We start from the raw sequence: 72,089 nt of genomic DNA on the forward strand, positions 1-72,089 counted from the left end.
CAGTTGAACTGAAGAATGCTTTAATATCTGAAAGAAATGTTTATTCAAGATCCAGGAAATGAATCACTAAGAAAATTTGTTTCATAATTTTGAATTTCTTAAGTATATAATTTCAAATATGAAGCTTATGCACTGAATACAATAAGTACATTCTCTGAATATACAACGAAATATTTTACACTTATATTTGGAATCTAATATACATATGTGGACATTTATCTATGTTATATTGCTAGGCACTTTTTGTACTTTTGTATGGCAAAAATAAGAATAACATTTATATTTAAAACTAAGAATAATATTTAGGATAGTTCTTGAAAAAGAAATAGTAAATTTTAGAATGAAAAATTCTTAATTGTCTTAACAAAATCTCCCTTCAAAAGACCCTTTCCCAAAGAAAATTGTGCCAGCTATGTAACTGTGATTGTTTGCATATGCTTGGCCCATGGAGTGGCCCTATTAAGAGGTGTGGCCTTGTTGGAGTAGGTGTGTCACTGTGGGTGAGGGCTTAAGAACCTCACCCTAGCTGCCTTGAAGTCATTCTTCCACTAGCAACCTTCAGATGAAGATGTAGTACTCTCAGCTCCTCCTCCTGTGCCAGGTCTGCCCGGATGATGCCATGTCTCTGCCTTGATAATACTGGACTGAACCTCTGACCCTGTAAACCTGTCCCAATTAAATGTTGTATAAGACTTGCATTGGTCATGGTGTGTGTTCAAAGAAGTAAAACCTAAGACAGTTATATTTTCCTAATTAGAAGTTAAATTATAGTAATTTTTATATATACATAAGAAGAAAGTAACAAGCAAAATATAATGGTTAAATGTCTTTGAATATTTACATATTAAAATATATTGCAGATTAATTCTCATACTACAAAGTATGAGAATACATACTACTAATGTACGTAATATATACATACATTCCAAAGATTTGATTTTGCATCATCTAAATTATTCTGGTTATATATGTATGTACATCCATCCCTAGGAGAGGCTAATTACCTTTCTCCCTGTAGACATTTTGCTAGACCAACATAATTCTAAATCTGACACTTCAGTACAGTACTTACAGTACATTCTAAATCTTACACTTATTCTTACAGACAAGTACAGCTGCTACCCTTTATCCAACAAGCCAAGCAAAAGGATACCATTATAGAAAACCACAACTGGACACTGAATCAATGCAGAAATTTCAGTAAGCTCATCAAAATTAGATATATCTGCATCACAGCTTCTGTATTTATGGATAGGCAAACATCACACAAGGATAAAAAAATTGTAAGTGTTAGAATACCAAGAAGTATACTTTAAAATAACATCTCCTAGATATTGCTACATAAACTAGAATGGAACAGTAGCCACATAGATAGGTATGCTAATGTGGAAATATGTTTTTTTCTAAGATCTGTGACTTTATTTGCCCCAAAAAGCTAGATAGGCTTTCAACACCAATCATGATTTCCCTTTTGTTAAGTGGTATTAAGTCCAATCAAACAGTTGTTAGCTACCTCCAAATGTGTGTGACAGTTAGTGCAGCTTTGTACATATTTTGCCATGCTGGTAATGGTGGTTGATAAGTGTGTGGAGTAACCAGAAAACTCAAAAAGGATCCATAGGCTGTTGGCTTAGAATTTTTAAAATGTACTTTTATTAAGGATTTTCAAATGCTTCAACATTCCTTGTATGCCACACCCCAAAAGTAAGGGAGAAAAGATGGTAAATAGGACAAGTAGAAGTGTTTAGAAGTAGTGCTTTGGGACAATTTCAATTTCCATTTGTCAGGATACCAGCAATCTAGTTTAGTAGTTTCAAGGTACCAAATAGGAATCAGCATCAGTATACAATCCAGCAAAAACATCAAGGCCTCTGCTGAATCACCATGAATCACTGAAAGAGACCAAAACCTTTCTGGTTACCAGGAGAATTCTGTCATGCTTCTCTTAAGGAAGTGAAGATCAGCAAAGACCTAAGACCAAGAAAATGTTGCAAGATTAGTTTTGCAATCACCCCATCATTGTACACTGAGTCCTATTTATACTCTCTCCAAACATCATAGGCCTTGACTCAGCAAAACACAAGAGACTACATCACATGACACAACCAAAACTTCCACTTCAATAGGTGATATTGTGGTTACTAGGGAATGAAATGATTTGGATGTTATGCAGGGAGAAACAGAATAACTGGGAGGGTCTTCAAACATGGCATAAATGGGGCAATATCAAAAAAGATGGAGACAAGGGACAAATAATATCAAAGCTATGTGACAAACTTCAAGGAATCTTAAGGAATCTTGTTTTTGTTTACCAAAAATTATACAGAATATCTCTCTTTCACATACACACACACACACACACACACACACACACACACAGAATTCAAGATGACAATGCTCCTGCAAGAACCACAGACTAATAAAAACCTCAGTACCAGGCTTGGAAAACCTTTGAAAGATCAGGGTAGTTCAAGTGACTCCCCAAACAATACAGATCTTCTATATAACACTCAGTTGCTTTTGAGAGACTCTTAAACTCTTAAAAAGAAAACCACTATAGCCTTCTAATATTCTCACCCTTAAGATGACCTCTCTTCCGATGCTCCAAATTCTGTTACTACAACAGGGCCTTCTGTTCAGTGTAAATAATACCAACATCACAGTGACCTATCATTTTATTCTGCCTAACATTATAAGTTTTTACCTACACTCTTTGTCCTAGAAAGACAAAACTTCATTGTCATAAAAGAACATGCAATTTACATTTTAAACTCAGTTTAGAACTTTATGAAGGTATAATTAGTTTAAAATTTTAAAATAATTTTAGGTAATATCTTCTACATGGGAATGTGATGATCAAGAGCATTTAAAAAAAGCTCTTCCCTATTTCCAATTCCTTCTTTCCATTATCATTAAAAACACTCAGTGTGGTTGGGTGGGTTCAGTTATATGTGTACATATGCAGAAAATGATAGGGTACATATGAAGCAGGGTCACTCACTGTTTTCTGATTCTTCAAGTGGGCCATTTAAATTGGACATTGAGTTCCAGGAACTTGCCTATGTCTGCTTCTTCCTCTCCTCAATAGTGATATCACAAATTTGAGCCTCTATGTTTAACCTTGTAAAGTAGGCTCTGTTCTCCGAATGCTTGCTTTGAGAAATTTTACAAAATGAAATACTTTTTTGACCTTCATTGAAAAATGTTCATCAGGAAAGAGCACAGGCTGCACTTCCAGAGGATCTGAGGTCAATTCCCAGCAACCAAATGATGGTTCACAATCATCTATAAATTGTGATCTGATAACCTTGTTCTGCTATGCAATTGTATATGGAGACAGAGCACTCATATACATAAAATAAATAAATCTTCAAAAAATGTTTCCTTCATTGTATGGAATAAAAATTTCATTCCTGAAATACCAATTTATTAACTAGTCACTCAAAAAGTAACAGATCTTAAAACTTATGTTAAAACATAAAAAGATGATATAGTTAGATTTCTTAATCATTAGGTTACTATGAAAAAGGTGTTGTCAATAAGCTTGTCCATACTTAACAGAATGGTTGTTATTCTGACCCATGGTACAGTTACTTTGTTGGATATGCATGGCAGCCCTTTAACTTTTAGAACCGGAAGTAATAAAATAGAGTACTCTGGAAGTCTCATGTCCAGTTTTCTGAGGAACATCCAGACTGATTTCCACAGTGGTTGAAAACTGGACATGAGACTTTCAGAGGACCCTGCTATACCTCTCCAGGGCATATAACCAAAGGATTCCCCGGCATGCAATAAAGACACATGCTCCATTATGTTCATAGCAGCCTTATTTATAATAGCCAGAAAGAACCCAGATGCCCCTCAAAGGAGGAATGGATTCAGAAAATGTGGTATATTTATACAATGGAATACTACTCAACAATTAGAAACAATGAATTCATAAAATTTTTAGGCAAATGGTTTGATCTGGAAAATATCATCCTAAGTGAGGTAACCCAATCACAAAAGAATACACATGGAATGCAATCTCTGATAAGTGAATATTAATTAGCCCAGAGGCCCTGAATACCCAAGGCACAAATTGCATAACAAATGACTCCCATGAAGAAGTATGGAGAGGGTCCTGATCCTGGAAAGGATCGATCCAGCATTGGAAGGGAATATAAGGACAGAGAAAAAGGAGGGAGGTGATTGGAGAAAAGATGGAGAGAAGAAGGTTTATGGGACATATGGGGAGGGGGGATCTGGGAAAGGGGAAATCATTTGGAATGTAAACAAAGAATATAGAAAATAAAAATATTAAAATAAATAGAGTACTTTCAATGTCTCCAAGTATCAATGTATACTATCCTACCATCAAGAAGTTCTCCTGAGTAGGGGATATACTTTAGTGGTAGCATGTTTTCCTACTATGTACGTGATGTAGTGTTGATTTTTTTCCTTACCTCAAAACCCTCCAAATTCAACCAAAACAGATTCTGTTATCATTTCAAAAATGATAGATTGACTTATAATTACACCATAATTAATTATTTCTCAGTTAAAGTATAAATAGAAACAGCTTTGAAACATGTCCAGTTTTTTCTTTATTCCTGTGACTAATCAATCAAATTAATATGACAAGAGGTGTTACTCAGTGTACCTGCCTGACATATGAAGAATGAGAACAAAAATTAATTAGAAATAATTAAAATCTCATTTTTATGATTTAATATGTATAATAAAATTGAATTAACTTAAAAAGGCTCTAAATTACTCAAAATAAATCTATGATGGCAGCAATTATTGCCTATTAAGCAATTATATAGTTTTAACTTTATTGAACTATGGAGAATATCAAATAAAGCTACTTCACATAGTAAATTTTTATTAACTTCTTTAAAAAAGAACTGTAACAATTTTTGATGTATTTTATATTTAACATTTATTGTGTCATGCCTAGATTTTGAAGACATTTTTGTGTTCATTAATAACAGTAGTTCATATATTAAATTTCTGTAATCATCAAGTATAGAATTAGGATCAAGATTTCAACAACATATGGTTCTGATAATAACTTCTCTTACCTGGGATATGTTTAAATGCTGGTAGCATCATGATAGAGTGTTTTCTATATTATCTCTTTTATAAATACACTAGTTCCATTCACAAAGGCTTTTATAAGCATACTAGGTCCCTTTTATTCCCTTCTTGAATCAAGTACTTTTTTATGTAATTTTAGTATGAGATGTGCCCGAGGCACATCTGGTATTCAGATTTGCAGTTTGGGAAGACTGTGGAATATTTAAGACATAAAGCCATATTAGAGGAAGTCAGCTACTATGGAAGTGGGGCTTGAGAAGGTGAAAAGAGTAATCACAGGACCTATGTGAGTACTAGAGTTAAATTGCAAGTTTTATCCACCTGATTGATAATAATGTTTAAACGAATTTAGTTACATTTTCTGATGTACCTTTCTTTTTTCTCTTTCTTCTTTCTTTCTTTCTTTCTTTCTTTCTTTCTTTCTTTCTTTCTTTCTTTCTTTCTTTCTTCCTTCTTTCTCCTTCCTTCTCCTTCCTTCCTTTCCTTCTTTCTTTCTTTTACTTTCTTGGTTTTAATCAAAACTTTCATTTACATCTCAAATATTATCTCACTTCCTGGTTACCCCTCCTCAAACCCCCCATCTCATTTCCCCTCTTCTGCCTCCCCTCTACCTCTATGAGGGTGTTCCTCCACCCATTCACCTACACTTAGTTCACTGCTCTAGCATCTCCCTACACTGGGGCATCAAGCCTCCACAGGAACAAGAGCATCTCTTTCCCATTGATGTCAGATAAGGTCATCCTCTGCTACATATGTGCCTGGAGCCATGGATCCCTCCCTTGGTTGAAAGTCTAGTCCCCAGGAGCACTGAATGGTCTGGCCGGCCTACATTGCTCTTCCTATGAGGTTGCAATCTCCCTTTGCTTCTCCAGTTCTTCTTCCAGCTTTCCCATCTGGGTCCTGAGTTCAGTCTAATGGTTGGCTCCAAGTATCACAATCTGCATTGGTCAGTTGCTGGCATAATCTCCCAAGCATACCTTAACAACAGTGTCAGGTTGCAGACAGGATCGATCAAAGGCTGGGGAATTCTTGAATGGCCCTTCCTTCATTCTCTGCTATATTTTTGTCTATGTCATTCCTTTGGACAGGAAAATTTCTGGGTTAAAAGCTTTGGATGGCTGGATGGCCCCATCCACTAACTGGGGGTCAGGCCTATATACTGGAGGTGGTCTCTACAGGTTGTATCTCCCCTTCACTGCACATTTTGGCTGAAGTCATCCCAGTTTGGTCCTGGGAGCCTCTTGCTTCCCTGGCATCTGGAAGTGGCTATCCCCAGTTCCTCATCTCCCACTGCTACTTATTTTTATTTAATTTCCTGATCCATTGTTTCTCTCTCCAGTAGTTGATACTACCCATTTATCTCTTCCCTCTCTTCTCTCCCTCCCAGGTCCCCCTTCCCTCCACTTCCCAAGATCATCCAGTTCCCCGCTCAGTGCAGGACTGAAGCATCCACACTTACGTTTTGTTGTTCTAGTTTTTCAAATGCAGCAAACAAACATTGTTACAAACAAACATTCTTTTTATGGAAAGGGAGATCACATGTGTTTTAATTTAGTTTTAGTAATCTTGGTTGGTTCATTTCACTAAAGCACTCGTGTCTTTGTGTGTGTGTGTATGTGTGTGTGTGTGTGTGTCTGTGTGTGTACTAAATGACATTAAAACATTTCCAAGTTTTTTGTTGTTTTCATTAATCAAATTCTATAAATTAATATATCATAAGTTGTTACTCTGTATACTTGTCTGACACATAAAATATGAGAACAAGAATTAATTACAAACACTACATTTCTTGTTCTTTTTTTTTTTAATGCTTGGACCTTTTTATTCCTTTAAATGAAAAATGTTCAAAATTCAAAACTTCTTGAGTGCTAACACAACAACACAAATAGAATACTTCACACCATGAAACTGTTCTATGGGCAAATTTTTAAAAATTGTGGATAAAATTACCTTCAAGATATATGTATAAGATCTGTATGAGGCATAAATGAATATTGTATTCACAATGTGTTTCCTCCAAAGACATGCAAATATTCTGAACTCATATATATTTCCATGTCTGAAACGCAAGCAATTTGAATGAGGACTTTTCAAACTATACAAGCAAGGACACCAGGAGTGTGGTTGAGCTTCTAGGACCACCTGACTAGCTCAGGACTGAAGTAGGACTAAAGCATGGGACTTTTAACAACTACTGGCTCTAGCTCTCCCAAAACTGCAAGAGATAGTGCACAAAGCTAACTGGGTTTATGGTATTGCCGGGAGATGGAGAGGAAGTCACCATTCTGAAGATTGGGCCTTGAAGGATAAATAACAATTTGCACATGGATTGAGAAGGTTGTCTAGGTTTGTGGAGAGAAGGAACAGGGAACAGTGGAAGCAAAAGCCTGAGGATTGAAAGGCAGGTAATTTGGGGGACCAGGAAAGAGATGTGTGGAGAAGAGCTCATGCAGAGAGAGCTAGAAGGTAAATTTCACAAGAGATGATGGCAAGACAAATGGAGAACTCAGACTCCGGGTGCTGAGAAATGGGAGTAAATTTAACCAGATCCTCAGTTAGTGGATTGCTCTAGCGGCCAGTGAGGAACAACAGTAACCATAAGGCCAGAGGCAGAAAAGAAAGGACAAAGGCCCTGGCCAGTGTCCGTGAATGCAGGGACAGGCCTCTCAGGTGGAATCTCAGCAGAGAGAATGTCTTCTGCTGAGCCCGGTGCAACCCATGCCTTCTTTATCACCAACCCCTCTTTGGTGGCAGATCCACAAAGCCCACCAGCTCAGACTCCTGATCACTTCTTTTATGGTTGAATACAAATGACATTTTAACTTGTTAAAGCTAATTTACACACACACACACACACACACACACACATATATATATATATATGTATGTATAAGTATATAAATATACATATGTGTGGTTGGTAATTTGATGAACATAGGATACAGTCTTTATGTTTTTTCTTAATATGTTTCAATAGTAAGTATTTAGCTAAAGAAATATTCAGACCTTACCCTCAAAACTACAATTTTAAAGTCCATCAGTCCATTTCCAGTTTTGAATCCAACTTTGGTTTTGGGCTATGCTAAATGGCTACATACTGTTTTGTAGTATAAAATAGTATGTCTTTATATTCTAAAATTAATTGGGTCCTGAAAAAGTACACACACACACACACACACACATACACATGCACACACACACGTATATAATATATGAATGTGAGTGTATGGATATATAGAATGATGTATACATAATATGTATATGAGTGAATGTATACAATATATCAGCTTATATTACATAGAAGATGTACAAATATTATACAGTGAAAATATAGGCTACATTTTATTTCTTTTATACTACAGCACTCCTTTTTATAGATATTATGATATATTATAAAATTAAAGGCCACCATTTTTTCTTTTGTCTTTATGGGAATAAACCCAATTATTAACATTTTTCTCTTTTTAGAATTCTTCTAATTTAACCTTTTTATACTTTTCTGCAAAATAAATACACTAGCTAATATTAATAACATTTTAAATATTTATTTTATTTTGATGTAGTGTGTGTGTCTGTCTGTCTCTCTCTCTCTCTCTCTCTCTCTCTGTGTGTGTGTGTGTTTGTGTGTGTGTGTGTGTGTGTGTGAGAGAGAGAGAGAGAGAGAGAGAGAGAGAGAGAGAGAGAGAGAATCTATGTGTATGTTATGGAAGATGCTTCTAAAGACCAGATACATCAACCTCCTGGAGCTGTTGTTACTAGAAGTTTTAAGCTGCCCAACCTATGTGATAGGAACTTAAGGCTCATTTCCTTTCTGACCAGTGCACTCTCTCAACCATTGAACTGTTTCTCCTGCCCTTAATGTTGAAATCTTTTGCATGAGGGAAAAGCAGAGATAGTTACTTCCTATTTCCTTTCTTTAAAATCTATAACTGTGCAGTCGCATGTTGTCAATAGGGAAAACACTCTCTTTTCCTGATTGCCAAGGATTTTCTAGAGCCTCCCCTCATTGCAACTGTTAAAAGGCATGTCTCTTGTGATTGTCCAAGGATCAAGAATGGGAAAATCTTGCTAAACAACTTTTCAATTTCACTTAATCCCACACTCTCAGGCTTTTTTTGACATAATTTTGTTTTTTACTCCTATTTCTTTCAAATATAACTTTTCTTAACTGCTCAAGCATATATTTCTACAGCAGGGAGGAAATTGGTATCAAAACAAATGAGCAAGCAAACAAACAGATAAGGATATTTAAACTTCTATAATTTTAAAGTTTAATGTCATTTTTAAATTTTCAAGGCTTTTAATGCATTTATCTGAGTGTATGAGATGAAGCAGAATACACTTTCAGCTCTTTCATGCAGAGCCTCTAAATGTCATAGTGAGAAGCGTTCCAAACCTTTGAAGTCTTTATTAGGCTCTTTGGCTCCTGTTCTTTGAAATTTGCTGAAATAGATGTGGAGAAATCTATCGTTTTTGCTCTTTCTATTTTGTGTTTTAAAATATACATTATACTTTTTATTAGATATTTATAATTTGGATTGTTTTATTATTCATAAACTGACACTTTAGTAAGACTAAAGCTCCCCCTCTTTGTTTCCTAGACTCTTACATAATTTGAATTCTATTTTGTAAAATTTTAACAGATAATTTTTATTTCCATATTATGAATGTATTAAAACTTTCTTTTGTGTTTAACCTTTGATGAGTTATTTTATTTCCAGTTATACAGTTGTTTAAGTTTATCTTTTCTATTTACTTATTTAATGTTTTATTATTCTGGGGATTGACACAGGGACTTAGGCATGCTGAGTAAACACGCTTTTACAGTAAGGCATTCCCCACTCGAGACTTACTATTTATTTATTTAATAAATAAATACCTTATTTATTTATTTATTTATTTATTTATTTATTTATTTATTTATTTTGTAAAAAGTCAGTTTTACCCATCTGAAACTTTGGTTCATTTTTACTTTTATACCACTGAAACAATTTCCACTTGCCATTTGAAGTTACTTTTCTGTTTCTACTTTGTCTGTTTCTTGGAGAATGCCACTCTCCTTTGTGAGGAGATATTTTTTGGTGATTCTTTTTAGTTTTTGTAGACTCCTACTCATATTTTTATTTCCATGGTGTTCCTTGAAATAATATTTTATCATTTCACATTCTATGTGTGCTGTTTTAAAAATACTTTTATGATAGTGTACTTTGCTACTTATAAGTGCTTCTGTTTCATCTTTATGTTTTAGCAGTCATTACATTTTAAAATTAAATAAATCTACCTGTATCAGTCAGGTTTCCCAAAGGGAACAGAAGTTATAAGCAGTAATCATGACTGAAACTTACTTGCTGTGGTATTACTACTTCAGCAATGGCTATTTCTTGAAAGAAATCCCAAGGAGCCAATAGTTGTTAAGTTCACAAGATTGGATATCTCAGCTTGTTTTCAGACTGTGTTAGAAAGCTTAAGAAGTATCTGGGAATACTTCAACTAAAGGAGATTTGATAGACTTACCAGTGAGAGTGAGGCAAACAGTAGAAAAACAAGAAGCCCTCCTTCTTCCATGTTACAGATATATTACCCATCTGAAGTGGTATGGGTCTTCCCACCTTAAAAGGGCCAGCAAAGAAAGTCCCTCTTTGTATGAGCAACAGTTTAGGTTTTACTTGATTTAAACTATTGATTTAAGCTATCGTCAAGCCAACAACCAATAGAATCATCTTGATTAGTCATCACAAGTTGTGATCTTGATGAACAGCCCCATCTCCTTATGTCATGCTGAACATCCAACTGAAACCAATAATAACAATAATTAACAAATTTAAAGAAATTAGCTAGAGACTTGCCTATTGGCAAATTTTATGAACACATTTTTGTAATTTGGAGTGAATTTTCTCAAATGACTCCACTTTGTGTCAGAATAACATAAAATGGAAGGAATGCATGACAAAAGGACAACACAAGTTAGACTAGAAAGGGAAAAGGGGAGCATGGGAACCATGGAGAGAATTAATTTTTAACTATTACAAATCTAAATTGAGTTGCAGAGGAGACTCTGGCTATGTGAATTCTGGCCACTGTAAGTCATAAGCTTAAGAGTGAAACTATAGAGAAAAGTCCTTCTGAATAGGTAAAATTATAGTGTCAGCTTTAGATGATGGGACAGACCAATGGATGTATATCAGGTCCATAAAGAGGAACAGGAAGACAAGAAATTTTTAATTAAATAGGCAACATTAAAAATGAGACTATGGTGAGCTGAAACCAAGTAGGTTTCTGTTTTTGCTTTCCTTTGAGAACCCATGGATAGACAGAATATAGATCTGTGGAAAACTTCAGCACCGTTTTTACTAGGTATACAATCCTTTATGGAATACATGTGATGATATACAGTATTCGGTGTCTGGAGTGTCTAGTAAATCTTGGGTCATTGTGGTTCCTTGTTCTGTCTTGCCACTGGTGTGTGTGATGTTGCTGGGGCAGATGAACTGGAAGGACAATAGACTACATTCCATCCTCTCTTCTATTTGGGTTTTGGGATGGGTGAACACAGTCCAAGATGAGGCCCCAGGCTAAGTAAGAATCAAGGCATGCTGAGGTTGAGGATGCAAGGGTTCCCAAACTCCTGGGCATTTATTCACAGCTGGGATCCCTGTGGACTCTGGAACAAAGGGGCTGGGCAGACCAGCAATGAGCCTGGGCCTTAGAGGAGGGGAATCTCTTGCTTAGCTCAAGGTGTGAGTGTCATCCTGAGGGTAGAAGGGCCTTATGGGAGAGACATAGGTGGTGTGACTCTGTATGAGGAATGCTTTCCCCCAAAGTGGTCTTTGATGAGAAATAGTCCTTGCTTGTCAATACTGTTTATGCATTGTTCATCTAAGAAAATAAGTATATACCACTTACTCAGCGTGAACCAAAGATTAAATACCCTTCACAAGAAGGAATGTTCAGGAAGCGAAGTTTGTTGGTTAAATCCTCAGGCTGCCTCATCTAGGTACATCACTGGTTTGGAGAATTTTGTGCTACACGATCAGTTGTCACAAACTTCACATGGGGTGTCATGGTCATGTGCTCCAGAAAAAGAACAGGGTCAGGAGCAGATGAAATGCCTGCCTACTAGTCTCAGATATAAGAGCACTGGAGTTTCCAAATTCTTTTGACCATCCCAGTTTTTGTCTAGTGACATGATTCCACTTGCTCCACAGGTCTTGTTGCATACTTGATATGATTTTAACATGCCTATTTACCCCATTAGTCTTAAATTCATTCTGACAAATTACAGAATGGTACATACTTTGTCCCCTAAAATAAAACATTTTTAGTCTTCATGGTCAGACAGATGGTGCTGTTTCCATGCTCAACTGGGTACACAGTCATTCTCCATCCTCAATATATAGTGAATGCTGATTTTTTTAAAAGTAGATTCACTTACTGCAGATTACAGTTTAAAGAAAAACATTGTATTACATAATGCAGAGTAACTTAGCATTTAACCTGATCACAATACTAGACTCATTAACAGGAATATTCAGGATGAAAGACAATATCTAGCTTCCAGCTGTAGGAGACTGGAAGCCATGCTTTGACAGTTACAATTAGAGTATGTTTAGGGTATTATGATAGTCTTTGAATATCCTTTTCTAAAAAAGGTTTGAAAAGGGTGAAAATATGAGTGTGGATTGAAAACATTGGTTTGTAAATTATAATTCAAAATAGTATTGAGATTTTTCAATATTCTTAAAAACAAAAGCAAATAAAAATTAAAATGATAAGCCACTTTTCATCACGTCTAGTTTTCTCACGTTCAAATGTATTCATCCATTGATTGATTGGCAGAATGGCCTTTCTGAATTAAGCAATTTGACTCATCTTAATTTTATTCACCAAAGTGTGGTAGCCCTTGAATGTCTACATACAAGTAACATACAGACCCAGCAGGTTATATTTGTTTGTGAGTTTATTTTCAAAGGTGAGCATTTTGTATTGGATAAGCAATTAGAATTATGGGAGTAAGCAGCAGAATTAACTCTCTTATGGATATACACCTTGAATGAAAAGATAGATACAAATAGGTAAAAATGAGACAATTAGACATAGAAAAATTTTTGATGTCATTAAAGGAAGGTGTACAATAAACTGTGCTATTTTCATACATTTCTTTTAAAGTTGTCATGATTTAATTCTTTTCCTATCATCTCTGTTATGAGATTTTTCATTGAAAGAATGATATCTGAGTTTTATTACTAGCCCTGGGAAGAGACAGGACTTTTTGAGCTGCCAGGAAGATAACACATCACTGTACAACAGAAGCCTTCTGGTGAAAAACAAGCTACGACCTTGCCCAATCCCTGAATGTTAATCCAAAAAGGTCTGTCAATCATCTGTACAAGAAATAGTCCCTGGGGAGATTTTCTTGTTACAGATAAATTTAAAAAAATAATATAAAATCTCTATATATGTAGAAGTTAATTCAATGATCATTGAATGGTTTAAAAACACTATTAAAGAATGCTTTAAAATTCTGTCTGAATATTATAGATTCCTACATCCTGAGTGTGTTTTCTTTTGTAATGGCCACTTTGGTCATTGTGGACTAGTACCTCATGTTGTTTATACTTTCCTGTCTCATCTGAATTTATTTACTGGAGCTCATCAGTTGTTTATGCCTCCCACATACATATAGTCTTGGGTAGTTCCAGAATATATTTGTTAGAAGTCTGACAAATATGAAGGACCTTATAGAAACAGATGTCTTTAATCAACTACAATTCTGTATGTTTCTCATCACCTATAAACACACAAGTGTTCTGGCCTGATGTAACTATAGGACCATATCTCAATAGAAAAATTATCACTAGATACCACATTAACTAAAGTGATTCTTTTCTTTTTTATTAGATATTTGTTTTATTTACATTTAAAATGGTATCCCCTTTCCTAATTAACCCTCCCCCCTCAGAAAACCCTCTATCCCATCCCCCTGCACCGGCTCAACCCTCCCCCAACTTATTTACTTGCATTCCCCTATTCTGAGGAATAGAGCCTTCACAGGACCAAGGGCTTCTCCTCTCATTGATGTCTGAAATGGTCATCTTCTACTACTGTATTTGGAGCCATGGGTCCCTCCATGTATATTCTTTGGTTGGTAGTTTAGTCCCTGGGAAATCTGGGGTTACTGGTTGGTACATATTATTATTCCTCCTGCAGGGCAGCAAACCTCTTCAGCCTCTTGGGTCCTTTCTCTGTTGGGGGCTCTCTGCTCATTCTATTGGTTGGCTGTGATCAATTGGTATTTTGATCCACTTTACAATAAGGATAAAAGTATCCACACTTTGGTCTTCCTACTTCTTGAGCTTTATGTGGTCTGTGAGTTGTATCTTAGGTATTCTGAGCCTTTGAACTAATATCCACTTATCAGTGAGTGTATACCATGTGTGTTCTTTTGTGATTGGGTTACCTCACTCAGGATGATATTTCCTAGCTCCATCAATTTACCTAAGAAATTCATGAATTCAATGTTTTTAATAGTCTAATAGTAGTCAATTGTGTAAATGTACCACATTTTCAGAGTCCCTTCCTCTCTTAAAGGACAAATGGGTTCTTTCCAGTTTCTGGTTATTATAAATAAGGCTGCTATGAACATAGTGAAGCATGTGTCCTTATTATATATTAGAGCATCTTCTGGGTATATGCCCAGGTGTAATATAACTGGGTCTTCAGATAGTGCTATGTCTGATTTTCTGAGGAACTGCCAAACTGATTTCCAGAGTGGTTTAAACAGCTTGCACTCACACCAGCAATGGAGGAGGTGTTCCTCTTTCTCCACATCCTTGCCAGCATTTGCTGTCCCCTGAGCTTTTTATCTCGGCTATTCTGACTGATGTGAGGTGAAATTTCAGAATTGTTTTGATGTGCATATTTCCCTGATGATTGAGGATGCTGAACATTTCGTTATGTGTTTTCCAGCCATCCAGTATTCCTCAGTTGAGAATTCCTTGTTTAGCTCTGGACCCCATTAATTAAGAGGACTATTTTGTTTTCTGTAGTCTAACTTCTTGAGTTCTTTTTATATATTGGATATTAGCTCTCTATTAAATGTAGGATTGGTAAATATCTTTCCCAATCAGTTGGGTGCCATTTTGTCCTACTGACAGTGTGCTTTGCCTTACAGAAGCTTTGCAATTTTATGAGATAGTATGTGTCAATTCTTGAGCTTAGGGCATAAGCTATTGGTGTTATGTTCAGGAAATTTGCCCATTGCTCAAAGCTCTATCCCACTTTCTTTTCTATTAGGTTCAGTGTGTCTGGTTTTATTTGGAGGTCATTCATCCACTGGATTTGAGCTTCCTAAAAAGAAATAAGAATGGATTCGATTAGCATTCTTCTGCATGATAACTGCCAATTGAACCATTTGTTGAAAAGGCTATATTTTGATGTGTTCTTGGATTTGGTTGGCAAGAATTTTATTAAGTATTTTTGCATCAATATTCATAAGAGAAATGGCCTAAAGTTCTCTTTCTTTGTTGGATCTTTGTGTGGTTTTGGTATCAGCATAACTGTGGCTTCATAGAACGAGTTGGGTAGAGTTCCTTCTGTTTCTATTTGGTGGAATAGTTTGAAGAGTATTGGTGTTAGGTCTTCTATGAAGGTCTGACAGAATTGTGCACTGAAGCCATCTGGTCCCGTGCTTTTTTTGGTTGGGAAACTTTCTATGACCCTTTTTATTTCTTCAGGTGTTATGGGACTGTTTAGATGATCTATTTGATCCTGACTTAGTTTTGGTGTTGGATATCTGTCTAGGAAACTGTCCATTTCCTCCAAAGTCTCCAGTTGTGTTGAGTACAGGTTCTTGTAGTAGGATCTAATGATTTTTTGAATTTCCTCAGTTTCTGTTGTTATATCTCTCTTTTCATTTCTAAGTTTGTTAATTTGGATACTGTCTCTGTGCCCTTTGGTTAGTCTGGCTAATGGTTTATCTATCTTGTTGATTTTCTCAAAGAACCAGCTCCTGGTTTTGTTGATTCTTTGTATGGTTCTCTTTGTTTCTACTTGATTGATTTCAGTCTTGAGTTTGATGATTTCCTGCCTTCTACTCCTCCTGGGTGCAATAGCTTCTTTTTGTTCCAGGGCTTTCAGGTGTGTCATTAAGCTGTTAGTGTTTGCTAGCTCCATTTTCTTTATGGAGGCAATCAGGGCTATGAGTTTTCCTCTTAGCACTGCTTTCATTGTGTCCCATAGATCTGGGTATGTTGTGTCTTCATTTTCATTATGTTCTAAAAAGTCTTTAATTTCTTTCTTTATTTCTTCCTTGACCAAGATATCATTGAGTAGAATATTGTTCAGTTTCCATGTGTATACAGGTTTTCTGTTGTTGTTGCTGCTATTGAAGACCACTTTTACTCCATAGTGATCTGATAGGAGGCATGGGATTAGTTCAATCTTGTTATATTTGTTGAGGTCTGTCTTGTGACCAATTATATGGTCGATTTTGGAGAAGGTACCATGAGGTGCTGAGAAAAAGGTATATTCTTTTGCTTTAGGATAGAATGTTGTATATATTTATATCTGTTAAATCTAATTGGTCCAAAACTTCAATTAGTTTCACTGTGTCCCTGTTTAGTTTCTGTTTTCCTGATCGGTCCACTGAGGAAAGTGCAGTGTTGAAGTCACCCACAATTGTGTTAGGTGCAATGTGTGCTTTGAGCTTTAGTAAAGTTTCTTTTATGAATGAGGGTGCCCTTGCATTTGGAGCATAGATGTTCAGGATTGAGAGTTCTTCTTGTTGTATTTTTCCTTTAACCAGCAAGAAGTGTCCCTCAGAGTCTCCTTTGATGTCTTTGGGTTGAATGTCAATTTTATCTGATATTAGAATCCACCATGATCAAGTAGGCTTCATCCCAGGGATGCAGGTATGGTTCAATATAAGGAAATCCATCAATGCTATCCACTACATAAACAAACTCAAAGAAAAAAACCATATGATCATCTCATTAGATGCAGAAAAAGCATTTGACAAAATTCAGCATCCTTTCATGCTAAAACTCTTGCAAAGAACAGGAATTCAAAGCCCATACCTAAACATAGTTAAAGCAATATACTCAAAGGATAAACATGCTGAGAAAGAAGTTAGGGAAATGACACCCTTCACAATAGCCACAAACAATATAAAGTATCTTGGTGTGACTCTAACCAAACAAGTGAAAGATCTATATGACAAGAGCTTCAGGTCTCTGAAGAAGGAAATTGAAGAAGACCTCAGAAAATGCAAAAATCTACCATGCTCGTGGATTGGCAGCATTAATATAGTTAAAATGGCTATCTTGCCAAAAGCAATCTACAGTTTCAATGCAATCGCCATCAAAATCCCAACTCAGTTCTTCACAGAGTTAGTAAAAGCAATTCTCAAATTTGTCTGGAATAAAAAAAACAAACAAACAAACAAAAAAAAAACTGGATAGCTAAAACTATTCTCAACAACAAAAGAAATTCTGGGGGAATCAGTATCCCTGCCTTCAAGAAATACTACAGAGCAATAGTATTAAAAACTGCATGGTATTGGCACAGTGACAGACAAGTGGACCAATGGAATAGCATTGAAGATACAGAAATAAACCCACACACCCTGCTATACCTCTTCTGGGCATATACCCAAAGGATTCCCCGTCATGTAATAAGGACACATGCTCCATTATGTTCATAGCAGACTTATTTATAATAGCCAGAAACTGGAAAGAACCCAGATGCCCCTCAAAGGAGGAATGGATACAGAAAATGTGATGTATTTACACAATGGAATACTACTCAGCAATTAGAAACAATGAATTCACAAAATATTTAGGCAAATGGTTTGATCTGGAAAATATCATCCTAAGTGAGGTTATCCAGTCACAAAAGAACACACATGGAATGCAATCTCTGGTAAGTGGATATTAATTAACCCAGAAGCCCTGAATACCCAAGGCACAAATCGCATAACAAATGACTCCCATGAAGAAGTATGGAGAAGGTCCTGATCCTGGAAAGGATTGATCTAGCATTGGAGGGGAATATAAGGAAAGAGAAAAAAAGGAGGGAGGTGATTAGAGAATGGATGGAGAGAAGAAAGTTTATGGGACATATGGGGAGAGGGATCTGGAAAAGGGGAAATCATTTGGAATGTAAACAAAGAATATGGAAAATAAAAATATTAATAAAAAAAAGAAAAGACTTGATCCAGCATTGTAGGGGAGTACCATGACAGAGAAATGGGAGAGGGGTGATTGGGAAGTGGGCGGAGGGAAGAGGGTTTATGAGGCTGATGGGGAGGGAGAAACGAGGAAAGGAGAAAGTATTTGGAATGTAAACAAAGAATATAGAAAATAAAAAATAAAATAAAAACTTTAAAAAAAATCCTAAAAAAAAAGAAAGAAAAGGCTATATTTTTTCCAATAGATAGTTTTAGTTCTTTTGTCAAAGATCAAGTGACCATAGGTGTGTGAGTTCATTTCTGTGTCTTAAATTCTATCCCATTGATCTACCTGCCTGTCACTGTACCAATACCACAGTTTTTAGGTCTATTGCTCTGTAGTTTAGCTTGAGGTCAGAGATGGTGATTCTGCCAGAAATTCTTTTATTGTTGGGAATAGTTTTCAATATCCTGGATTTTTTGTTATTCTAGATAAATTTGAAAATTGTTCTTTCTAAATCTATGAAGAATTGAATCAGAATTTTGATGGGGATGACATTGAATCTGTAGATTGCTTCAGGCAAGATGGTCATTTTTACTATATTAACTCTACCAATCCATGAGCATGGGAGATCTTTCCAACTTCTGAGATCTTCAATTTCTATCTTCAGAGACTTGAAGTTCTTGTCATACAGACCTTTCACTTGCTTAGTAAGAGTCACACAAAGGTATTTCATATTATTTGTGACTATTGTTGAGGGTGTCATTTCCCTAATTTATTTCTTAGCCTCTTTATCCTTTGAGTATAGGAAGGCTATTGATTTGTTTGAGTTAATTTTATATCCAGCCAGTTTACTGAAGTTGTTTATCAGGTTTAGGAGTTCACTGGTGGAATTTTTCGGGTTACTTAGGTATACTATCGTATCATCTGCAAATAGTGATACTTCTACTTCTTTCTTTCTAATTTGAATCCCTTTGACCTCCATTTGTTGTCTAATTCCTCTGGCTAGTTCTTCAAGTACTATATTGAACAGTTAGGGAGGGTGGACAGCATTCTTTAGTCCCTGATTTCAGTGTGACTGCTTCAAGTTTATCTCCATTTAGTTTCATGTTGGCTACAGGTTTGCTATATTTTGCTTTTGCTATGTTAGGTATGGGCCTTGAATTCCTGATCTTTCCAAGACTTTTTTCATGAAGAGGTGTTTGGATTTTGTCAAATGCTTTTCTCATAGCTGAGAAAAAGAGACCTGAAAGGCTTTTAGTAAAACCCCACAATATACAATGAAAAAAAAAAAAAGAGGAAAAGATAAAAGAACATGCTGAAGTTATTCACAGTCCTAGGTAATGACATCTGGTGTTTGAATATGGTTCAATGAGTATGTGGGCAACAAAATTTGGACTGGTAGCTTTTGTTTGCTTATATATATTTTTATTAGGTAGAGTATAAGAGTAGTAGGGTGAACATGGGAGGGATAGAAGCTGGTGTGATTTGGGTATAGTATACACAATTCCCAAATAATAAAGGTATCATTATTTCCACTTTGTGGAAAATTACTCAAAAAATTATTTGAATTAAAAAAATCCCTATAGAGACAATGCCCATCTTCTTAATAGTAACTTAAAACAGGCTGGTTAAAAAAATAAAAATGAACACAGTATGTGTAATTAGGAGCAGCAAGTTTATGACCTTTGCACTGAATTTCATCAGTCCTTTTTTCTCCCTTAATTTCAAAAAAAATAAATTATTCCATAAGACAACAGAGATTTTCACTTACAAAGTAAATTCATTAAGAAAGAAAACTAAGTAGATAAAATTTAAACATTGGTCATATTTTTTAAATTTTGATTACTGTCTACTGTACCTTATATCTTTGACGAAATGTACTTTCTGAACTATATAGCTAGCCTTGACTATGACTAGTCATAATAGTGACGCATACAACTCATCTCCTTCTCTCTGATCACCCATGATTCACTTTATACACATATAACAACCTTTATAGATGCTTACTCTGACATTTTCTGAAATTCTCTTCTGTAGTAAGTTTTGTATTTTCTTTTAATTTTCTGAGTGTAGATGACTGGGTTGGGTTGGGGGAGGTTAAGAAGGAGTACTCAACAACTGTCTGACACCTTTGTCTGTCTCTCCTTGGCAATGACAATTTGACTTCTCTTATTACATTCCATATTATAAACTATGTCTTAACTACCAGATTCACTACATTGCGCACTGTAGTATGAAGATTATAATGGAATAAATAACCTTGAAATGTGATTTATCTTGAAGAGCACTGAAAAGAAATTCTTAGTAGTTTTACTTATTCATCGAAGACATAGGCAGAAAATAATTATCCTGCTACTAAAGCTATTAAATTGGGACTTGTGGAACCAAACTCAATTAAAGGCCTTTTTATAACTAATATAAAGTTATCTAACATGACTATGGATAAACTGTGAGAAAAGTATGATGGAGCACATGAAAATTTTTTAAAAAACATTAAGAGATTAGATGTTGTCAGTGCATATTTGAAGGCAGTACTCACATCCCTAATGTATATAATAAACATCTCCAATTTAATAAGAAAAGAACATATTAAAAGTATTTGAGTATGAATTTTACCAAAAGATGGACAAAAAGGCTGGCGTTTTAGTTGAAGAAAGGAAGGTTAAGTAGCAAGTGTAAAGAACAGAGAAAAAGCAGAACAGTAATACTGAAATGGCTCTTGTCCAACACATTTGGAATGGTTTCAGAATTTACATGACCTGAGCACGAAGAGGATAATGGCAGGACACAGGGACGCAGAAAAGCTGACATGGGCTGGACTGAACTCATAGACAGGATAGAAAATCCACATTACCCAAGAAACTCACTGAGCTTAAAATTGGTGAATGGGGAGATGGGGTTATTACATATGGCTGAACAAAGTGGCAATTATATATTGCTGAACAAGTTTTAACTAATGATGCTAGGGAAACATCCCCCCCCCCCCCGGGAGTTGTCTTAAGGATGTGAATCTCTGGGATGGGGGAGGAAAGTGACACTGGGCATTTTCTTCACAGACTTTCATCATTCAGACTGAAACTAGAGAGAGGCTTTGGCATTCCTCTGAGCCTCACCTGGAGAAAGCTTTGACACTCTTATAGAACTCAGGCATTGGTCCTTGATATGATATCATGTGTATCCAACAATACATTTCCACTTAGGACTTCAATGACTTTATACAATTGCCTATGTTATACATTTTCAAATTGTCATGTCTATCAGGAAAGTCTACATTAAGATCACAACAAATGAAATATAGTACCAACATGTATCTTTCAGTGAGAAAAATAACAAGAATAATGTGATATTGATTGTAATATATTAATTGTACATAAACTTATAGACCAAACACCAAATGATGCACATTAAGCAAATGAGAAATAGGCTTATATTTGTATATTATGAACCATTGTGTCCTGAGATTCAGTGACTAATTTCCTACACATATAGTGTTTTGATCGTCATGCATCTCCAGAAACACCACAGCAGGCCAAAGAGTTCTACATGTGGTTTATTTAGAGAGTAAAGGGCAAGGTGGTGGTGGAAAAAGGAGAGAGAGAGGGAGAGAGAGAGAGAGAGAGAGAGATCATAGGGCCCTGCCTTTTAAATGTGGATGGTGATGTAGCCACAGGTCAAGGTGGGAGGTGAGCCAAGTGGATTCTGGGAACATGGTGGCTGTTGCCTTGGCAACAGTTGTTCAGATTGCATGCCCCCTATTTGATTTCATGGGTTTCAGAGGTCCTGACACCAATATTCTCCCCTTCTTATTATAAAGAGAAGAAAACAAGACGGGGGGGGGGGGGCGATGGTATACCGGGAAGGAGGATGTTGTGTCTCTTAAGCTGCTTCCTGCTGTCTAGGTGTTGTGTCTCTTAAGCTGCTTCCTTCTGTCTAGGGGCATCATCAACTTGGGGATGCAGCTTGCGTTCACCATCAGGATCCAATTGGGAAAATTTTGTATCAGGTCCCTCTGTGGACAACAGCTCTTTTGTGGGCAGCAGCTGGTAATACTGTAACAGGAACTGATTAATACTTTGGTTAGAGATTTTTTTAATTTGCCATTGAAGGAATGTAGAAACAAGATTATTGAGGCAGGGAGCAAATAATAACACAATGAGGAAGACTAGAAAAGGTATTATGAAAGGGAGTATCCACTTCCATATAGGGTTTTGAAAATTCCAGAACTGGCGGTCTCATGTTTCCTGAAATTCTTTATATCTTACTGCAGCTAATGGATTTTATTTCTCATTATCCCTGATTGTTTGATATAGAAACAGTTTTCTTCTTGGAGGAACAGGCAAGGACAACCTTCTTTAGATATTAAGACATCTAGCTCCCTTCAGTTCTGAAACAGCACAACTGCCAAAGAATCGATCTGTTTATGGATAGTAAGTACAGTTTCAGTCATTTCTCAAAGATTGCTTTCAAACTCAGAAGTAAATTTATTATATTAGGTCATGGAATTCCATATATGGTCCCTGTAACTCCCATACCAACATCTACGATTATTCCTGTAGCGACCAAGAGTAGTAGCATGATCTGAACTGCCCTCTTATCAAGGGCAGCTATAATACTTACAACTGGGATTGGCAGGGGCTCCTTTCCCTGAATTACTTCCGGTTCAGGGAAAAGGAATACCAACATTCAAACTCCTGACCAGCTGGTGGGTAGGTGATGATATACCTGAGTGCCACAAAAAATTGACATGTTCTGTACTGCAGGGCATTGTGGCAGATATGATATATCAAGGGGTATGGTTCTGTTGCAGTCTAGGGAATTTAGTATTCCTATATAACATGTCCTGGAGATCTTAAAACAGTTTGTCATGCCAAAGAATGGGATAGAGGTAGGATATAGAGTCATGGCAACATTGGAGTCAGGGGAGCTGACAAAAGGTAAGGTTACTTGCAGTATCACTGGTGAAGCTGTAAGTGACAATTGTGAGTTAATTCCAGGGGGAAGACATAAACAGCAATCTTTAAAGTAGCCAGGCCTGTATGCCTTTGACAAGGTCTAAAGCAAAAGGCAAAATGACAAGTTAGTGCCATTTATGAGGGGTGTTGTCAAAGAGGTAAGGACATCCCTTGGAGGGATCTTTGATTACTTTTCCTACTTTTCCAATATCAAGAGGTTGGACAATTAAGACATATTTTCTCTGGATATAGAAAGTATTTACTGGAGACCTGGGCTGAATTTTACAGTAGAGCTTACCACAAACTCCTGACTCCTGGAATCCCATGTGTCTTGTATGTAGAAGCATGTCTTGCATTGTTGAGGAAGAAACGATTGGCCCATCATCCTAGCATATGTATCTAATGAGACCAAGATAGGCAGCCCCCATATTCACCTGTCCATTTCCTACAATAATATTTTTTCTGGTCAAAGAGAAAGCAAGTATCGAGATCATAATATTTAGATGGGATGATAGCAATTTGTATTGGTCCCTGGCATCTGGCTATGGAACAGTTTCCTGACCCTATTTGGAAAGACTATTTGTTATCTGTGGTGTGAGGAGGAAGAGCCTGTGCCTCCACCATCACAGCGTCTGACACTAAGACATAGCCAGCTTTTTGATCCCTTTCATATACAAAGGAGCTTCCATCTGTATACCAGGTTTAAATGGCTTGCAGCCATGTGCCCTCCTGTATGTGTGAAGGATGAGGTAATAGTTCCTCTAAAGTTACAGTGCAGGAGTGAGATATGGAGTGGTTAATATTAGCTCAAGAAAGAATATTGGAAATATTAAGAGGCCTGAATGATTGGAATGTGAGTATGGAATCTTCTATTAGTGCTACTTGAAGAGAAAGAACTCTGGAGGTAGATAGAGTCTGTAAGACTTTGTAAGTTAGGAGCTCTGAGAGGTTATGAGAAAAGAGAAGAGTTATGGGCAACCCCATAGTTAGTTTTTTTTTTGTCTCTTGAATAAAGAGTTCAGCAGCTTCTAAGGTATGAATACAAGGTGCCCATCCCTGGATGGTTAGACCTAACCTGTTGTTTTTTTGACAAGTATGCTACAGGTGCAAATGAAGGTCCCAGTTGGTGACCTAAGACTCCAAGGGCAAATCCCCCCTTTTCAGTTACATAGAGGGAAAAAGGAGATGTTGGGTCAGGGAGATGTAAGACTGGGACTTTAAGGAGAGTCTGCTGGAGACTCTGAAATGGCTTGGTAACAGGTTTGAGAAGAGGTTCTTGGGTGGGGCCTAATGCTGCTTCATAAAAGGGCTAAGGAAGGAGGGAAAAGGAAGGAACCCAGGAACTTAAAAAGCTAGCCATTCCTAGGAATGATAAAATCTTTTCCTTTGTAGAAGGAATAGTTAGAAGCTGAATCAGGTTCTTTCCATCTAAAGTAACAGTCTGTGGGTTGGGATAATTGTTAGTCACAAATAGGTGACCTGAGGAGTAGACAGTTGGATTTTAGAGGATGAGACTCTGTGGCATTGACTGGAAAGGAAATTTAGAAGAGCAGAGGTGTCAGCTTTGCTAATCTCTGGAGAGAAGCTACAGAGAAGAACATCATCTACATAAAATACAGTCTTAGATTTAGGGAGAGATAAAGATAGTAAGTCAGAAGCCAGGACCTGGCCAAATATGTATGGACTGTTTCAGAATACCGGAGGTAGAACAGTCCAGGTAATTTGGGTAGAAAAGTTGGGGTCAGGATCTGTCCAGGTAGAGGCAAATATATTCTCTGACTGTGTGTCAAGAGGGATGGAGGAAAAAGCATCCTTGAAATCTAGGACTGAGAAGTGGGAAGCTCCTGAGGGGATAAAGGAAAGAATTGTATTAGGGTTTAGGTGAATGGGAGGAGCAAAGGATACAGAGACTCCCAACTTAGCTAAAGGATCCCTTCCCAATAGGAGGACAGGACATGTTGGCACTACCAAAAAGTAATCGATAAGAGGTATACCCTAAAAATGCAACTAAGTGGTAGGGTCTGATAAAGAAGATAAGGCTGTCCTCCTACCCCAACAGTAAGGAAACTCAAAAGGGAAGTGGGTCCTCAAAACTCTGTCAGGATTGAATAAGTAGCACGGTGTCCAAGAGAAAGGATATGGGCTACCCACATACCATGATAGCTACCCAGGGCTCCCTGCTAGTGTTAGGCATGGTTGGCTCGAGAGACCTCCAGCCCCTGGAGTTATCTGTAGCCAAACCTAGGAAGTCAGCTGGAGGGTTACCAGGAAGTGATGTCTCTTTGTTCTGTGTGATGTAAGGGCAATCACTAGCCTAATGTCCCTTTTAATGGCACCTCAGACATGGTTCTCCTGGCTTGCTAGGGGTAGGGCAAGCCCCTTTCCAGTGACCTTGATGACCACCACATCTATAGCAGGGGCTGATAGTCTCTGAGCCTTAGAAGACCAGGAGTCCAGGCTAGTAGCTGGAGTTTGAGCTCATCAGAGATGGGTTCTTCTGTTTGTCCTGGACAACATCTTGGAGTTTTTAAAATTTACTGCCTTCAAGACTGCCTTTTTGTATGCTGGTCATTTAGTAAGCCTATCTCTGGCCAAGATAACATCTACAGAATTGTAATTCAATCAGGGATTCTGCACAGGCAATGCATCATATTGGATATGTTTCATCTCTCTGGTGAATTCCATCCCTTAGAGGAAGGACCAATGTTGGGTCAGGTGTTCCTGGAAGAGAAGAAGGACTTAGATGTGGCCTTATATCCTGTGATAGGAGGGATAAAGGTTGGCACCAATGCATGACAATTAGAGTAACCTGCATCTGGCACAAAAGGAGGGAATAGGTCTGAAGAGGTCTAGCTAGTCAGCCCTGGGGTAGTCTGGTAAGAGGGAGAAACTAAGGATATTGCAGAACCCCTTATCTCACATGGAAGGCCTGGAGGATTCAAGAAATGGCTGGTCTTCAATTCATACTAGAAGGCTGAAGAAACTGGTCTCTGGTGACAGAACCAATAAAGGAAGAGAGGGCTGACAGCAAGGTGAACCAAAGCAACACTGCTCTTCTCTTGTGATTATTTTTATCTCAGTTGTGGCTGCAAGTAGTAGACTTCTCTGGGGAAAGTGTTTTTGCTTAGCTAGTCCTACCTGGAAATGCCCTTAAATATACATATGGGAGCATTTCTTCATTAATTACAGACCAATCAAGGTGATAATGAAAGTTAATTATCACAGTGTCTATTGCTGGATCATGGGAAAAGGCAGAGGTGTAAGGAAAAATTTTATATTATTTTGAAGCAATATATAAGGTGGCTGAGAGGATAAATTATCTGTTATGAAACACTGGATATTCTAGTTTTAATCTCAGAACACATCTATAACCAATATATGAGGATACCACAAGACAGGTACTTATTCAGCAAGTAGAGTTGTTGAATACAGGAACTCTAGCTTCAGTCAGAAAACCTACAAAAAAAATAATTTGAAGAGCAATATAGGACAACTGACATCTACATATGGCCTTAACCCAAAGAAGCACATATGTACACATACTTACATGACTATACATATGTGTCACACACATATATACACACACAAAGAAGAAAACAGTGTAATTTTAAATCTGAGTTCTTAGTAGAAGCATGTCTTTGTTCATTACATATAAGAATTTATCATAAAACCTGTTAGGATAACACACTGTTCAAGCCAGGCCTAAAGGCACATGCCTGTAATCACAGTACTAGTAAGATTGAAAAATAAGACAAATTTGACATCTGTGCATGCAGCATAGTGTGATCTGCTTCAGAATGTGAAAAAGAAAAACTTTCAAAATGTAGAGAAAAGAGAGTATAATTTTGCCCTCTAAAACATCAGGCCAAATGTTACAAGTTTCTTTATATACTACAAATCTGAGATGGTGTTTTTAGGTTTTAAGAATTAGTAAAATTACATAAAGAAGAATTTTAATCTAGTAATATGGCTGCTCTGGCAAGGGACCATATCCAAAGAATTAGGTCTGTATTATCTGGCTGGAATAATATACCTTTAATTCCTTTGGTTGGAATACAGATATCCACTTAATATTCACTTTTAATTGCAACAATTAGGATAAAAGTAATCCCAATATGCTTGTAAAAAGAACACAGAGCTCAGTTATAATGTTAATAAACTATACACCTAGATTAGGCAGATATACTACTTCAGAACTCTATTCTTCAACTGTGAGATCCCTATTTGAGGCTCCTTGAAGTCACATGTATCTGTTCCATCTTCCACCTCCTCTTCCTCCATCTTCTACCTCCTCTTCCTCCATCTTCTTCTCTCTAGATTCAGCCCCCTCACTCTGTCTTTTCTTCTCTTCTTCCAGCCCTGCCTTTCCCTTCCACTGCTCATTCACAGGCTCTACCCTTTATTTAACCAGTTAAAATGGGGAGCAGGTTCACCTGGAATCACCTGTGTGCCTGATCTGCTCCTCTTCAGGAACAGGGTTAGCATCAAAATACAAATAGCACTAAGGATATTTACAACAGCATACAACCCAGACATTCATCAATGCAAGAATGGATAGACAAAATGTGGTACATTTACATAATGGAGTACTACGCAAGAATTAAAAACAATTACTTCATGAAATTTGTAGGCAAATGGGTGGAACTAGAAAATATCCTGAATGAGGTAATTCAGACATAAGAGTACAAACATGGTATGTATTCTTCAATAAGTGAATATTAGCTCAAAATACCCATACCAACAGCTCTGAATACCCAAAGTATAACCCACAGACTATATGAAACTTAATGAGAAGGAAGAACAAGGTTTGATGCTACAATCTTACTTAGAAAGTAAACAAAATAATCCCTGGAGGTAGAGGGAGGTAAGGACCTGGGAGGGAGAGAAAAGAGGGTGTGGAAAGGGGAGGGGAGGAAGTATCAGGTATAGCAAGAGATAGTAAGGAAATCTGGAATGTCAGGCAAATGAAGAGAAATATGTAGCAGTGAGTACAGGGACAAGAGGAACCACTAGAAACTTCCAGATACCAGGGAACTAAGAGGTTCTCAGAACCCAATAGGTATGACATTAGCGAAAATACCCAACCAAGTTAGAGATGGAGACAGAACCCATAGAAACTACCTCCAATAGATAGGCATTGCACCAAGTTGAGGGTTGGGGCCACTCACCCACTGTAAATATTTTTTAACTGAATATTGTTTTCATTTACATTGCCAATGGTAATACCTTTCCCGATTTGATATTCCCCCTTCCCAAAGACCCCAACCCTCCTCCACCCCCTGCCTCCATGTTTATGCCCTTCTACTCAACCCACTCTCACATCCCCCACCTTGATTTCTCTTTGTTGGAGCATCTATTGAGCCTTTACCTGGCCAAGGACCACTCCTCCTACTCATGCCCAACAAGGCATTCCTCTGCCACATTTTTGGCTGGAATCATCTGTACTCCTTGGTTAATTGTTTAGTCCTTGGGAGTTCTGGGGCATCTGGGTGGCCAAAATCATTGTTCTTCCCATGGGGCTGTAAACCCCCGTCAGCTCCTCCATTGGGGACCCCAAGCCCAGTCCAATGGTTCCCTACTAGCATCTTCCTCTGTATTTGTAATGCTCTGGCAGGGCCTCTCCAGAGACAATCATGCCATGCTCCTTTTAGTATACATTTCTTGTCATTGATAGTAATGTCGGGATTTGGTATCTGTTTATAGGATGAATCCCCAGGTAGGGCAGTCTCTGGGTGGCCTTTATTTCAGTCTCTGCTCCACACATTGTCTCCCTTATTGCTTCTTTGAGTATTTTTTGTTCCCTTTCTCAGAGGAGCCAAAGCACCTTCACTTAAGTCCTTTTTCTTGAGCTTCCTGTGCTGGGTGAATTGTAGCTTGTTTATTTTGAGCTTTTGCACTGCAAAATTTTTAACCCAGAATGGTTTCTGTCGAAAGAAATGCAGGGACTAAAAACTGAGCAGAGACTGAAGGAAAGGCCATCCAGAGACAGCCCTACCTTGGGATCTATCACATCTGGCAACAACAAACCCTGATACAATTGCTGATGTCAAAAAGTGCTTGCTGACAGGAGCCTGGTATAGCTTTCCTGTGATAGGCTTTGACAGCATGTGACTAATACAAATGCAGATACTTACAGCCATTCATTAGATTGAGCCTGGGCATCTCAATGGAAGAGTAGGGTAAGGACTGAAGGAGCTGAAGGGGATTGAAATCCCATAGGAATAAGAACATCAACAGTTTGGATACCTTAGAGCTTCCAGGGACTAAACCACCAACCAAAGAGTTAAATGGATGGGTCCATGGCTCTGTCTATACATGTGTAGCAGAGGATTGCCTTATCTGGCATCAGTGGGAGGGGAGGCCCTTGGTACTGTAGAGGCTTAATATCCCAGCATTGAAAAATATTAGAGTGGTGAGGCTGAAGTTGGTAGGGGGGAGGGTGGGGGAATAACCTCCTAAAGGCAAATGGGAGGTAGGATGGGATGGAGGATTTTGGAGGGGATACCAATAAAGGGGACAACATTTGAAATGTAAATAAACAAAATAATTTATTTAAAAGATATATTAAAAACAATTAAGCGAATCAGAATGGCTAAGAACAAAAAATCAAGTAACAGAATATGGTGATAAACGTTTGGAGAAAGGGGGACACTCGTCTATGGTTTGTGGAATTGAAAACTTGTACTGCCACTTTGGAAAACAATCTGAGAGTTTGTCAGTATACTCTATACCTTTCTACCTAAAGAACCAGATATACTACTCCTGGACATATACCCAAAAGACGCTCCATGATACCAAAAGTAAATATGCTCCACTCTGTTCATAGCAGCCTTATTTGTAGTATATGGAAACTGGAAACAACTCACATGTCCCTCACCCAAAGAATGGATACAGAAAATGCAGTTTATTTACACAATGGAATATTAATTCAGCCATTGAAAAAGAAGGACATTATAAATTTGCAGGCAAATAGATGGAAGTAGAAAACATCAACCTGAGTGAGGTGAACCAGATCCAAAAGGACATATACACATAGTATGTACTCACTGATGAGTACATATTATACAGGACACCATGGTACAAATAAGCTAAACAAAGATTGCCCAATCATGAATGCTTGAATCTCATTAAGAAGGATAAGTAAGAAGGGAATAGGAGCCAGTGAGAGGGAGAGAGCTGAGTGGGAAAGGAAATTGGGAGGTGAATCGGGCGGGCAGAATCAAGTGTGGGGAGAGACAGAAGAGAGATCCAGAAGGCCAAGAGAATGAATGTGTGAATGGTGGATGGAATTTCTATGAACTTCCAGACACCTGGCATGAGGGAGGCTCCCAGGAGTAAATGCCCTTACCTAAGAGGCATAACAGTGGTGATATGGAACATAAAAGGGCAGAAATATTTCAAGAGCCAGGATCATGGAATTTGCTGTGATATTGTGTCACATATATATATATAGTGTCTTTTTATATATAAATATATGTGTGTGTATTGTGTGTATGTATATACACAATATACATATATAATGTATATATATAAATTATAAGTATTTTAGATATATAATCTATGCATGATATATACATATCTATCTATCTATCTATCTATTTATCTATCTATCTATCTATAGTAGACATATGCCAAGTTGAGCCTGTTCTTGTTGGGGATGAAATGATATGGATCCTGCCCAGGGACAGGACTAGTAGGCATGACTTTCCATTTCATTTATGTGGTTGGTTGTTTTAGGTGTAAGGCTTGTTTGTATAATGCTGTATGTATTTTCATGTTCTTCTGAGGAATGTCATTCTTGTCAATGTTAATGACTCAATGATAATTAGAAACAGTAAGCTTCCAGGAGTAGAGGGTATGTGTATGTCTTTAGCAAAATGATAAATGCTGGGACCTTCAGGATAGCCCATAATTCTGTGGAAAAGAATTCCAAAACCATAAGTTCAAAATATATACTATCCGAACTATGCAAAAATATAAGGATGCAATATGACTTGTATTAGGAGCTTCACAGATCTAAACGAATAGATGTAGCACTATGAGCTAGCTTGTCAGAAAGATACAAAGACAAACAGATACAAATGTAGGCAGATTCCTTAGTTCAAGATAGGCCTGAAACAGAATAAATTTAGGCTGAGCTGTGGTCAGAATGGTAAATCCAGCACAAGGTTCCACCCAGCTATTTATTGTCTGTGCTTGTGATTACTTATCTCTTCCTAAGAGTCAAGGGGCTAAGGCCACAGAATGCTGATTAGTGGAATAAATAACTGAATTGATATGAAAAAAAATCTGAGCTTTTGTTTTCCAGCAGATGAGGTAACAGAAAGTAGTAGCAGTTCTTACTTTTGAAATTTTTTATAGTTAAAGGTGGGCTGTCTGGAAATCTCTGGAGAGCGAACACAGCTCTTCAAGAAAATTTTCTAACAGGATTTCTGATTTTAGTTGGAAAATCCATGGAGAGCCAACACAGCTATTTTAGAATTTTTCATAGCTTTCAATTTTTTTCTAATTACTTGTCTAATTACTTTTCTAATTACCTACTTGCAGAAAGCTTGCAGATCAAAAGCCTGGTTTTTGTTTACATATCAAATCAGTTATTTATTCTACATTCCCTTTTGATCAATTCAGTTTATTCCACATTCCTGTTGACCATCCCACCAATCAGCATTCCATGACCTTTGCCCCTTGAGTCTTACAAAGAGACAGCAAGCACAATTTTAAAGAATTAAGAAGCGAGCTGACTCAGCTCTTTGAGCATGTTTTCTAGCAGCTGTCCAGAGAAGGCTGTGTGAAGAGCGAACACAAGTCTTTTAGAATGGTTTTTCTAAATTTCTGATTTTGATTGGAAAATCCAAGAATTAGTTTTAGGATTTTTATAACAGGATATCTGACTTGGTCAGAAGATCCAAGAATATCTTATAGCAGCTTTTTAGAATGTGGTCAGAAAACCTAGGAGCTATCCAGAGAGCTTTTAGAATTTTACTAGGAGAGATGTTTCAAGTAGAAAGACAGCTGTCTCAACCAGAATAGCAAGAAAATGTTCTCTAAAGAAGAGCAGAACACACAGAGCTGTCTGAAAAACTGTCTTGAGCAGACTACAGAGCCAAGCACAATCTACATAGAGCTGTCTAGGGAGCCATCGCAAGCAGAACAAAGGCCACCACGTTGGGAGCACGATTTGACTTCCAGCCATTTATTTTCAACTCTCTCAAACACTTCTTTCAGGGACGTGGACCTTCCTGAGTATAAAATCATTCCAGGATATACAAGACAAGGACAAAAATAATAATCTACATTTTATGTTTGTCTTATTAAGGTAAAAATATATTGCTATATAAAACATAGTTGTGATTTTCCTTTATTTTCTATTTACTTACTTTCTTTGATGTGACACTGTTTATGAAATGTCAGGAGACAACTTGCACTAGCTGCTTTTCCATAATCATCAGGTATATTCTGGAGATTGAACTCAGATTCCCAATCTTGGTGTCAAGTGCTTTGTCACACCAATGTATCTTGACTATTCTACTGTATTCTTTTTTGAAACATGGTATAAGTGAATTTAACAATGTGTTGGTGGAATAAGTAAGTGTATTACAAATAAATTTAAATCCTTATATTTCAAACAGGTAAATTCATATTTGTCTTCCTCCTTTTGTGCAATATAATACATGAACTTTTAGTACACCACTGCCCCTAATCAGATCACAAAAAACATGTAACCAGCTTCCATCCTGTGAGATATAGGACAAAGCATTTTACACATTTTTGTATGCATCCCTCATATCTAAATTATGATTTTAACTACTGATTTTGTAAAAAAAGAAACTCCTTTCATGCTTATTATAATTAAATTACACTGCAAGTTGTTGATAAGAAATAACACCTAGCTACATGGTTCCTTTAGGAGCCACATTGTTTATGCTGTAATAAATTCATATTTCAGAATATTAAGTAGGAAATTCCTAGTTCCACTCCAAATTTTTGTTGCCCAGTTCTTTTTGGGGGGGGGGAGGAAAGGGTTTATTGAGCTTACATTTCCACGTTGCAGTTCATCGCTAAAGGAGGTCAGGACTGAAACTCAAGCAGGTCAGGAAGCAGGAGCTGATGCAGAGGCCATGGAGGGATGTTTCTTACTGGCTTGCTTCCCCTGGCTTGCTCAGCCTGCTCTCTTATAGACCCAAGAGCACCAGCCCAAAGGTGGTACCACCCACAAGGGGCCCTCCCCACTTGATAACTAATTGAGAAAATGCCCCACACTGGATCTCATGGAGGCACTTCCCCAAATGAAACTCCTTTCTCTGTGATACCTCCAGCCTGTGTCAAGTTGACACACGAAACTAGACAGTACAATTGACCCCTTGTCAACTTGACAGGCAAACACATCACTAGTAAGCCTCAACCCTTATTCATCCCCAAGATCTAAATTACTTTAGTTGCCCAGTTTTAATAGAAGTAAAGATTTTGTTTTTTACAATAATGTTGGTAAGATTTAAAACAATGTGGGCGGCGGCAGCGGCAGCAGCAGCTCATCCAGCAGAAAGGCCACCATCAGTGGAACCAAGGCAACAGGGTCCTGGCAGGCCCTGCACCTCCTACCACTGACCATCGCTGGCCAGCCAGGCTGCAAGCGGTGCTTTTCACCGCACTGAAGCCACATCAGAGCTCTGCCTCCCATTAGTCAGTTACAGGAGGTTCTCCATCATCTTGGCTCTGAGACACCAGAGAGAACCGACAACCCAAGGTAAGCAGACTTAGCCCGAGACCAACATTGCAGGGTGCGGGGGTAAGCCTGACAGGTGTTGGCCTGCACCCAGGCCCTGAGCTGTTTGGAAGGGGGGAAGCTATAGGTGTGCCAACCCGGCAAGGAGGTTGTTTGCCCGGCAGTCTGTTCCAGCACTTAAAGGAAGCACACAACGCCATTTTAATCCAGCTAACAGTCAGCCCGAGGCTAACAAAGCAGAGGTCTAAGCCCAACAGGCCTTGGAATGTACTCAGGCCCTGGGCTGTCCAGTGGGCCATCTGTATGCCAACCCGACCAGGAGGTTATCAGCCTGCCAGACTGTCCCGGGACTTTTAGAGGGTGCGTGCAGTGCCATCTTGGCTACCTGACAGAACCAGTTAGCAGTCATAGCCTGATGCTAACATTGCTCAGGCCTAAGCCTGTCAGGCTTTTGCCTGGACTTGGGGCCTGAGTAGGTAGGCTAGCTGTGTGTGCACAAACCTGGTTGGGGGATCCACTGCCCTCCAGAGTGATCAGCACTCAGAAAAGGTCCCCACAGTGTACACCATTAGCACTCCCTGAAGGAACAAACAGGCATCATCTGGTTTACAGACACAATCTGGGGCAAGGCACACTAGGGCTGCAAGGGCACCCAAGAGGAGGACAGCATATCAGCAGTCTGCGACAGGGAAACCCAGCCATCCAGTGTTGCAAAATAGCCTTACAGCCTCACAGGAGGCTCAAACACCAGCCAGAGACAAGACCAACTAACACCAGAGATAGCAAGATGGCAAAAGGCAGTCATAGGAATGCTACCAACAGAAATCTAGGCAATACTGCACTGTCTGAACCAAACTCTCCAACAACAGCAAATCCTGGATACCCCAACACACCAGAAAAACAAGATTTGGATTCAAAATCACTGGTCATGATGCTGCTAGAGTAACACAAAAAGGACATGAATGATTCTCTTAAAGAAATACAGGGGAGCATGAATAAGCTAAAAACCAATATAATGGGAACAAAAAAATCACTTAAAGAAATGCAGGAGAATAAGGCTCAAGAGATAGAAGCCATAGTGATCAGATAGGAGGCATGGGATTAGTTCGATCTTCTTATATTTGTTGAGGTCTGTCCTGTGACCAATTATATGGTCGATTTTGGAGAAGGTACCATGAGGTGCTGAGAAAAAGGTATATTCTTTTGTTTTAGGATAGAATGTTCTATATATATCTGTTAAATCTAATTGGTCCAAAGCTTCAATTAGTTTCATTGTGTCCCTGTTTAGTTTCTGTTTTCCTGATCGGTCCATTGAGGAAAGTGCAGTGTTGAAGTCACCCACAATTATTGTGTTAGGTGCAATGTGTGCTGTGAGGTAACCCATACTCAAAAGATGAATCATGGTATGCACTCACTAATAAGTGGTTATTAACCTAGAAAACTGGAATACCCAAAACATAATCCACACATCAAATGAGGTACAAGAAGAAAGGAGGAGTAGCCCCTGGTTCTGGAAAGACTCAGTGAAACAGTATTTGGCAAAACCAGAACGGGGAAGTGGGAAGGGGTGGGTGGGAGGACAGGGGAAGAGAAGGGGGGTTACGGGACTTTCGGGGAGTGGGGGGCTAGAAAAGGGGAAATCATTTGAAATGTAAATAAAAAATATATCGAATAAAAAATAAAAAAAATTTAAAAAAAAAGAGATAGAAGCCAATAAAGAAGAAACTCAAAATAAAAACAAAAACAAAACCTTAAAGAAATGCAAGAGAACTTGAGTTAACAGGCAGAAGTCATGAAAGAAGAAACACGAAAATCTCTTAAAGAATTAAAGGAAAACACAAACAAACAAATGAAGGAACTGAGCAAAAACATCCTGGATCTAAAAACAGAAGTAGAAACAACTAAGAAATCACAAAGGGAGACAACTTTGGAGATAGAAAACCTTGGGAAGAAAGCAGGGGCCATAGATGCAAAGATCAATAACAGAATACATGAGATGGAAGAAAGAATCTCGGATGCTGAGGATACCATAGAAACCATTGCCACATTTCCAGCTTCTAGCTATTAAAATAGGGCTGCTATGAGCATAGTGGAGCACGTATCCTTATTACCTGCTGGGGTATTCTTTTTTTTTTTTTGTCAATGCTTCATGGAATTTTCTGAAAAACTGACCACATATTTGGGCACTAAGCTTGACTTAAAGAAAAGAAAATTGAATACCCTGTGGCATATCTAACCACGATGTATTAAAGCTCAATATCAAAACAATAAAAATAGCAGGAAATTTGCAAACTCATAGAGACTGGAATGAATGAATCAATGAATGAATGAATGAATGAATGAAAAAAATCAAGACATAAAATATGAGTTAATACCTTTTAAGAACTGAATGAAAATGAAAACAAAATATGTCCAACTTATAGGGAAGAATGATTGTGATTCTAATAGGAAAGTCCATAGCACCATGTGACTATACAAAAACATTGGAGAGATTGCAACTGCCTGGCTTAATATCACTAGAGAATGTTTCTTTTTTTTGTGGTGGATGGAAACAAATGCAGAGAACCACATCAAGATGTTTCCCTTTTGTGTGTTTGTCCATTTCTGATTTGTTAATTTGTTTTATTTTATTATATTATTTTATTTATTCAATTTTATTTAATTATTATCCTGTTGAAGCCTGCTTGTTTTCTAAAGAGAGATAGACATTGGATCTAGATGTGTGGGGAGGTGGGAAGGAAATGAGAGGAGCCTGAGGAAGGTGAAATTATAATTAGTATATGTTATGTGAAAACTATTTTTAATTTAAAAAATTTTGAAAAACTTATATTATTTACAGCATACCACAAACCTCTAAAACTAAAAGAAAGAAGGAAAGATGGAAGAACACTCACAATTAATGGAAGGCCAATGATAAATAAACTCTTAATTGAAATAAATAAAATAGAAACAAACAAAAACTAGAATGAATCAATGAAACAGAGTTGGTTCTGTGAGAACATTGTTAAGATCATCAAACCCTAAGGAAAATTAATTAAAATTCAGAGAGAGAAGAAACAAATCAACAAAACTACAGATAAATAGAGCAATATCACAGCAGACACTGAGGAATCCCACAGAAACATAAAGGCATATTTTGAAAAACTATACTCACTGAAGTTGGAAAATCATAATTTTCCTGGTGAAGTTAAACAAGATCAGATTGACAAATTAAACAAACTTTTAATCTATAGTAAAATAAAAGCATTATTTAAAAAGTCTGACACACACACACACAAACACACACACACACACACACACACACACACAAGCAAAGCTCAGCGCCAGACGTGTTTAGTGCACAATTCTAACAGACTTTCAGAGAATTATTGTCAATACTTCACAAATTATTCCACAAAATAGAAATAGAAAAAATATGCCCTACTACTTTTCATGACTACAATTACTACTTAAATCTAAAGCACATAAAGAGCCCACAAATAAAATTACAGACAAATTCCCCTTATGATCATAGATGCAAGTCTTCTCAATAAAATACTTGCAAATAAAATAGAAGAACACACAAGGAAGATTATTCCTCATGATTAAGTAGGCTTCATCCCAGAGATGCATAGATGGTTCAATATACACAAATCAATAAATGCTAGCCACACGTAAATCAGTAAATGTGATCCACCAGATAAGTAGGCTGGGATACAAAAAACATGATCATTTCATTTAATGCAGAAATTTAACACCCGTCTGAACCAAAATTCTGGCAAATAAGGATATGATGGAGATACTTCAACATAATACAAGCAATGTACATCAAACCAAGAGTCAAAATTAACCTAAACATAGAAAAATTGAAAACATTTCCACTAAAATCAGGACAATGTCAAGGTTATTTATTCTCTATACCTACTCAAAATAGTACCTGAATTTCTAGTTAAAACTGTATGACAACTGATAGAGATCAAGGGGATGAAAATAGAAAAGAAATAAATCAAATTTATTTATTTGCAGATGATAGGATTATATACTTCAGTAACCCTAAATGAATAATCCAAGAAAATCCTACGGCCGATAAGTGCCTTTAATAAAATGATAGGATACAATTTAACACACATGGACACAAGTCAGTATTCTGATAAATATAAATATCAAACAATCTGAATGTAAATCAGGTTAATGAAAATTTTTATAATAGATTCAAAAAATATCTGTGGTAACTCAATGAATTAAGTGAAAGTCATGCATGATATAAATGTTAGGACAGTGAAGAAAGAAACTGAACATGTCCAAAAAAGGAAAGATCTCTATTGCTCATAGATTGTCAAATTAGTATAATGAAAGTAGTCATAGTACCTAAATCAGTCTTCAAATTCAATGCACATAGTTCTAAGTGCCTCCAAAATAAAGTGAAGAGAGTTTACACTAGCAGCCTGACAACACACCTACTCAAGGAGTTAGACTCCAGAGGACTGAATAACCCTATTAAAAATGGGGTGCAGAGCTAAACAAACAATTTTCAACTGAGGAATACCAGATGGCTGAGAAACACCCAATGAAATGTTCAACATCCTAAATCATCAGGGAAATGCAAATCAAAAGAACCCAGAGATTCCACCTCATACCAGTAAGAATGGCTAAGACCAAAAATTCAGGGAGTGAATTCAGCAGATGCTGGTGAGGATGTGGAGAAAGGAACTCTCCTCTATTGCTGGTTGGATTGAAAACTTGTACAAACACTCTGGAAATCAGTTTGGCAGCTCCTCAGAAAATTGGATGTAGTACTGCCTGAGAACCCAGCTATACCATTCCTGGGCATAACCCAGAAGATGCTCCAGCATGTCATAAGGACACATGCTCCATTATGTTCATAGCAGCCTTATTTATAATAGACAGAATCTGGAAAGAAGCCATCTACCCTTCAACAGAGGAATGGATACAAAAAATGTGGTATTGTGTAAATATTACTACATTTTCTGTATCCATTCTGAATACTATTGGAGTACTATTCTGCTATTAAGTACAATGAATTTATAAAATTCTTAGGCAAATGAATGAAACTAGAAAATATCATCCTGAGTGAGGTAATCCAATCACAAAGTAGACACATGGTATGCACTCACTGGTATGTGGATATTAGCCCAAAATCTCTGAATACCTAAGATACAATTCACAGACCACATGAAGCTCAAGAAGAAGGAAGACTGAAGTGTGGGTGCTTCAGTTCTTCTGAGAAGGGGGACAAAATACTCACAGGAGCAAATATGTGAATAAAGTGTAGAGCACAGACTGAAGGAAAGGCCATCCAGAGACTGTACCTCCTGAGGGTTATTCCCATATTCAGTCACCAAACCCGGGACACTATCATGGATGCCAAGACATGCTTGTTGAAAGGAGCCTAATAATGGCTGTCTCCTGAGAGGCTCTGCTAGAGCCTTACAAATACAGAAGCCAACCATTGGACTGAGTTCAGGGTCCCCAACTCAGGAGCTAGATTAAGGACTATAGTAGCTGAAGGGGTTGAAACCTCATAGGAAGGACAAAAATATTAACCAACTAGACCCGCCCCCCAGAGCTCCCAGGGACTAAGCCATCAACTAAGGGGTGCACATGGCTCTAGCTGCATATGTAGAGGGTTGCCTTGTCAGGCATCAATGGGAAGAGAGATGCTTGTTCTTCCTATGAAGGCACAATAGATGCACAGATCTAGGGGAATTGAGGGTGGGGAGGTAGGTATGGGGTGGATGGAGGAACACCCTCAAAGAAGTGGGAGGAGGGAGGATTGGATATGTGCTATCCTGAAGAGGGGAAAACTGGGAAAAGGAATAACATTTGAAATTTACATAAAGTATATACCCAATACAAAAAGACAGCCTCTTCTTCAAATGATGCTGATAATAATACTGAATAGCTGTAGACATAAAAGGGGTGCTCTCTCTCTCTCTCTCTCTCTCTCTCTCTCTCTCTCTATATATATATATATATATATATATATATATATATGCATTCACAGATACTGAGGGGGCATAAATATAGGCCTAAGCCAGGTGTCCCAGCACTGAGAAAACAAGAGGATACAATACCCGGTCTCTAATAAGAAGGTAGTTCAAATTGATACCTGTTTTCAAAGAAAAAATGTTTTCTTCAAGTGGGCCTTGCTGGGTATACAAACCACATGCAAGAATAGGTTACAAACAAACAATAGAAGACCAACAGATAAACAAGTCAATGGTAATTCTTGAGTCTTTTTGTTTTAATTTGTTTTGTTTTGTTTTTGTTGACTCATAATTTTTTGTTTGGATATTTCTTTTTCCTTATAGGTCTTTTGTTGATTTATATATTATGATTTTCTATATTGTGTTCTTATGCGATATTTGTGCATGTGTATTTGTATGTTCCTCTGTGTCTGTTTCTTTTATTTCAGGTTTTTATTTCTATTTATTTATTTATTTATTATTTATTATTTATTTATTGCCTTTGACATTCCTTTCCTCTTTGTTTTTCCTATTCAAGTTTATTTGTTTATATTTTATTTTCTTATATTTATATTTACTTTCCCATTGTCTTTTTTGATGTCTTTTTTTTCTATTAAGAAAGAAGATGAAAGGGCAGCAGCAGCAGCAGCAGCTCGTCCATCTGAGAGGGCCACCACCAGCAGAAGCAAGGCAACAAGGACCAGGCAGTTCCTGTGACCACTACCACTGGCCACCGCCTGACAGTCAGGCTGTGAGCGGCAGCAGAGTCACTGAAGCCATATTAGACCTCTGCTTCCTGATAGTCAGTTATGAGAGGTGCTCCACCATCTTGGCTCCATAAACCAGAGCAATCTGACAGTGCCAAGAACACAGACATAGTCCAAGGCTAACATCACTTGGGTCTAAACCTGTCAGGCTGTGGCCTGTACCCAGGCCCTGGGCAGCTCTGTGGGCCATCTGTGTGCCAACCCATCCAGGAGGTCATTTGCCCTGCAGACTGTCCAGCACTTGCAGGGGCACGCACAGCCATCTTGGCTACCAGATGCCAGAGAGATCTAATAGACACATCCAGCTAGTAGACATAGCTCAAGGCTAACATCTCTGGGGTCTAAGCCTAGCAGGCTTTTGTCAGCACCCAGACCCTGGGCAGCTTGGTCGGCCATCTGTGTGCCAACCTGGTCAGGAGGTCATATGCCTGGCAGACTTCCCAGCACTTGCAGGTGCGCGCAGCACCATCTTGGCTACCTGACATAACCAGTTAGCAGACATAGCCGGAGGCAAATATTGCTGGGGCCTAAGCCTATCAGGATTTTACCTAGATTCAGGGCCTAGGCAGCTAGGCCAGCTGTATGTGTACCAACCCAGTTGGGTGATCTATTGCCTTTCAGAGGGATCAGAACTCAGGTCCCTGCAGCATACACTACACCATCAGTACTCCCTGAAGGATCAAACAGGCAATACCAGGTTCACAGAGACAACTTGGTGCAGAGTACACTAAGGGTCCAAGGGCACCCAAGAGGAGGGCAGCACATAAGCAATCTGTGCCAGGTGAAACCCAGTCATCCAGTGCTGTGGAAATAGCCTTACATGTTCACAGAAGGTTCAAGCACTAGCTAGTGACACGACCAACTAATGCCAGAGATAACAAGATGGCAAAAGGTAAACATAGGAACATTACTAACAGAAATCTAGGCAATATGGCAGCATCTGAACCCAATTCTCCAATATCAGCAAGTCTGGATACCCCAATACACCAGAAAAACAAGATTTGGTTTTGTTTTTTTTTTCTTCATTTTTTTTATTCGATATATTTTTTATTTACATTTCAAATGATTTCCCCTTTCCTAGCCCCCCCACTCCCCAAAAGTCCCGTAAGCCCCCTTCTCTCCACCTGTCCTGCCATCCACCCCTTCTCACTTCCCCTTAGCCAGACTGACCAAAGGGCACAGAGAAAGTATCCAAATTAACAAACATAGAAATGAAAAGGGAGATATAACAACGGAAACTGAGGAAATCCAAAAAATCATCAAATCCTACTACAAGAGCCTGTACTCAACACAACTGGAGAATCCGGAGGAAATGGACAATTTTCTTGACAGATACCAAATACCAAAATTAAATCATGACCAAATAGATCATCTAAACAGTCCCATAACAACTAAAGAAATAGAAGGAGTCATAGAAAGTCTTCCAACCAAAAAAAGCACATGACCAGATGGTTTCAGTGCAGAATTCTATCAGACCTTCACAGAAGAGTTAACACCATTACTCTTCAAACTATTCCACAAAATAGAAACAGAAGGAACACTACCCAATTCCTTCTTCTACGAAGCCACAATTACGCTGATACCAAAACCACACAAAGATCCAACAAAGAAAGAGAACTTCAGACCAATTTCCCTTATGAACATTGATTCAAAAATACTCAATAAAATTCTTGCCAACCGAATCCAAGAACACATCAAAAAGATCATCTACCATGACCAAGTAGGCTTCATCGCAGGGATGTAGAGATTGTTCAATATATGGAAATCCATCAATGCAATCCACTACTTAAACAAACTCAAAGAATAAATCCACAAGGTCATTTCATTGGAAGCTGAAAAACATTAGATAAAATTCAGCATCCTTTCATGCTTAAAGTCTTGGAAAGAACAGGCATTCAAGGCTCATACCTAAACATAGAATAAGCAATCTTTGGCAAGATTGCCATTTTAACTATATTAATCCTGCCAGTCCACGAGCATGGCAGATTTTTCCTTTTTCTGAGGTCTTCTTCCATTTCTGTATGACAAGGACTTCAGGACTCTGAAGAAAGAAATGGAAAAAGACCTCAGAAAATGGAAAAATCTGCCATGCTCGTGGATTGACAAGATTAATATAGTTAAAATGGCCATCTTGCCAAAAGCAATATACAGATTCAAAGAAATACCCATCAAAATCCCAACTCAGTTCTTCATAGAGTTGGAAAGAGAAATTCTCAAATTCATCTGGAATAACAAAAAACCCAGGATAGCTAAAACTATTCTCAACAAAATAATTCTGGGGGAATCAGTATCCCTGATTTCAAGCAATACTACAGAGCAATGGTGTTAAAAACTGCCTGGTATTGGTACAGTGACAGGCAGGGAGATCAATGGAATAGGATTGATAATCCAGAAATGAACCCACACACCTATGGCCACTTGATCTTTGCCAAAGGGGTTGAAAAAATCCAGTGGAAAAAGATAACCTTTTCAACAAATGGTGCTGGTTCAACTGGAGGTCAGCATGTAGAAGAATATGAATTGATCCAGATACCAGGGAACAAAGTTAAATCAGGATCAGATGAACCATCCAAATAGTTCCATAACCCCTAAAGAAATAGAAGTGGTCATGAAAAGCCTCCCAAGGGGAAACAGTATCCCTGACCTCAAGCAATACTATCGAGCAATAGTGTTAAAAACTGCATGGTATTGGTACAGTGACAGGCAGGAGGATCAATGGAACAGGATTGAAGATCCAGAAAAGAACCCACACATCTATGGCCACTTGATCCTCGACAAAGATGTGGAAAACATCCAATGGAAAAAAGATAGCCTTTTCAACAAATGGTGCTGTTTCAACTGGAAGTCATCATGCAGAAGAATGGAAATTGATCCATCCTTATCTCCTTCTACTAAGCTCAACTCCAAGTGGATCAAGGACCTCCACATAAAGCCAGACACACTGAAGCTAATAGAAAAGAAACTGGGGAAGACCCTTGAGGACATTGGCAAAGGGGGAAAGTTCCTGAACTGGACACCAATAGCTTATTCTCTAAGATTAAGAATTAACAATTAGGACATCATAAAGTTACAAAGTTTCTGTAAGGCAAAGACACCATCAAAAGGACAAATTGGAAACCAACAAATAGAGAAAAGATCTTCACCAAACCTACATCCGGCAGAGGGCTAATATCCAATATATACAAAAAAACTCAAGAAGTTAGACCCCAGAAAACCAAATAACCCTATTAAAAATGGGGCATAGAGTTAAACACAGAATTTTCCCCTGAAGACTTCAGATGGATTAGAAGCATCTTAAAAAAATGCTCAACATCATTAGTCATTAGGGAAATGCAAATCAAAACAACCCTGAGATTTCACCTTACACCACTCAGAATGGCTAAGATTAAAAACTCAGGAGACTGGAGGTGTTGGCAAGGATGTGGAGAAAGAGGAACACTCCTCCATTGCTGGTGGGGTTACAAATTGGTACAATCACTCTGGAAATCAGTCTGGCAGTTCATCAGAAAACTGGCATGTCACTTCCGAAAGATCCTGCTATACCACTCCTGGGCATATACCCAGAGGATTCCCCAGCATGTAATGAGGATATATGCTTCACTATGTTCATAGCAGCCCTATTTATAATAGCCAGAAGCTGGAAAGAACCCAGGTATCCCTCAACAGAATGGATGCAAAAAAAAAAAAAAAGTGGTATATATACACAATGGATTACTATTCAGCCATTAGAAACAATGAATTCATGAAATTCTTAGGCAAATGTATCAAACTGGAGAACATCATACTAAGTGAGGTAACCCAGTCTCAAAAGATCAATCATGGTATGCACTCACTAATAAGTGGATATTAACCTAGAAAACTGGAATACCCAAAACATAATCCACACATCAAATGAGGTACAAGAAGAACGGGGGAGTGGCCCCTTGTTCTGGAAAGACTCAGTGAAGAAGTATAGGGCAAAACCAGAACAGGGAAGTGGGATTGGGTGGGTGGGAGAACAGGAGGAGGGAAGGGAGCTTATGGGACTTTCGGGGAGTGGGGGGCCAGAAAAGGGGAAATCATTTGAAATGTAAATAAAAATATATCGAATAAAAAAAAGGAATAATTTCATAGACATTTGTTTTGCCAGATTGGTTTTGTTCTCCTAGGTCTTTAGGCTATATAGACTCTGGGTCCTGGCTCTCAAGGGAGTGTCAGGGGTGGTCTCCATTTCAGCTTCCATCTTAAGCTACACCATTCATTGGCTACTCACAAAATTCTGCCACACCTTTAGCCCAGAACCTCATGTCATACAGGTCTTTCACTTGCATAGAGTTAACCTATGACAGTTTATAATATATGTGGCTATTGAGAAGAGTGCTGTTTCCAGAATTTTTATCAACCTGTTTATCGTTTATATGTGAGGGCTACTGATATCTTTTTTAATTCCATCCTCTTCTCTAAAAGTTTTTATCAGTTGTGGGGTTCCTTATATATATTATATTATTTGAAAATTGCAATATTGTGACCTTATTTATACTTGCCTTGATCTCTGTAGCTATACACATTAATGCTACTCAAATGATCTTGGAGGTGACATCCTTGCTATCTTCCCAGTGCTCTGGTTTCCGAAGTGAAAGACACATGCGTATAGCATTTGTATATTTATATGTCTTAACCAGCTTAATGACTTGGCCACATCCTAACCACCACATGGTTAATCTACCCTCTGATATACCCATGTTATTACTTACTAAAATTTGTATTCCACTTTTGCTGTCCTAGACCCATACTTGTAGCCCTCTTTGGCTGTGAGTCCCTGACTTGTACATGGCAGCTTTGTTCTCTGTCCTACACCTCTCATGTGTTATGACTTGGTTCTCCTTTCTCCTGCATGGCAGAATTCACCTTCCTCCTGCTCAGTTCCATTACTGTGAATCCTAAAAATCCCTTCTCTCTCTCCCTGCCCACCAGCAACTTTATACATCAATCAAAACCAACTGGGGCAAGGTCCCTCAGTCTAACATATGGAACACTGCAAACAAGTCTGTGGTGAACATGATTAGCATGAGAATACAAGCAGCTACACATAATTTTATTCTTTTATGGTTCTAGTTAGAACATCAAATACTATATTGAATACATATAAACAGAATAAACAGTTATGTGTTATTCTTTTTAATAGGTTATTTTGTTTATTTTCATTTCGAAAGTTATCCCTCATTCCCAGTTGCCCCTCCACAACCCCCACAGCCCCTCTCCCTCCCCTGCTTCTTTGAGAGTGCTCCCCCACCCTCCCTCCCATTCCTGCCTCAGTACTCTAGCATTGATCTTCCACAGAACCAAGGGGCTCCCCTCCCATTGATGCCAGATAAGGCAATCCTTGCTACATATGCAGCTGGAGCCATGGGTTCCTCCTTGTGTACTCTTTGATTTGTGGTTTAGTCCCTGGGAGCTTTATGGATCTGATTGGTTGATATTCTTGTTCATTTTATGGGTCTGAAAACCACTTCAGCTCCCTCAGTCCTTTCTCTACTCCTGCACTGGAGATCCCACGCTCAGTCCAATGGTTGGATGTGTACATCCACATCAGTATTGGTCAGGTTCTGGCAAAGCCTCTCAGGGGACAGCTATACCAAGATCCTGTCAATAAGCACTTCTTAGCATCAGCAATAATGTCTGAGTTTGTTGTTTGCCCATGGGATAAATCCTCAGGTGAAACACTCTCTGGATGGCCTTTCCTTCACTCTCTACTCTACTCTTTGTCCCTGTATTTCCTTTTGACAGGAGCTATTCTGGACAAATAATTTTGAGATAGATGGGTAGCCTCATCTCTTAAATGGGGACCATGAGTATCAGTAGAATTGCTTTGAGTTTCTCTCCATTTAATTTGAAGTTGCCTATCAACTTACTGTATAGTATATTTGATGTTTAATTATGTCCCTTGTGTCCCTGATCTCTTCAAGATTTTTATCATGAGATAGTGTTATTTTTTATCAAAATCATTTTCAGCATCTAAGGATATGAGATGGCCTTGATTTTTTTCTCCAGTTTCATTATATGGTAGATTTTATTGACAGATACAACATATTAACATGTTTAACCATCTGTGCATCTCTGGGATGAAACCACCTTAATCATGGCACATAATGTTTTTGATGTGAGTTTGAGAGTATTTTACTGAGTATTCTTGCATCAATGTTTATAAGTAAAATTGGAATGAAATTCTTTTGTTGAAACTTTGATTTGTATATTTGGGTGACTGTCGCTTCATAATTTTTTTAAAAAAATTCCTTCTATTTAGTAGACTAATTTGAGGAGTAGTGGTATTAACTCTTCTACAAAAGTCTGATAAATTCTGCACTAAACTGTGTAGCACTGTGCTTTTTTGTTGTTGTTTTGTTTTATTTTGTTCAGAAATGTTCAATGACTACTTCTATGTCCTTAGGGGTTATAGTACTATGTAAATTGTGTGTCCAATATTTAACTGTGGTAAGGGATGTGAATCAAGAAATTGGTCCATTTTTCTCCAGATAGGTATAATTTTGTGGAGTACAGGTGTGTGAAGTGTGATCTGATGACATTTTGGATTTCCTCAGTGCCAGTTGGTAAGTCCTATTATTTATTTATTTATTTATTTATTTATTTATTTATTTATTTATTTATTTATTTATATTTCTGATTGCGTTAACTTGGGTAGGGTCTCTCTGCCTTTTTGCTAGTTTGGATAAAAGTTTCTCTATATTGTTGATTTTCTTAAAGAACAACCTCTTTGTTTCATTAATCCTTTGTGTTTTTCTCCTTGTTTATATTGTATTGATTTTAGTCTTCCATTTGATGATTTTATGTCATATACTCCTCATGTATGTATTTTATTCTTTTCATTCTAGAGCTTTCAGGCATGCATGTTGCCAATATTTCTCTATGCTATGAACTTTTTTTCTCTTGTGCTCTGAAGTTTTATTTTAGAACTGCTTTCATTGTGTTCAGTAAGTTTGAATATGTCATACATTCATTTTTATTGAATTCTAGGAAGTTTTTAATTTTTCTCTTAATTCTGTCTTGATCCAGAGGTCATTAAATAGGAAGTTTTCCAATTTCCATGTGTCTGTAGGATTTCTCTGGAATCCAGATTTAATCCCTGGTCTGATAAAATACAGGGGACAATTTGAATCTTTTATTTGTTGTAACTTCCTGTGTTTCTGAGTATGTGGTCAATTTTGGAAATAGTTCCATGATCTAATGTGAAGAGAGTATTTTCTTTGTGGTTGGATCAAATGCTCTATAAGCAACTGTTAGGTCCATTTGACTCGTAATATTGACTTGTTCTATTACATTCTTGGCTTCTGGCAGAACAGCGTTCTTTTGCTGGAGTTGTGTTTTGATAGATATGAAGCCCAGGAGATGGAGTACTCATGAGGACGGCTTGGAAAGCTTTAAAGGATGTTAGCATGTCATGGATTGTGGCTGATGTAAGATTCCTACTACTTACAAAGCCTCCAGTAAAGCAGGAATCTTCTGTAGGAGTTGTGGAGTGAGATATGAAAGATTTTTTCCAATGTATTATTAAGAAGAAAATAATGCTTCTATGAAAATATTCTTTTCATGATTAAATGACAGTTAGCACATTGTGGGTAGCATCTTTCTTGGAGGTTTTAATACAAGCATAGCCTCCAGTAAAGCAGGAGTCCTCTGCAGGAGATCTGGGATGAGATATGACAGATGTTTTCAATGGATTATTAAGAAGAAAAAAAGTTCTGTGAAAATATTCTTCTTTTGCTAAAACTAATTCTACCGTTATATTATAAATCATCATATCACAATGAGACCTGTAAGCAATTGGGATAGAAATCTTTGAGGTGATTATTCCCAATGGAAGAGTATTTGTCCCTTTCCTAACTCTAAAACACTCACAATAGGCAAAAAAATGCATTCAGACTTGGAGTCAAAGAAATAATGAAAGAGCTTTATACTCATGTGTTGGTGTGTTGATGGACTTAGGAAGATTGCCAGTATATTGTTTTTCAAGTTAATCAGGAGAACTAGACACTAGTCACACAGTGCATACATGGTTTTAACAGTAGATATGTGTGCATGGTATAAGGTACATCAAAACAAATGTATTTATCTAAATGACATCTGTTGAATTGATTTTAAACTTTAAAAAACTTTTTTTCCATTTTTGATTTCATCATGGATTATTTTGTAGATCAATAAAAGAAATGTACATGCTTGATTTATTTAGTCCACTCTCAGCATTGTGATGTCAGCTACTGCCGAATCTTCATAGACAGTAGTGTTTGGAGGGGACAACATCAAGGTAGAAGTACTGTGATCATATTAAAATATTAAAAATAACATATAAATAAAGACCCAACTGAATTTATACAAAACAATTCTCTTATTTTCCCTTTCAGTCATCCACAGGAAATGTCAATGTTTTCTAACTCTATTTGGCTTTTGAACTTCAAATGACTTACCTTTTATTGAGATGTCATTATGGTTGGTTTTTTTTTTTTTTTTTTTTTTTTGTACTTTGTGTACTCTAGAGATAAACATTTCCATTATTCTTCTAGGTAAAAATCTTCTGTTGTTATTAATGCCATTTTCACAAATATAGGTAGAACTTATTTGGGCTTACCCATCTATCTTATCTGTAATTGTTGCCTTGCTCTAAATCCTCTTCCTTGATCAATTTCACAATGAAAATGAGATTTATCTGAGAGGAATCTAGAAGAACCGGAAGGCAAACTACAGATGTGAAGTGCAGGCATTTGGTATCTAACTTTGCAGAGATAGTGCTTCAAAATAATAGTTTTCCTAATGTATTATAAAGCAGATGCGTACATGTAGCTTCATGATTTTTGGACATTGAAATGATACTACTTTAAAATTTATGAAACATATTGTTCTAGAAAGTGTGAAAGAAGATATTGATTTTCTATTTTAAAAGACTTTAAAAGCTTACACTTATGGCCCCAAGAATTACCTAGAAAACATAATATCAGAGCCAAAGTCTCCAAGACTTTTAAAAGTCATCATGTTTTTCTCCTTAGGATCAGATAATAATCAGCTATATTAATATTCACTATAAATCTGTTCATAGGAGTCTAACAATGACTAAGTGTCATTGTTTTCTGTGTATAAAAATATAAAATAAAATGATAAGTTTGATATCTGGGCTTACAGAATTGTAAAATATCCATTTTAGTCTTCAGGTCTTTAGTACCATACTATTTGTCCTACACTTGGGGTATGAAATAGAAACACAGCTAACTGTTCATGAAGTCCAGTTCTTTATGTTTGTTCCTGTCTTAGTATAAAAGGCTTTGCATGTGGTATGTGTGTGTTTGTGTGTTTGTGTGAATTAGTGTGTATGTGCTTGTATGTGTGTATGAGCATTAGTTCATTCTGGTGTGTAAAAATTGTGTCCACTGGCTAACACGGTGTATTCTATATATGTCTACGTTAACTTTTGGGATAAAGTCTCTCACTGAGTCTGGAATTTACCCTTTAAAACAAATAGCTTATGTTATGAAAATCTTTGTTCCTATAGTATTAAGAATGTAGAAAGGCTTGGGTATTCAGAACTTCTGGTCTAATAACTACTTAACAGTGACTGCATTCCATGTGAGTTCTTTTGTAAATGGGTTACCACACTTAGCATGACATTTTCCAGTTCCAAACATTTGTCCAAGAATTTCATAAATTCAGTGTTTTTAATTGCTGATTAGTTCTCCATTGTGTAAATATACCACATTTTCTGTATCCATTCCTCCATTGAGGGACATCTGGGTTCTTTCCAGTTTCTAGCTATTATACATAAGGCTGCTATGAACATAGTGAAGCAAGTGTCCTTACTGCATTCCAGGGAATCCTGTGGGCATATGCCCAGGAGTAGTATAGCAGGGTCCTCTAGAAGTGTCATGCCAAATCTTCTGAGGAACCGCCAGACTGATTTCCAGAGTGGTTGTACCAGTTTGCAACCCCACCAGCAGTGGAAGAGTGTTCCTCTTTCTCCACATCCTCGCCAACACCTGCTGTCTCCTGAGTTTTTAATCTTAGCCATTCTGACTGGTGTGAGGTGAAATCTCAGGGTTGTTTTGATTTGTATTTCCCTAATGACTAATGATGTTGAACATTTCTTAAGGTGCTTCTCAGCCATTCAAATTCTTCATGTGAAAATTCTTTGTTTAGCTCTGTACCCCATTTTTAAGAGGGTTATTTGGCTCAATGTAGGGGATTACCAGGACAAAGAAGTCGGAGGGGTTGATTGGAGAATGGGCAAAGAGAAGAGGACTTATGGGACTTATGGGGTGGTAATCAGGAAAGGGGAAATTATTTGGAATGGAAACAAAGAATATAGAAAAAAAAGAATGTAGAAAGGCATCACCAGGTTGAAATATTATATGGACTCTGGTGCTTCTTCAAACTTTCACAGGCATGTTACTTACTGAGATATCTTCATAGATCCTGCAGATAACTCTTTATAGAGAGCAATGGTCAATATTTACAAATTTGGCATGTGTCTAGTCAAAATTAGATTGGGTTGTTCAATATTCAACATGACAAATCATATCTTTTTGAAATTCTGGACAAAAGAGATCCAACAACCTCATCTAGCCTCACTGTGCTTCATGCTCACCATAATGCATAGTTATAAACACAGAGAAAACACTCAGACATGCAAAAGAAGAAAGAAAGAAAAAAACGAATGAATGAAAGCAAGGCAAGAAGTGAATATCCAAAATTTCTAGCATGTCATGAATATCAAAATGTTAATACTGATTCTTAACTATATATAGACTTCTCAAGTAAGCAAATTATATTTGATATAATATATCAAATATATATATATACTCTTAAATCTTATGAGCAATGAAGTTATAATAATGAAACACAATTCAATTCAATTCTTCAATTTTTCTTCTAGGATCAGCAAGTCAAATTGTAAAGAATTTTTATACCTACTTCTCCTTTAAGTATCATAACACATTAATTTACAACTAATTACTCATTGCATGATATCCATCAAGACAGCATTGATGTCTTGGTTTGTCTTTGCCTAGATATACTTTTAGACTTAACAAAATTGTTCTGAATCAATCTAAAAGAATTCTGCAATGTTTAGTTCACCCAAGTGATTCTTGAAGAGGAATGGGTAATTTAATCAAAGGAGGTTTTGCAGCATTTGACATATCTTTGCACAGACACTTATCCTTTGCAGTCCAGAGGTTTTCTGGCAAGAGAGTTTCAAGTTTGAGCATTTCCTGTGCAAGAAGCAGAGCAGAGATTGTTCCCAAGACACTGTGTTTAGCTTTCTGAAGATTTCCTGAAAGATTAACTGAGGAGACCTACTCAAGTTTATCTATCCCAGCAGTCCTTAAGGGGATAGAAATTGATACAAAGGAAATGTTCCTTAATAAACAAAGAACATAAAATGTAAAAGCTACCAGTCAACCCCTGGAGCAAAAATCAAACATGCTACTAGATACTGAACAATTAATAAAGACAGAACCTTTGGGGGAAAGGCTGTTGAAATTACTCAATGAACAATAGTGATTCTCAAAAACTCATGCTTGGAAAAGCACACACACAGAGTCCTGATCTTTCTAGGCTCCTTATATGCAATAAGGAAAGGCAACAAGAGAGCCAAGAAAAGATGTGATTTTAGACGTTAGAGACTAGTTCATTACAGGTCCAATATCAAGAACGTTAACAATAAATCAGAGTCAAAAATGAGATAAGTATCTTGAAAAAAACAACAAAATTATTAAGAAAAAATAAATAAACTAAAACTATATATATTCATGAATTTAAAGTTACTACATTTGTAACAACAATAGCCAAATTGGTTAATAAATTAAAACCAATTTCTATGTAATTTCAATTTATGTTATGAATACATATAAAATGCCAACTGAAAACAAATAATATTTTTTTTTAATTTCAAAGCATATAGCAAATATATGATCATGGAGCAAAATTTGTAGTCCAAATATAGTAATGAATGTTATAAGTTATTTTGTAATAAATGTAATAGAAGGCAAAATAATCTTTTGAAGTTTAGAGATACAGCTGTGTAATAGAGTTTCCAATGCTAGCAAAGGAATAGATTTCATTTAATATGTGTGTGTGTGTGCTTCTGTGTGTGTATTTGTGTATTTGTGTGTGTGTCTGTGTGTGTTTGTATGCTCATTCACATAACCATGTTCATATTAATGCTAGTGTGTGAGTGATCATCATCCATGTGGAGAACAAGATAAAACTACTGATGTCATCCTCAGGAATATATCATCCATATAGTTCAGCGACATGAAGCTCAGTAATCAAATTCTAACAGCTGGCCACAAATCCTAAGGGTATTGTTATTTCTACCTCTTCAGATTTGGGATTACGAACAAGGTGAACCCTTATTAGCTTCATATATGGTTTTGGGGAATCGAGTCCAGGTCTTCTTTACACTTCTGAGGAAACATCTTTGCCAACTGAGTCACCTCCCAGTCCTAGCTTTCAAAACTATGAATGATTATAGGTCAATGGATTGCACAAACATACATGCATATTATTTGCTTAACCATGCATAAAAATAAAGTATATCAGCTAACAGATACCCACATCAAGAGCTTGCATTTTTTCCTGGACCTTCGCAGTAATCAGACACAGGTGACAAGTACACATGCCAGCTGAGACAACCATAGACCCAGGCCACAGCTGACACAGGATCCCTCCCCCCCCACACACACACACTGCATACCACCACCACCAACAGCACAAACACCTCCCTGCAAGGCTCCACTTTTTTCCAGCCAGCATTCTCCCCAGGCCAGATCAGTAGCAGGATGCCAACACACACTCAACCACCTGCTTGCCTCTCAGGAGGCCCACAGTAACCAGAGACATAGCCTGCCTTTCTCCCAGAAGGTGTGTAGTAACCAGGGACACAGGAGGCCTGCTGTAACCAGAAACATAAGAGGCCCCCCAAACCACAGAAAGCCCTGCCTGTCTCTAAGGAGACCAGCTCTACCTGCCTGCAATGAGGACAGGTGCAGTCAGAAATACCCAGGCCAGTTAACACCAGATAGCTAGAGATAAGCACAAGATCATAAGCCACAGAACCCAATAAAATTTGATACCATCAGAACCCAGTTCTCCCACTACAGCAAGCCCTGGATTCCATAACATGCATGAAAAGTAAATTAATGACCTAAAATTGCATATCATGAAGATGATAGAGGACTTTAATGAGAATATAAAGAACTGCCTTAAAGAAATACAGGAAAACACAAGCAAACTGGTACAAGCCCTTAAGGAAGAAACAAATCCCTTAAAGAAAAATAGAAAAGTATAATGATGCAGAAGAAGAAATTGAACAAATTTGTCAAAGGAGCAAAAATGGATATAGAAACAATAAAGAAAACTCAAAAGGGGGCAGAGACAGACAATTTAGGAAAGAGATAATCAGTTGCAGAGGCAAGCATCGCCATGAGAATACAAGAGCTAGAAGAGAAACTCTCAGGGATAGAAGATACCGTAGTAAATATTGACACATCATTCAAACAAAATACAAAGTGTAAAAAGCTTCTAATCCAAAATATCCAGGAAATTCAAGACAAAATGAACAGATCAAATCTAAAAATAATAGGAAGAGACAAATTTGAAGAATCCCAGCTCAAAGGGCCAGAAAATATCTCCAACAAAATCATAGAAGAAAACTTCCATAAACAAAGAGTTTTCCATAAATGTACAAAGAGCCTAAAGGAAACAAAATAGATTAGACCAGAGAAAGAAAATCCTCTTGTCACATAATAATCAAAACACTAAATGCACAGAACAAAGAATATTAAAAGGTATAAAAGAAAAATGTCAAGTAGCCTGTAAAAGTAGGCATATCAGAATTATATACATACCAGACGTCTCGAAATAGACTTTAAAAGCCAGAAGATCTTGGACAGATGCCATCCAGATCCTAAGAGAGAACACAAATGCCAGCCCAGGACACAATAGCCAGAAAAATATCAGTCACCGTAGATGGAGAAACCAAGATATTTCGTGAAAAAATGAAATTTAAACAATATCTTTTTACTAAACTAGCCACTCAGAGGATACTGAAATTAAATCTATAACACAAGGAGGGTAACGACTCCCAAGAAAAGACAAGATCTTAAACATTAAACAACAACCCCAAAAGAAGAGAATCATACACCACACATAATACTACCTTTATTTAAAAAAATAGCAGGAATTAACAATCATTTTTCTTTAATACCTCTCAACATCAATGCACTCAATTCACCTATAAAAAGATCCAGTCTAACAGACTGGAAATTTAATAGGGTCAAGTATTTTGTTGCATAGAGGAAACATACCTCAGTGACAAAGACAGATTATAAAGCTGGAATGAAGTTTCCAAGCAAATGGTCCCAAAATATAAGCTCAAGTTGCCATTCTAATATACAATAATATTGACTTTCACCAAAAGTTAACAAACACAATGCGAAAGGACACTTTATACTCATCAAAGGAAAAATTCATCAAGTCTAAATTCTGACCATTTATACCCCAAATGAAAGATTATCCATATTCCTAAAAGAAACCTCACTAAAATAAAAGCCAAAACACATTCAACCTTATACAATATTAATGGGAGACTTAAACACCCAACTCTCACCAATGGATAGGTCATTGAAACAGAAACTAACAAGAGACACAGTGAAACTAAGAGAAGTTATGAACCAAATGGATTTAACATATCTAAAGAACATTTCACCCCCAAACAACAGCATCTTATGGTAGCTTATCCAAAATTGACCATATATTTGGACAAAAACAAGCCTTTACAGATAGAAGAAGATTCTAACAATTACATGCATATTTTCAAAACACCAGGGATTAAAGCTGGATTCAGTATCAACAAAAACAATGGAGAGTCCACATATTCCTGGACACTGAATAACTCTGCTCAGTGATAATTTGGTCACAGAAGAAATAAAGAAAAAAATCAAGGACTTTATAGAATTCAGAGAAAATGAAGATACGTCATAACCAAACTTGTGAGACACAAGGAAAGAAGTGTTAAGAGAAAAATTCATAGTACTAAGTGCTTTCATAAAGAGATTGGAAAGATACATACATGAAACTTACCAAAACATTTAAAAGCTCTAGAACACAAGAAAGCAAACACATTCAAGAGGAGTAGAAGGCAGGAAATAGTCAAACTATGACTCAAAATGAGCAGTTATAAGCAAAGAGAACAATACAAAGAATCAACAAAAGAACTGTCTCTTTGAGAAAATCAACAGGATAGATAAACCTTTGGCCAAACCAACAAAAGGGCACAAAAACAATATCCAAATGAACAAAATCCAAAATGAAAAGGGAGACATTGTAACAGAAACTGATGAAATTAAAAAATCATCAGATCCTACTGCAAATGTCAATATTCTACAAAACAGTAAGATCTAGATTAAATGGGTGATTTTTTGGACAGGTATCACATAGCAAAGTTAAATCTAGACCAGATAAACTATGGAAACAGTGCTATAAGTGATAAGGAAATAGAAATATCATCAAAAACAACTCATTCCCGCCCCTCCCCAAAGAAAAATAAAACAAACCCAGGGCTAGATGGTTTTAATGCAAAGTTATAGCAGACCTGAAAGGAGAGCTAATATCAATACTCCTCAAACAATTCCATGAAGTAGAAACAGAAGGAATACTACCTAATTCATTCTATGAAATCACAGTTACTCTAAAACCTAAACCACATAAAAGCCCAACCAAAAATAAGTAAATAAAACAGAGAACTTCAGAATGATCTCCCTTATGAATATTGATGAACTAATACTCAATAAAATTCTTGCAAGGAGAAACTAAGAACATATCAAAACCATTTTTCACAAAGAACATGAAAGTATTATCCCAGGAACATAGGGATAGTTCAATATATGAAAATCCATAAACAAAATACAGTATATAAAGAAACTCATGGAAAAAAAGTTACACAATGATTACATTAGATTCTGAAAATCCTTTTGAAATTCAGTACCCCTTCATGTTAAAAGTCATAGAGAGATCAGGAACTTATAGCACATACCTAAACCTAATAAAAATAATATATTGAAAACCAGCAGTCAACATAAAATTAAATGGAGAGAAAGTAATCCCACTAAAATATGGGGCAAGACAAGATTGTTCACTCTCTTTGTATCTATTCAATATAATACTCATAGTTCTAGCCAGAGCAATTAGGAAACAAAATTAAATTGGAAAACAAAAAAAAAAATTTGAAAGGAAAAAATCAAAGTATCAATACTTGCAGATGGTATGATAGCATACATAAATGACCACTAAATTCCACCATAGATCTCCTACAGCAGATAAAAAACTTTTGGTAAATGGCAGGAGATAAAATGAAACAAATCAGTAACATTCCTTTATACAAATGATAAAGGGTCTGAGAAAGAAATTAGAGAAACAACACTCTTCACAATAACCAGAAGTAATATAAAATAGCTTGGTGTAATTTTTATGAAGCAGATGTAAGATCTGTATGATAAGAGCTTCAAATCCCTGTAAAAAGACATTGAAGAAGACTTCAGAAGATTGAAAGAGCCCACAGGATCCAGGAACTACTGAGAAGCTGGGGACAAGAGCCTTCCAGTCCCTTTCCTCAGCGGACCCTGTGCAACAGCTATCTACACCCTAATCCTGCATGGAAAGAGCTGGTCTCCCAGGAGGACTGACACACCCAAGACCACAGGCTCACAGGCTCACAGGCTCACAGGCTCACAAGAGGGAAAAGATCCAGTGAGAAACAGCAAGACCAGCTAACACCAGAGATAAAGCAATGGCTAGAGGAAAGTACAAGAACATAAGTAAGAGAAACCAAGGCTATTTGGCATCATTAGAACCCAGTTCTCCCACCCCATCAAGTCCTAAATATCCCAAAACACTGGAAAAGCAAGATGTCATCACATCTTATTATGATGACAGAGGACATTAAAAAGGACATAAATAAATCCCTTAAAGAAATATAGGACACAGAGGTAAACAGGTGAAAGCTCTTATAGAGGAAAATATAAGCACTTTGAAGAAATTCAGGAAAACACAAACACACAGGTGAAGAATGTGAACAAAACCACCAGGATCTAAAAATGGAAATAGAATAAAGAAATGGCAAAAGAAGACAACCCTGGAGATAGAAAACTAAGGAAAGAGATCAGGAGTCATAAATGCAAGCATCACCAACAGAATATAAGAGATGGAAGAGAATATCAGGTATTGAAGATACCTTAGAAAACATTGACACAATAGTCAAAGAAAATGCAAAATGCAAAAAATCGAGCACAAAACATCCAGGAAATCTAGGACAAGATGATACCAAACCTAAGTATAATAGCTAAAGAAGTCTATGAAGATTCCCAGCTTAAAGGTCCAGTAAATATTTTCATCAAAATTATAGAAGAAAAGGCCCCTAACCTAAAGAAAGAGATAACTATAAATATACAAGAAGCTTACAGATCAACAAATAGAAAGGAACAGAAAAGAAATTCTTCCTATTACATAATGATTTAAACACAAAATGCACAAAAAAGGAAAAGAATATTCAAAGCAGTAAGAGAAAAGATTCAAGTAACATAAAAAGGCAGACCTTTCAGAATTACATCAGACTTCTCAAAAGAGACTCTAAAGACAAAAACGATCCTGGGAAGATATCATGCAGACCCTAAGATATTTAAAAATGCCAGTCCAGGCAAAACTTCATGGTGAAATGAAGATATTCCATTACAAAATCAAATTTAAACAATATCTTTCCATAAATACATCCCTACAAAGGACAATATATAGAAAACTCCAACACAAGAAAGGAAACTATATTCAAGAAGAAGCAAGAAATTAATCTTTTTCAACAATCCCAAAAGAAGATGTCACACAAAAATAATTCCACCAGTAAGAACAAAAATAACAGGAAGCAACAATCCATGGTACTTAATATCTCTTAACATGAATGGATTCGATTCTCCCAATAAAAACACATAGGTGAACAGATTGTATATGCAAATAGAACCCAGGATTTTGTTGCATATAGGAAAAACACCTCAGTGATAAAGACAGACACTACCTCAGAGTAAAAGACTAGAATTTTTAAAGCAAAATGTTCCAAGAAACAAGATGGAGTTGCCATTCTAATATCTAATAAAATAGACTTTCAACCAAGTTGTCAAAAAGATGAGGAAGGATATTTCATTTTCATTAAAGAAGCAATCTACCAAGATGAACTCTCAATTTTTAACAGCTATGCTCCAAATGCAAGGGCACCCACATTTATAAAAGCCATTTTGCTAAGTCCCAAAGCATACATTTAACCTTACACAATAATAGTGGGAGACTTCTACACTCTCCAATGAACAGATAATCATAACAGAAACTAAACAGAGACACAGTAAAACTAACAGAAGCCACAAACCAAAAGGATTTAACAGATATCTATAAACATATTTCATCCCCAAACAGAAGAATATATGTTTTTCTTAAAACCTCATGGTACCTTCTCCAAAATGACCATAATATTGGTCATAAAACAGACCTCAATAGATAGAAGAAGACTGAAATAACCCTCTACATCTTATCAGATCACCATTGATGAGCACCAGACTTCAATATGAAAAAAAAAAAAAAACACAGAAAGCCCCCATACGCATGGAAGCTGAACAATGCTCTACTCAATGATAATGTGGTCAAGGGAGAAGTAAAGAAACAAATCAGAAAGTTTTTATAATATAATGAAAATGAAGGCACAACATACCCAAACTTATGGGACACAATGAAAGCAGTGCTCATAGGAAAATTCCTGGCTCTGAGTGTTTCCATAAAGAAACTGGTAGCACTGCTAGCACACACTAGCAGCTTAACAGCACACATGAAAACTCAAGAACAAAAATATGCAAATATACCCAATAGGAGTAGACAGCAGGAAATAATAAAAATAGAGGCTGAAATAAACCAAGTATCAATAAAGAGAGCTATACATAGAATCAAAAAAACGAGAAGCTGGTTCTTTGAGAAAATCAACAAGATAGATAAACCTTTAGTCAGCCTAAGGAGAGGGCCCAGAGACAGTATCCCATTTAACAAAATCAGAAATGAAAAGGGAGTCATAATGAAAGAAACCAAAAAAAAAAAAAAAAAAAAAAAAATCAAATCCTATTACAAAAGCCTATACTAAACAAAACTGGAAAATCTGGATAAAATGAATAATTTTCTAAACAGATATCAGGGAACAAAGTTTAATCAGGATCACATGAACCATCCAAACAGTTCCATAACCCCTAAAGAAATAGAAGTGGTCATGAAAAGCCTCCCAAGGGGAATCAGTATCCCTGACCTCAAGCAATACTATTGAGCAAACAACCCTATTAAAAAATGGGGTACAGAGTTAAACAAAGAATTCTCACCTGAAGAACTTCGGATGGCAGAGAAGCATCTTAAAAAATGCTCAACTTCATTAGTCATTAGGGAAATGCAAATCAAAACAACCCTGAGATTTCACCTTACACCAGTCAGAATGGCTAAGATTAAAAATTCAGGAGACAGCAGGTGTTGGAGAGGGTGTGGAGAAAAAGGAACACTCCTCCACTGCTGGTGGGGTTGCAAATTGGTACAACCACTCTGGAAAGCAGTCTGGCGGTTCCTCTGAAAACTGGGCACCTCACTTCCAGAAGATCCTGCTATACCACTCCTGGGCATATACCCAGAGGATTCCCCACCATGTAATAAGGATACATGCTCTACTATGTTCATAGCAGCCCTATTTATAATTGCTAGATGCTGGAAAGAACCCAGGTATCCCTCAACAGAAGAGTGGATGCAAAAAATGTGATATATCTACACAATGGAGTACTATTCAGCCATTAGAAACAATGAATTCATAAAATTCTTAGGCAAATGGATGGAGCTAGAAAACATCATACTAAGTGAGGTAACCCAGACTCAAAAGGTGACTCATGGTATGCACTCACTAATAAGTGTATATTAACCTAGAAAACTGGAATACCCCAAACATAATCCATACATCAAATGAGGTACAAGAAGAAAGGAGGAGTGGCCCCTTGTTCTGGAAAGACTCAGTGAAGAAGTATAGGGCAAAACCAGAACAGGGAAGTGAGAAGGGGTGGGTGGGAGGACAGGGGGAGAGAAGGGGGCTTATAGGACTTTTGGGGAGTGGGGGGCTAGAAAAGGGGAAATCATTTGAAATGTAAATAAAAAATATATCGAATAAAATATATATATATATATATATATATATATATATATATATATATATATATATATATATATATATATATATATAACTGCATGGTATTGGTACAGTGACAGGCAGGCGAATCAATGGAACAGGATTGAAGATCCAGAAATGAGCCCACACACCTATGGCCACTTGATCCTCGACAAAGGGGCTGAAAATATCCAATGGAAAAAAGATAGCCTTTTGAACAAATCGTGCTGGTTCAACTGGAGGTCAGCATGCAGAAGAATGTGAATTGATCCATCCTTGTCTCCTTGTACTAAGCTCAACTCCATATGGATCAAGGACATCCACATAAAGCCCGACATTCTGAAGCTAATAGAAAAGAAACTGGGGAAGACCCTTGAGGACATCGGTACAGGGAGAAAGTTCCTGAACAGAACACCAATAGCATATGCTCTAAGATCAAGAATTGACAAATGGGACCTCATAAAATTACAAAGTTTGTGTAAAGTAAAGGACACCATCAAAAGGACAAATCGGCAACCAACAAATTGGGAAAAGATCTTCACCAACCCTACAGATGGAGGGCTAATATCCAATATATACAAAGAACTCAAGAAGTTAGACCCCAGAAAATTAAATAACCCTATTAAAAATGCGGTACAGAGTTAAACAAAGAATTCTCACCTGAAGAACTTCGGATGGCGGAGAAACATCTTAAAAAATGCTCAACTTCATTAGTCATCAGGAAATGCAAATCAAAACAACCCTGGGATTTCTCCTTAGACCAGTCAGAATGGCTAAGATTAAAAACTCAGGAGACAGCAGGTGTTGGCAAGGATGTGGAGAAAGAGGAACACTCCTCCACTGCTGTTGGGATTGCAAGATAGTACAACCACTCTAGAAATCAGTCTGGTGGTTCCTCAGAAAACTGGGCAAGTCACTTCCGAAAGATCCTGCTATACCACTCCTGGGCATATACCCAGATGATTCCCCAGCATGTAATAAAGAGATATGTTTCACTATGTTCATAGCAGCCCTATTTATAATAGCCAGAAGCTGGAAAGAACCCAGGTATCCCTCAACAGAAGAATGGATGCAAAAAAAAAAAAGTGGTATATATACACAATGGAGTACTATTCAGCCATTAGAAACAATGAATTCATGAAATTCTTAGGCAAATGGATGGAGCTGGAGAACACTATACTAAGTGAGGTAACCCAGTCTCAAAAGATCAATCATGGTATGCACTCACTAATAAATGGATATTAGCCTGGAAACCTGGAAAACCCAAAAACATAATCCACACATCAAATGAGGTACACGAAGAACGGAGGAATGGTCTCTGGTTCTGGAAAGACTCAGTGTAGCAGTATAAGGCAAAACGAGAACAGGGAAGTAGGAAGGGGTGGGTGGGAGAATAGGGGGAGGGAAGGGGGCTTATGTGACTTTTGGGGAGTGGGGGACCAGAAAAGGGTAAATCATTTAAAATGTAAATAAAAAATATATCAAATGAAATAAAAATAAGACAAAAAAAATAAATAAATAAAGGCTTCCCAACAAAAAATGTACAGGACCAGATGGTTGTAGTGCAGAATTCTCTCAGACCTTCAAAGAAGAAATAACACCAATACAATTCAAACTATTCCACAAAATAGAAACAAAAGGATCACTACCCAATTCACTCTATGAAGCCACAATTACACTGATACCAAAACCATATGAAGACACAACTAAGAAAGAAAACTTCAGGCTTCATTCTCTTATGAATATTGGTTAAAAATACCCAATAATATTCTCACAAACGTAAACCAAGAACCCATTAAAATGGTCTTTCATCTTGATCAAGTAGTCTTTATCCCAGGGATGGAGCGATGGTTCAATATTTGGAAATTCATCAACATAATCCACTAAATAAACAAACTCAAAGGAGAAAAAACACTATCATCTCATTAGATGCTGAAAAAACAATTGTCAAAATTCAAAATCCCTTCATGTTGAGATTCTTGGAAAGAACAAAATTCAAGCCCCATATCTAATCATAGAAAAAGCAATATACAGAAAACCAATAGATAACATCAAACTAAATGGAGAGAAATTTAAAGCAATCCCACTAAATCAGGACATATACAAGGCTGCCCACTCTCTCCCTATCCAATATTGTACTCAAGATTTTCTCCAGATCCATGAGTCAAAAAAAAAAAAAAAAAAAAAAAAACCGGGGTAAAGTGATACAAACTGGAAAGGAAGAAGTCCAAATATAAGCATTTGTAAGTGATGTGATTGCATACTTAAGTGATCACCAAAATTTCAGCAGAGAATTCCTTCATCTGATAAACAACTTTAGCACAGTGGAGAGATATAAATTAACTCAAACAAACCAGTAACCTTCCTCTTCTCACAGGATAAATGGGCTGAGAAAGAAATTAGGGAAAAGACATGCTTCACATGAGTCACAAATAATATAAAATATCTTGGTTTGACTCTAACCAAGCAAGCGAAGCATCTATACTAAGTTTCATAGACATGGAGAGAGTGGGCATCCTTGCCTTGTCCCTGATTTTACTGAGATTGCTTCAAGTATCTCTCCATTTAATTTGATATTGGCTGTTGGTTTGCAGTAAATTACTTTGATTTTGTTAATGTATGGGTTTTGAATTCCTGATTTCTCCAATACATTTAACATGAAGGAGTGATGAATATAGTCAAGTGCTTTTTTTTTCTTTTGTATCAAAGGAGATGATCTTGTGATTTTTTTCTTTGAGTTTGTTTATATAGAGGATTATGTTGCTGGATTTTCATATTGAACCAAACTTGCATTTAACTGAGTTATTTAACTGTACTTAACAGTATTTAACTGAGTTTCCAATTCACACTATTGCCAAAAAAAAAAAAGATATATATTGGAGTGTTTTTCTGTTTTAATATTTCTTTTGGTCTGTCAGTGTCTGGAGAATTGATCATATTCAAATGGCATACTTTACATTGAATAAAGATTAAATAGCAACTTTTCACTTATCAAAAATTATTCAAGTGGCACAGAGGCACTCAAATTCTACACTGTGTAGATTCGCATTCTACAGAATGTCTACAGAAAGACATAAACATATCTCATAGTCCCTTCACCAATTTCATTTACATGGCCAAGAAAAAATGTAGGAAAAAAGAAAAAGTGAAATTAAATAAAACCAACAGGAATTCAAACATAAAAAATGTAGTTAGAAAAATTTGAATGGCTTCATTTTTACCACTGTTAAAGTTACTATATTTATGAAGTAATTTTTAAGTGAGAAATTAATATGCACTGCTCTGAAAATACTTGTTTCTCTTATTAAAAAACATATTTTCATAGTAATTCCTTCAACCAGAGGGTTATGGAAAAACACAAATCAAATCAAATCAAAACACATAAACAAAAAACAAATAAAAGAGATGAATTAAAAAGTACAAATTAGATAAATCATAAATAGAATCAAAGCCAATGATAATACTATTTAGGAAAGATTTTTAAAGATATTTAAAAGATAGTGGATTAAAATAAGCAAAGGAAAAAAAATCACCTTGTGTGATAGGTTAAATTTGAATCTTCCACCTCATAGTTTTTGTTTGCAGAAAAGAAATAATACTTTTTAAACTGAGTTTAGTCAATATAAGTAAAAAAATATATTTGGTTGCATATTCATGACTATTTATTTTCTGGATATATGTTTTCTATAACATGACCAGAGGAAAACTAGAGGATTGTCCAAATTATATCTATCATGTGGTTTGAAATTTTAATAGGTGCCTGAGTTCATCCCTTACATAGATTTTCTTGCTATTCATCCCACATTCTGATTCTTTTTTTTTTTTTTTTTTTGATCATTTCAAATGATTTCCCCTTTTCTGGGTCCCCACTCCCCACAAGTCCCATAAGCCCTCTTCCCTCCCCCTGTTCCTCCATCTACCCGTTCCCGCTTCCCTGTTCTGGAATTCCCCTATACTCTTGCACTGAGTCTTTCCAGAACCAGGGGCCACACCTCCATTCTTTTTAGACATCATTTAATATGTGGATTATATCTTGGGTATTCAAAGTTTCTAGGCTAATATCCACTTATCAGTGAGTGCATACCATGATTGATCTTTTGAGACTGGGTTACCTTACTTAGTATGATGTTCTCTAGCTCCATCCATTTGTCTAAGAATTTTATGAATTCATTGTTTCTAATGGCTGAATAGTACTCCATTGTGTAAATATACCACACTTTTTGTATCCATTCCTCTGTTGAAGGACACCTGGGTTCTTTCCAGCTTCTGGCTACTACAAATAGGGCTGCTATGAACATAGTGGAGCATGTGTCCTTATTGCATGCTGAAGAATCCTCTGGGTATATGCCCAGGAGTGGTATAACAGGGTCCTCAGAAAGTGTCATGCCCAGTTTTCTGAGGAACTGCCAGACTGATTTCCAAAGTGGTTGCACCATCTTGCAATCCCATCAGTAGTGGAGGAGTGCTCCTCTTTCTCCGTATCCTTGCCAACACCTGCTGTCTCCTGAGTTTTTGACCTTAGCCATTCTGACTGGTGTGAAGTGAAATCTCAGGGTTGTTTTGATTTGCATTTCCCTAATGATTAATGATGTTGAACAATTCTTAAGGTGTTTCTCAGCCCTCTGATGTTCTTCATGTGAAAATTCTTTGTTTCCCTCCGTACCCCACTTTTTAAGGGGGTTATTTGGTTCTCTGGGTTGTACCTTCTTCTGTTCTTTTTATATATTCTTCTGCATGCTGACCTCCAATTGAACCAGCACCATTTGTTGAAAAGACTATCTTTTTTCCACTGGATGCTTTCAGCTCCTTTGTCGAAGATCAAGTGACCATAGGTGTGTTGGTGCATTTCTGGGTCTTCAATCCTATTCCATTGATCTGGTTGCCTGACATTGTACCAATACCCTGCAGTTTTTATCACTATTGCTCTGTAGTAAAGTTTAAAGTCTGGGACACTTAATCCCCCTGAAGTTCTTTTACTGTTGAGAATAGCTTTAGCTATCTTGGTTTTTTTGTTATTCCAGATGAATTTGAGAATTGCTGTTTCTAGCTCTATGAAGAACTGGGTTGGGATTTTTATGGGGATTGCATTGAGTCTGTAGATTGCCATTGGCAAGATGGCCATTTTAACTCTATTAATCTTGCCAATCCACGAGCATGGAAGATTTTTCCATTTTCTGAGATCTTCTTCGATTTCCTTCTTCAGAGATCTGAAGTTCTTGTTATATAGGTCTTTCACTTGTTTGGTTAGAGTCACCTCAAGATACTTTATTCTGTTTGTGGCTATTGTGAAGGGAGTCATTTCCCTAATGTCTTTCTCAGTCTGCTTATCCTTTGAATATATAAAAGCTACTGATTTGCTTGCGTTGATTTTGTAGCCAGCCACTTTGCTGAAATTGTTTATCAGCTGTAGGAGTTCTCTAGTAGAGTTTTTAGGGTTACTTAAGTATTCTTATCTAAGAGTTAATGCACAGTTTCTGTTCTCTGCTACTTCACTGAATGCCATCTATCATTGTGTCACTGGCAAGTTAAGTTCCTCTACTATTCTACTACTAAATCACATTAAGAAATCCTATGTTGGAAGTAATCTTCATTCCTGTTCATTTTATTTTATTTTATTTTTTTATTTACATTACAAATGATTTCCCAATTTCTGGGTCCCCACTCCCCACAAGTCCCATAAGCCCTCTTCCGTCCCCCTATTTTTTCATCCACCCCTTCCCACTTCCCTGTTCTGGAATTCCCCTATACTCTTGCACTGAGTCTTTCCAGAACCAGGGGCCACTCCTCCATTCTTTTTGGACATCATTTAATTTGTGGATTATGTCCTGGGTATTCAAAGTTTCTAGGCTAATATATACTTATCAGTGAGTGCATACCATGATTGGTCTTTTGAGACTGGGTTACCTCACTTAGTATGATGTTCTCCAGCTCCATCCAGTTGTCTAAGAATTTCATGAATTCATTGTTTCTAATGGCTGAACAGTACTCCATTGTGTAAATATACCACATTTTTTGTATCCATTCCTCCGTTGAAGGACATCTAGGTTCTTTCCAGCTCCTGGCTACTACAAATAGGGCTGCTATGAACATAGTGGAGCATGTGTCCTTATTGCATGCTGAAGAATCCTCTGGATATATGCCCAGTAGTGGTATAACAGGGTTCTCAGGAAGTGACATGCCCAGTTTACTGAGGAACTGCCAGACTGATTTCCAAAGTGGTTGCACCATCTTGCAATCCCACCAGCAGTGGAGGAGTGTTCCTCTTTCTCCTCATCCTCGCCAACACCTGCTGTCTCCTGAGTTTTTGACCTTAGCCATTCTGACTGGTGTGAGGTGAAATCTCAGGGTTGTTTTGATTTGCATTTCCCTAATGATTAATGATGTTGAACATTTCTTAAGGTGTTTCTCAGATCTCCGACGTTCTTCATGTGAAAATTCTTTGTTTAGCTCCGTACCCTACTTTTTAATGGTGTTATTTGGTTCTCTGGGTTCTACTTTCCTGAGTTCTTTGTATATATTAGATATTAGCCCTCTGTCAGATTTAGGGTTGGTGAAGATCCTTTCCCAGTCTGTTGGTTGACGTTTTGTCCTTTTGACGGTGTCCTTTGCCTTACAGAAACTTTGTAGTTTTATGAGGTTCCATTTGTCAATTCTTGATCTTAGAGCTTATGTTGTATATTTAGTATTATATTGATTCTCTCTCTGTGTGTGTCTCTCTCTGTCTCTCTGTGTCTCTCTTCTCTCTGTCTCTCTCTTTCTCTGTCTCTCTGTGTCTCTCTTCTCTATGTCTCTTTCTGTCTCTCTGTGTCTCTCTTCTCTCTTCTCTGTTTCTCTCTTCTCTCTGTCTCTCTGTCTCTCTCTCTCTGTCTCTCTGTCTCTCTCTCTCTCTCTCTCTCTCTCTCTCTCTCTCTCTCTCTCTCCTTCTCTGTATATATTTATGGATAAGACTGACTTACCTTCCTGCTTTCTTTTTCAATCCATTGTTTACACAATCTTTTTATTCTGGTATATGCTATCAATTTGACCTCCTTATCCTTACTGTTTCCTCTTTCCAATTACTTTTATATTACTGTTCCTATTTGCTAACCTGTTTTTTTTTTTCTTTAGATATTTTCATTGTGTGTGCCTACATTTCCTTCTTTTATTTTCTTGGAGAGATTTCTTGACAATTCCACTTAAATCTTTGCAACCATGTTTTTTTCTCCAAGTTTACATTTTGTTTTCCTCACATTACTTCACTGATTGTAAAAGCACATTCTTCTTGCTTTTGTCTTCAAAAGTCAAAGTATATTGCCGGGCAGTAGTGGTGCATGCCTTTAATCCCAGCACTTAGGAGGCAGAGGCAGGCGGATTTCTGAGTTCGAGGACAGCCTGGTCTACAGAGTGAGTTCCAGGACAGCCAGGGTTATACAGAGAAACCCTGTCTCGGAAAACCCAAATCCAAAACAAAACAAACAAAAAAGTCAAAGTATATTTGCTCATTAACCATGATAAAATTTAGGATTATAATGTATAGTGATAAAAGAAAACCTTTTTTCTCATCTTTGCTTTAATATTGCTGACATACTATTGCTTTAGATTCAGGGACAAAATCAATCAATCTTATCATTTTTTTCAGAGTTTTTAACATTCTTAAAGAGTAACATACAACAAGTTTAATATTCCTTAAAACAACTACAGGCTTTTGGAATGTTCAATAAAAACAGACTTCAAAATCCAAAATCCAAGTAGTTCAGTGTCAGCCTTTCATAGAAATACATTTATTTTATTCCAGTTAATTTTCTACTCTTCATCAATCTTTGGCATTTTTAAATGGATTGTCACAGTTTTCATAAGATTTCAGTGAATACTGTTATATTGTGTATGGAAATGCATATTTCAAAAAATTGTGTATGTGTTTATGCAATTTTAAAAGCATTAAATAGAGTTACCTATGTGTAATAAGTACATATCAGATTCTGACTACTGGAGTAAAGCATTTCATAGTTTCCATTAGAATGCATTAGAATGTGTTTTGATATAATTATCCTAATTAGAAAGCATAAATATAACAGGTATATTTGAGACTAATAGGTGGAACAGAAATTATTTGATTGTTCATTTTTTTTATTATTGTAAGCTACTCTTCCAATCAGATGGGGAAAATAAATTATAAGATAATACTGAACAATTTTAGCTACTAGTCACCAATCTTCTTCTTTTAACCATAGTCACTTTTAAAAACATGGTTATCATATTCAGGTGCAGACTACTTTCTTCCTGCAAGAATTATTGTGCCTATGGATGTAAAAATTAGCCTCCCCTGGTACACATCATATTAAGGTGGATAAAACAGCTTACAAAAATTCTAAGTAAGAAACAATGTAACCCTGCGTTAGTAAACCATTTTCTTCATGAATAAAAATGATAATACTGTACACATAATACTATATTACTTAAAGATAATGTGCCTTTTTGAGATTTTTATAAAAGAATAAAAACAATAGAACAGACAGTGTCTCAGAAACATTATTCTATGTTCTAAGATTAGCAATGGCTTCTTGACTAAGCAAAGTGCTAGATAGAATACATTAGTGTATAAATAATAAAACATGCTATTATATATCATGTATAATATATAAGAAGTAAATATTATTTCTAATTCTAATATAATTGGAAGAAATAGATGCTATTATTGTATGAATATAAAATTTCCATAACAGGCTCATATGTTGAATTTTTGATTCTCATTTTATGGCACCATTTTTGGAGATTCTTGGACCCTCAAACATTTTGTCCACTTTGGAGGCCATAGGTCACTCTGAACTTGTATTTAAATACACAGAGCCATAGTATCTTCTTACCTTTTAATCCAGTTAATGGAATCATGGACTAGTGACTGAGCTCTGGGACATAATAACTAAAACAAATTCTTTCTTCTCAGAACACATTACAAAAATGGAGGGTTTGAGGGAAATTCTGAATGGTCATATGGAAACTCCAATGAAACAAGACAAGACTCTTGTGGCCTCAGTTTCTTCAAAAATACACAACTGATCTTGGACTGACTTATTTTGAGCTTCTAGAAGTTACAGATAGGTGTGAGTTTACTTCAGTTATTGTTATTCACCTCACTCTATGGGAAAATTTACTTTTAGCCACATGTGACTTATTTTCGTGATTATACATTTTACTCATGAGATTCATTTTAACCCTCAGAGTACAAATTGTCTGATACCCTGAATGAAGTTGGTTATTGCATGAGACCTTAGTCTGCTTCAGTTATCAGCTTCATTTTCCTAGGTTCTATCAAATTGAAAATAATAAACAATCCCTCTTTTAATTGTTAATTTCAGCTACTTTGTCAAAGTAACAAGAAAATCCAATACTGAAAATTGAAACTAGTAAAGTATAATAGTCGTGACATGACTGAATCATGATTACTGGAGCCTCATGTCTTATTCGCTGCTTTGTGAAAGGAGCTATGTAAGAGTGCAGTGTGGGACCATAATATTGCCATGCCATAAGCAGTCAAAAATAGTCAAATCTGGTAAGAAACTAGAACATTGTTCTGATAAGAATGCAAATAATAAAAGACAAACTTATGAGACTTCAGAGGCAAATAGACATTTATTGAGCCAATGTTATAATTTGTAAAAGAAGTAGTCTGTGTCTTGCCCTTGAGGTTGTTCAAGTTTGAACACCAGTGTTTAATTAATCTGACGTCAGAAAAAAAGAACCACTGTATAATTATATGTTTTATAAAGCCATAACTAAGAAAACCATAGTCAGTGAAGATATAATCATGATTTAATGACATTAAATAAAGATCATGAAAAAATAGGGAAGATGACTGGGACTGGAGAACAGAACAAGAATTGCCCAAACTTTAACATACTGATGCCTAAATAACCCGAAAGACTAACAGTAACCAAAACAGTGCTCTAGGATAAATACTCTTGGGTTTTTTTGTTTTTTTTTTAAAAGATTTATTTATTTATTATATATAAGTACACTCTAGCCACTCCAGAAGAGGGCATCAGTTCTCATTACAGATGGTTGTGAGCCACCATGTGGTTGCTGGGATTTGAACTTCAGGACCTTTGGAAGAGCAGTCAGTGCTCTTAACCTCTGAGTCATCTCTCCAGCCCCACAAATACTCTTGTATTATCTGAGGTATCCAGTTAAAACAGGCTTCCTAGGCATTAGTATGTCCAGAATGTATTTCTTCATCATTACAAATAGCAGAAGTAAGTATAAGTACATATCAAAGATATCTGGCTATTTATTTTCCTTTTTGAGATTGTGATAAAACTTTGGACCATCTGCATTGATGCCAGTTCTGTAAGCATCAGCATTCAAGAGTTAAAGTGTCAAGAAGAATTTCATCTCTGTATAAAAGCAAAATGTGATAGTTTAGGCAATATGTACCTTGGTAGTATTCTCTTCAGAATACCCTTGTGTCTTGCCCTTGCCCACAATTAAAAGAGAGATTATCATTTCCAATTTGATAGAACCTAGGAAAGTGAAGCTGATTAATGAAGCAGACTAAAGACTCATGCAATAACCAAAAATCCACCTTTGCATGTAATATTGTTAACAAATCTTCCTGTTTAGTCAAGTGTATGTATTTTTGTAGGTATTAGTGTAAGGTATAGCATGTTGATATTCTCTGAGGCATCAATATGTATCCAGTATGTATAGCAATGTATGTGAAGCACAACTGCAATTAAAGATCCTTGTTCCAAGGTATGACTAGATTTGTCATACCTTTTCAATCTAGTATGTATTGTTTGTTAAATAGGTTGAGAACAAAGACCATATAACAAGAGTATAGGTAGGGATAAGTCATGTAGCCTGTATCTGTATAAATTAAAGTGTTAGGGCTTCTTAAGTCCATGGCAAATTATAGCATACCAACTGGAGTATCTCCAGTGCTCACAGTAGATGCACAAGATTTAAAATTTATACTAATCTATTGCCCTGTTCAGTATAAACTATCCATGTGTTACTTTTGATTTTGTAGGAGTATGTTTCTTCTGTTATGTTGAACTTAGGTAAAATATAGTTGTTTTATACTTAAGATCTCACAGTTAAGTGTTCACCAAGAGTCATGGGGGAGATATTGAGCTCAAACTTTTAAAATAATATTGTAACTCCTTTGGAGCTGTTAATATTTCAGGTATATGTAGAG

The sequence above is a fragment of the Apodemus sylvaticus genome, chromosome 3 (assembly GCF_947179515.1).
Source record: "Apodemus sylvaticus chromosome 3, mApoSyl1.1, whole genome shotgun sequence".
Lineage (NCBI taxonomy): Eukaryota > Metazoa > Chordata > Mammalia > Rodentia > Muridae > Apodemus > Apodemus sylvaticus.